This window comes from the organism of the source record quoted next, unplaced genomic scaffold (assembly GCF_019419815.1).
Source record: "Pyrus x bretschneideri cultivar Hongxiangsu unplaced genomic scaffold, Pyrus_bretschneideri_v1 Contig2, whole genome shotgun sequence".
Taxonomy (NCBI): Eukaryota; Viridiplantae; Streptophyta; class Magnoliopsida; order Rosales; family Rosaceae; genus Pyrus; species Pyrus x bretschneideri.
This window is the reverse complement of record NW_025999501.1, coordinates 3695044-3764794: the sequence shown is the minus strand read 5'-3', so window position 1 is coordinate 3764794 and position 69751 is coordinate 3695044. Positions and strand designations below refer to the sequence as shown.

General features: G+C 37.0%; 7 protein-coding genes and 1 long non-coding RNA gene across 10 annotated transcripts; 5 read left to right on the top strand and 3 right to left on the bottom strand.

Moving 5' to 3' along the window:
* The first annotated feature begins 6869 nt into the window (after positions 1-6869).
* On the top strand, positions 6870-8313 carry LOC103962085 (plant cysteine oxidase 1-like). Of its 2 annotated transcripts, none has more exons than XM_009374761.3 (5): positions 6870-7037; positions 7112-7260; positions 7371-7518; positions 7640-7843; positions 8080-8313. In XM_009374761.3, exons 1-5 carry the CDS (start codon positions 6914-6916, stop codon positions 8178-8180), a joined length of 726 nt encoding a protein of 241 aa, XP_009373036.2. In that variant the 5' UTR covers positions 6870-6913; the 3' UTR covers positions 8181-8313. The 2 variants fall into 2 exon arrangements, with proteins under 2 accessions (XP_009373036.2, XP_009373029.2); XM_009374754.3 differs by having other exon boundaries at positions 6871-7037; positions 8077-8313.
* A 5496-nt stretch (positions 8314-13809) lies between these two features.
* Positions 13810-17474, top strand: LOC103962059 (serine/threonine-protein kinase SAPK1). 2 transcript variants are annotated; one of them, XM_018651102.2, is made up of 9 exons: positions 13810-14232; positions 14348-14422; positions 15681-15782; positions 16031-16084; positions 16210-16302; positions 16392-16481; positions 16570-16674; positions 16828-16895; positions 17008-17150. In XM_018651102.2, the coding sequence occupies exons 1-9, from the start codon at positions 14113-14115 to the stop codon at positions 17012-17014; spliced, it is 714 nt and encodes a 237-aa protein (XP_018506618.1). In that variant the 5' UTR covers positions 13810-14112; the 3' UTR covers positions 17015-17150. The 2 variants fall into 2 exon arrangements, with proteins under 2 accessions (XP_018506618.1, XP_009373001.2); XM_009374726.3 differs by having other exon boundaries at positions 13812-14232; positions 16797-16895; positions 17008-17474.
* A 1240-nt stretch (positions 17475-18714) lies between these two features.
* On the top strand, positions 18715-21545 carry LOC103962071 (serine/threonine-protein kinase SAPK2-like). Its single transcript, XM_009374736.3, has 9 exons — positions 18715-19163; positions 19269-19343; positions 19730-19831; positions 20048-20101; positions 20208-20300; positions 20386-20475; positions 20555-20659; positions 20768-20866; positions 21086-21545. The coding sequence occupies exons 1-9, from the start codon at positions 19044-19046 to the stop codon at positions 21365-21367; spliced, it is 1020 nt and encodes a 339-aa protein (XP_009373011.2). The 5' UTR covers positions 18715-19043; the 3' UTR covers positions 21368-21545.
* A 14218-nt stretch (positions 21546-35763) lies between these two features.
* Positions 35764-37022, top strand: LOC103962049 (annexin D5). The gene is given in 2 exon segments (XM_048583099.1): positions 35764-35947; positions 35950-37022. Coding segments are annotated over 2 exon segments (951 nt in total). The 5' UTR covers positions 35764-35778; the 3' UTR covers positions 36732-37022.
* A 4593-nt stretch (positions 37023-41615) lies between these two features.
* On the top strand, positions 41616-43798 carry LOC103962038 (40S ribosomal protein S6). Its single transcript, XM_009374705.3, has 6 exons — positions 41616-41773; positions 41863-41927; positions 42366-42423; positions 42509-42617; positions 42722-42994; positions 43381-43798. Exons 1-6 carry the CDS (start codon positions 41768-41770, stop codon positions 43617-43619), a joined length of 750 nt encoding a protein of 249 aa, XP_009372980.1. The 5' UTR covers positions 41616-41767; the 3' UTR covers positions 43620-43798.
* LOC125476707 lies at positions 43670-45739 on the bottom strand. Its single transcript, XR_007258007.1, has 2 exons — positions 45063-45739; positions 43670-44975 (listed from the first exon to the last, which is right to left on the bottom strand). It is a non-coding gene; the product is annotated as an uncharacterized LOC125476707 (long non-coding RNA).
* Positions 45740-46026: 287 nt separating this feature from the next.
* LOC103962029 (F-box protein At1g78280) lies at positions 46027-54948 on the bottom strand. The gene is made up of 16 exons (XM_009374699.3): positions 54537-54948; positions 54241-54351; positions 54093-54148; positions 53821-53963; positions 52641-52838; positions 52346-52545; positions 51745-51844; positions 51110-51649; positions 50598-50720; positions 49432-49512; positions 49026-49357; positions 48664-48921; positions 47627-47711; positions 47273-47498; positions 46749-46917; positions 46027-46310 (listed from the first exon to the last, which is right to left on the bottom strand). Exons 1-16 carry the CDS (start codon positions 54683-54685, stop codon positions 46157-46159), a joined length of 2925 nt encoding a protein of 974 aa, XP_009372974.2. The 5' UTR covers positions 54686-54948; the 3' UTR covers positions 46027-46156.
* A 4947-nt stretch (positions 54949-59895) lies between these two features.
* Positions 59896-63660, bottom strand: LOC103962023 (phospho-2-dehydro-3-deoxyheptonate aldolase 1, chloroplastic-like). The gene is given in 5 exon segments (NM_001319813.1): positions 59896-60339; positions 61174-61419; positions 61793-62069; positions 62630-62907; positions 63109-63660. Coding segments are annotated over 5 exon segments (1620 nt in total). The 3' UTR covers positions 59896-60072.
* Between the last annotated feature and the right edge of the window lie 6091 nt (positions 63661-69751).

Sequence of the window (69751 nt, the reverse complement as noted above, 5' to 3'; positions counted from 1 at the left end):
TTGGCTGGCAACGCACGGGTTTTTTTTTTTTTTAATAAATATTTTTGTTAAATAATAGCACGGGATTTTGATATTTGAAGTTTGAACTGGAAAAAAGTGCGCTTTTTAATTTTGAATGGCAGTTGGCAGAAGCTGGCTTTTGATTTCAAATATTTCCCCGAAATCCTATTTGGATTCTCTAATAAGGGAAGTCTATAATTTCTTTGGTAGGCCCTGGTCTTGCTGTTTTTGGTTCCGGCCATCGAAAATGATAAATTACATTTTGTTTCCTTAAGTTCGGAATCAATTACAATATTTTTAAAACATTTCAATCATGTAAATTTACTTACGTTTCATATCAATTTCATATATCCATCGTAATTTTTGTTGGTTTCCCTGTTAACTGCCTATGTGAACGTCGTTAGCCACACAATATATGTGCCACATGGATAAAAAAATATATAGCTCATTTAAAAAGTATGTTTATATGAGACGTGTGATAACACTCTGACCGAAGCCCCCATCCATACCCATTCCTTCCTTCCCGTTGACATCGCACCGCCCCAACCAGGCTCAGCTGGTCCCTCAAGTACCAGGAGCTCCGTCTTCCAAATCTTCCTCATTTCCTTCTTCTCCACCGTCGCTCTTGCTTCTGCAAGAACCAGATCCGCCCTACCACGAAAGACCTTCCTTTTACTCCTCCTTCTTCCCTATCTCTCTCTCTCCTCTTCTTCTCACTCCAAGTCTGCATAACTTTCTGCTCTTCTTCCTCTAAGCGAAGAACCCACATATCAAAATGAGCCTCATCAAGAAACTTCTCAGCACTATCCAACTTGCCCATCTCAGCATACGACGACACCAAGAGTTCCACGGCCGAATCATCAGGTGTATGCGCGTAATCAAACACCAATTTAGCATAATCTTGAAGCCCCATTTAACACAGAGACCTCAAAGGAAAATTGCGAGTCCATACACTACGATTAACAATTTTAACACTCAAACTAACCATACTGAGCTCAAAGAATTTCGACCCTAATTTCAGATTGTTCAACCGCTTAATAATCTAGAAAGCAATTGAAGGGGAAAGGTTCCTACTAAGATAACCCAAATCCAATGAATGCTGAGTTTCATCAACCAGGCCTCTGGTTTTGACGTTACCTCAAAGTCGTGAAGCGGGCGCGGCCGAGCTCCTCGGTGGGGAGACTGAAAATGGGACATGGCTTTCTTGGAGTCTCGAACCCAGAAGGTCGGACGGGCTGTGAAGAACAGGAGGCACATCTGCTCTGTCGTGCAGCCGAGCCTGGTTAAGGCGGTGCGACGTCAACGGGAAGGAAGGGATGGGTCCGTGCTGCGGTCAGGGCTAATTGTGTTTCAGCATTTTTTTTATTTTGCTTTTTTGAAAAAAAAAAAATTTAAATTAAATTATTTTAACCACTCTTTTTCTTTAAAACGAGATTTTTTATTTTTATCCACGTGTCACATATGTTGTGAGATTCAAATGTCCATATAGGCAGATAACAGAAAAACTAACATAAATTGTGATGGATGTACGAAATTGAAATGAAACATAAGCAAAGGTATGTGATTGAAATGTTTTAAAAATGTTGTATGAGGTTGCAATTAACGCCAAATCTGAGGAGGTAAAATGTAATTTACCTAATTGAAAAACTTGAAATTTGGATGAGGAAAATAAATTTGGAATTTTGACAAAAACCGGAATTTATAAATTGATATGTACCAATTTTCTTGTTTGGATTCATAATCAAAGAAATTTAGAATTTTCATGTGGAAAAAAAACTCAGAATTTGGGACCTCCAATTCCCAAGTTTAAATTCCATGTAAATATGTGTCATTTTCAAATTTCTATGAATGAGAGTTTAGAAATAACAAAATCCGTATTTAAATTTCATTGTTCTTTTAGGTTAACCAAACAGAGTATTAATTTTTCCTTTTAGTCAATTTTAATCTTAGTAAGACGTACTCCAACCCTTGGAGTAAAACTAAAATTTTAGGTTTTAAACCTATCCTAACTTGCTCCAAACCTTAGGCCAAATATGAGTTTTAACCCAAAACTCATTTTTGGGCAAATTTAGCTCAGAATTTCCCTCAAATTAGTGGGTTGACCCACCATATATGTGTATTTTTTTAGTTTTATATTTATAAATTCATTGAATTTAATGGCTAAAATCTAATATGATCAAATCCAACGGTTAGAAAAAAGATCTAACAGTCCAAATTTAAATCTAACAACTAAAATAATTTTAAAAAAAAAAAAATCTTTCATGTGTTTCATATTCTTTTATTGTGTTCCACGAGTTTCATGGTAACAGTGTAGTGATTTTTCAATATTTATCGAAATCTAAATATTTTTGGGTCAAAATGTTCCTAAATTCATTCTTAATAATATCAGGCTAAAAATTTAACCCAAAAGGGTTGGAGTAGAAAAACTGTTTATGGGTTAAATCCTAAATTTTCTAGGTTAAAAATTTTAGGTTTTAACCAAGGGTTGAAAATGGTCTAAGTTGCCTTTTCTTTTCTTTTTCAGAATTAAAAATTTCTTCAACCTTGAAATATTTTAGCAATAATCAGTAGAGTAGATGTTTCAAGCTTGATTCACTTAGATGAAGAGTTTGATATACAACTACTATGGGTGGCCTGGTGGCTTAATTGTATTAAGTTCTCTCATATTTTTAGAAAGACTGATGATTATCTTGCTAAATCATCATGTTGCATCGAATTGTATTTGGCTTAATTTTATCCCTCCTTGTACGAGAAATGCATTACACCTTGATGGCATTTGTACAGTCTAAGAGAACGAGACTCTTAAAACCAATTGATGATAGTACTACAAAAATACAATTAAAAAAAAAAAAAAAACCCAAAACCGATTGATGCTTAATTTTATCCCTCCTTGTAAGTTCATTACCAAGACAACATAATTACAAGAAAGATACCTAGTTACAATATCCACACAACACAAAAGTGGACCTCCAAAGTAAAACAAAAAACCCAAAACCAATTCTAGGCCCAACACCAAAAAAAATGAAACAAACCTTAACAGCTTGTAATTTCCATTGCCCCCAGTTTGCCTCCTATCCATCATCTCAGACCATCGCCCCTAACAAACGCCTGAGATCAGGCCAAACATGGTCCTCGAACTGGATGAAGAAGAAACACTTACATCCTCCAAAGAGCACCATTGAAATCTCCACCACAAATCGAATGAAACACACAGGAAGAACCAACCAGTGAGTGCCAGTGCCAACGAAGGCAAAGAGAAGGAAAGAGGTGGTGTGAACACTAGAGCCGAAGCTTTACGCACCTTCTAAGGAGATTGCAAAAAATTGTGTTGAAGATTTGTGTGTGTAGATCCGAATGAGATCGATGAAGGATTGATTGTAAGAAGAAGGGTATGAAGCGGGTTGATCATAGAGGTAGAGGGAAGGGGAGATTTGGCCCAAATGACAGTGAAATCAGAGGAAAGCATGGGTGATGGATCAGACCTATCCAATCAAATAGAGGAAAAAACAAGTTGATGTAGAAAGAAAGGGAAGAAGAAAAAAGAAAAAAGAAACGAATGACTGCCATTGACCCTAGACGGAGCTAGGATCGACGACTTCGAAATTGAGGATGAACGAAAAAACAGTCACACACCAGTAAGAAACACTCGCAGGAAGAGAGAAAGGCTCTCACCAAATGGGAGAGAACCACTTAATCGAAATGCTTTTAGGTTGTTAAACCTTGATAACATTTGTACTGGTTGATAAATGAAATTGTTATACCTTGATAACATTTGTACTAGTTGATCTATGAACTTTTTATCTAATATTTTTTTTCACTTTTTTTTAAAGAGTTTTTATCATAAATGGTCTCTGAAATTGAGCCTCACCATCAAGATGGTCCCTAAATTTGAAAATAAGGCAATGTAATCCCTGAAAATAGTTGTCGCAAATTAATATTGTCTTTCCATCATAATTTTGTTAAAAATTATGTTAAGTGCTGATGCGACACATAAATGGGCCCCATAAGTTCATTTTTTCTCACAAATGGTCCTTGAAATAGACCCACGACATCAAAGTAGTCCTTGAAATTGGCCCGTGACATCAAAATGGTCCCTGAAATTGAAAATTGATCAATGTTGTCCCGCAAGTAAGTGTCTCAATTCAATGTAGTTCTTCCGTCACAATTCTGTCAAAAATTATGTTATGTACTGATGTGACACATAAATGGGTCACAAAAGTCTAATTAAATTTTAAAAAAAAATCACAAATAGGCTTAATAATTTAATAATTAATTAAAAAAATTGTCAACCCATAAACCCAATCCTACAATCACCTCTGATCCCAGTCCACGTTTCCCTACCTCATTCGCTCTTTATTCTCTAAAAAAAATCTCAATACACCCATCTTTACACACTTCAACACCCTTCGAGATCATCTTTGGTGATGCCTTGGCCCATTGACAACGACTACTAGGACATTACCGTTAACATTTAGGCGATCAACATTCTCACAACTTTAATTTTGGAGAACTTGTTCGGCGCTTCCCTAGTGGTCTGGTGATTCAAAGAACGACAAGTTCTGCCGTGAGATAATGAGGTTATAACCGAGGTGCATCCATTGTTGGTTGAAAACTATTTCCACACTCCCTTTTAGGCCTTGTTTAAGTTTTGTATCTTTAAGAATTTATGGAAGGGATCTCTTTTCGGAGTAGGCTCTATATAAGAAGAAAAATAAATTCATTGTGCAAAAAGGTATTTAGACAAATTTTTTTAATTAATTATTAAACCCACATTAGCTCATAACAAATTTTTTTACAGAATTGTGGCGGAAGGATCATATTGAATTGTGAGACCTACTTTCAAGGGCTACATTGATTGTTTTTCAATTTCATGGACTATATTGATGGTGTGGATCAATTTTAGGGACCATCTTGATGGTGTGGGTCAATTTCAGTTTGTAATACAAACTCGTAAATCTTGTGGGGCTCATTTATGTGCCACATCAGCACTTAACAAAATTTTTAACATAATTGTGACGGAATGACCACATTGATTTGTGACATGTATTTTTAGAGACTACATTCATTTATTTTTAATTTCAGAGACAATCTTGATGGTGAGGGTCAATTTCACCGGCCATTTGTGATAAAAATCCTTTTTTAAACCAACATTGTTGTATCTTTACACTCAAATTTAAAAAGACGTTTTGATATAGGTACCTTGTTTTTAATTACTTAAACTAAACATCTATTTCTTTTAAAATTTTGATTAAACATTCTCCTATAAATTTGGGGATTATTAATTTCATTTTACATTACTTCCTTTTGGCAAATTATCCCGTTTTCTTTTCATTATTACAGTGCATTTACAATTTTAAAAATTGTCATTAGTTTCATAAATTTATGAAAATCTGAAATCTTCCAATACTCATCTACAACACTGGTGTTTTATCTTGACTCATAAAAAGTACCTAAAAGACAACTTGCAATTTAGAAAAAAGAAAAAGACAACTTGCAAAAGTTTTTTCTTTAAACAATTGGCAAATACATAATACACATATATAAAATGTATATACAAACAATAAAATAGAAAGTTACTAAAACATATATATTGGTACATTTAAAATAAACGAACCTAAAATCCATCGGTACGCTTTGATTTAACATGGGTACATTTTACTTCAGCATGGGTACATTTTAATTTTGCTTTTTTGTAAAAGTAATCTCCAAGCTTATTTTAAAAGCTGGTGACTAAAAGTCATTGCTTTTAAAATAAGCAAGATATTTTATTTTTACCTAATACTTTTTTGTGCTTAATTATCTTCAAAATAAAGCAGTTTTTTGTTATAAAAAAAAAAAAAACAACACCAAACGGGACCTCAACATGATGGAGAATGAAGATATAAATACGTTTAAGACCAATAGTCTTGTTCTCCTAGACCCCGTGGATAAAGAAAAATGTGGTTGCTCACTGTTTGATCTTAATTTAATAGCAGATGCATTTAACTTTTGTTGTTGTACTTTCTACTCCACCATTAAATTAAGATCGAACATCGAGTGACCGCAATTTTCTTAGGTTGTGGAGTATAAGAGAATGAGACTCTAAAACCAATTGAAGATTGTACTTTAAAAAAAAAAGCCGTATAAAGATCACGATAGTGTAAAATTTTTACAGATTAAATGAAAATTATATCAATTTGTTTGATTATGCAGAGGTGAGTGACTTTTAATGTATGCCATAATTGTTCATGGATGACTTTCAATACATGTGGTCTAATATCTTAGTTGATCGGATGTTGGGTTTCCACCAACACATCGCGAGTTTGAAATTTCTCCTCCTTTACTGCAATAGTTTCGAATCCTTCCCATGCAACCTTATATAATGCTTGCATTTCCTGTTGAGAAGACGAGCCAATAATAATAATAATAATATGAAAGTGTGTTGTGTTTGGGGTTTTGATTTTTGGATATGAACAACTTAGGGGGTGGCGATTTTGGAAGCTACTCAAAAAACAAAAGAAAAAAGTTCCAACCATGGAACATCAAGTTCAAGCTAGGTATGAAAGTGCATATAGTCGTATATACGTGCTTTAAGTGTCACTGCCAACCGACCTAACTGGCCTAATTTGATAGTTATACCATATTTGACGTATTTCCTAGTTTTACTAAAGCCAGAAGAGAAGTTGCCCTAAATCTCAGCCCATATTTAAATGTATACATAGGGCATATGTTGTGTGCACAATTTCTTTAATCCGAAGGCTTCTCGTAGCCCATTGAAAAAAGTGAAAAGTCTAAATATGGCCCGTGGTTTAATGACGCAAACTTGTGCTCAAAAGTCCTCTCTTTTAGTTCTCAAAAAAAAAAAGTCCTCTCTTTTTATCTCTTTATTTATCAAAGGTGTCAGACATTCCACGACGAATGAATACGAACAGCGATGAACTGCATAATATTGGAGAAAAGCAAAATACAAATGCTGTATGAAGCCTGCAATGTCGTCTTGTCGGATCCGAAAGCACTCCCAACTTTCCGACAAATCCAATGGCTGAAAAATCTCCTTGGTATGTTTCTTCGCTTGTTATGATCACTTTGTTTTTGTATGAATAACTAGAGCTTAAAATTGTATCAAATACAGGCACGTTTGAAGCCATAGATTTCGGAATCGATGAATTTGGTTCGGGTAGATCTCCATCTTCGAGTCCAAGGAGCTGCAAGGGATTGGTTTCTGGGCAAGGCATCTCCCAAATCACTTACATTCATGTTCATGAATGTGACCATTTCTCTGTAAGCAAATGATTTACGTACTCTTGTCCGCCAATTTGATATATTATGTATTTTGATAATCTTATAACATAACATATAATTCTGACAAGTAAGAAGAACGTTACGAGCAGATAGGCGTGTTTTGCTTCCCCGCTGGTGCTACGCTTCCCCTTCATGATCACCCTCGAATGACAGTCTTTACCAAACTCCTCTACGGTTCTGTTTATGTTAAATCTTACGATTGGATCAAAGTGGAAACTTCTTCTAGCTTCAGAACATGTAAGAGCCAATAATATTCATAAATTCAATATTTTTCATTTCATTATTTTGTGTTGGGGTTTTATTGAAAAAACAATGTGGAAATTGTGGTTAAAATTGATTAATCTGTGGGTGCTTGCAGTTGGATTGGCAGGCAAGGTTTTTGATGGAGTTATAAGCTCACCCTGTGAGACTCGTGTATTATTTCCAAGAAGTGGCGGGAACATTCATTCTTTTACAGCAGTAACTCCCTGTGCTGTCTTGGATGTACTGACGCCACCTTACTCCGACGACCATGGCAGGCCTTCTACTTACTTCTTCGACTTCCCTATTCCATCTCTTCCTGGTAATTTGTAATTACCATTTACCACCACTGATTTATTCAGTTCTAAATTTCATATAGGGATTTTTTTACACTGATCAAGAGTATCGGGTATTATGAATATTTTAATTATTAGGTCTTTGATTAAAATCTAACGATTAAAAATCAAAGTATTATATATTCCAGAGTATCACAGAATTTTTATTTCATATAAATAGTCATGGCTAATCTGTTACTGTGTCCAATTTATGGAGCAGCAGGCTATGCAGTGCTTGAGGAAAGGGACATGCCCGAAGATCTGTTTGTTGCTGGAGCGCCATATCTTGGCCCTCCTATTCAAGCGTGTGATGACCGTTGTTGACTTCCTGACTTTTAACTTTGTATTTCGGAGTGCATCAAGTTTTTGAGATATGTATAGTTGCATACGTGAGTGAACAGTTGATCAAAGTAGTGTGTTTACCTTATAAGACTTAAATTGCTAATCTTATTTTCTATATGTTAGTGCATCTAGTTTTTGAAGTATGTGTCGTTGCATAAGTGAGTGAACACTTGATCAAGGTAGTTTGTTCACTTTATGGGACTTAAATTGCTAATCTTCTTTTCTATATGTTTGTGCATCTAGTTTTTGAAATATGTATAGTTGCATACGTGAGTGAGCAGTTGATCAAAGTACTGTGTTCACCTTACAAAACTCAAATTGCGAAATTTTCTTTTTTATACGTTAGAATAGTTTAAAAGTTCGTTGTGTCCGAATAGAAGTACATGTAGAAGCTGAATACTAAAGAAGAATTTTCTTAATTTGCATGAACATGAACAATAAGTGAGCATCCGCATTGTCATTAACAACTAAAAATAGTCTTGAATTGAGATTGAAGTATGTGCATTAGAGGAGAAAACAGAAAAATTTAAACCCACCCCTTTTAGGCCAAGTATAAGAATTTAGAGCATCTTTGATGCACTAGAAAGTTTAGACTTACAATTTGATATCAAATATTTCTGCATATGTTGATACATAAAATTGAGTGGATCTTGAGTCAACATAAAGTGTGGTGAAGTGACCTACGCGATGGTGCTTATGTTATTATGTAGAGATAATATGTAAAGAGATAAGGGGAAATTAGACACAAATGTACGTGGTTTGCCTTAAGTGGGGTATGTCCACTTGGTTAGAGGAGTTCTCATTAATAATGTAGAGTGTACATAATACAATGGTACGTATAAGCACACGTGAAGGACTAAGCCTGGATTATGGGTCCGTTGATCCAAGTGAACTTAATTGTGGAAGAGGAGTCTCCATTTATAGGTGAGGAGAGTCTCCCATTCGTGTTTGTGATCGATGTGAGACTCTAGGAACGTTGTTGTATTGTTGTCACGCGTCCTTGAGCAAGTGCGCTCCAAGTTGGAGGAATGGAGAGCTCATCTGTTTAAGGTTGGCTCGTGTGCTTCAGCAACATGCCTCAACATGGACCCTTCGAAGGGGTCACGAGGCTTCTTAGTTGATCGGTACTCGGTGATTTCAAGATCGTTATTATATGGTACAAACAACATCCAAACTGCTGAAGGGTGGAGCTAATGCCAACAAAGAAAAATATTATTTATCCAAGAAAGATATTTAAGTTGTGAGTCTAATAATCTTAAATGCACATATTAAAACTGTCAAAACTCAAAAGTGTCTTTTATCTCTAATATTTTCTCCCCATGCAAGACTCAATTTTTAAAATGAAATATAAAAATATGTGCATAAGATATTGTTAACAAAAACTCAAATCCAATACATTTTTTAGACTTAAAATACAAATGCTCGTTTAAAGATGCTTCTTAGAAAGCAATTATTCTAAAAACGCATCTATTACAAGCACTACGAAACATGGTCATAAGAAATTTTTGTAATCAGAAAACACTAAATTTAAGTATAGTTCCAAATAAGCCATTTTAGTATAGCTTTAAATTTGAGTATTTGCATATATGCAAGGTCGGTTATGAGATTTTGAAGGTCTTGTGTGAGACTTAAATGGAATCTCTTACATGGTCTAAACTTTGGTTGTTATATTTTCTTTTATATTTCTTTTTTTTTCCTTCTGTATAAATTGATATAAATGCAAAAGAAAATAAATAAAAATGAAGCATGTGTGGTGGCTATGTACCTATTTGCATTTCCTATGTTTTTGGATTCGAAACTCCTTACTTTTATAAAAAAGCAAGGTGTTTCTATGTACCTATCATATCACCGTACAAATATCATAATCATAACCATTCATGCACTTTATTATGAACTAGTTAAACAAATCATTGGTTATGACATTTGTACCATCTTATAATGAATTGTTAGTTTTCATTGCATTTTTTCTCATGCCCTAAAGTGAGGATGATTCTAACCCCCACCCGGTTGATTACTGTGAGATTAGTTAAAATTTGAAATTCGAGTCTTAAATTAATTAAACCAAATAAATCTAGTAGTAATCAAAGGGGGGGTGAGCATATGACACGCCCGACCTTGATATTCTCCAAACATCAGGGTAGGCACGTGCTGGCCGACACCCGAAAAGTGACGAAACCATATTAGAATGCATGAGAACCAAAGAAAATAAATAAGACTTATAAATTTAAATATAATTAATATGCAAATGAGGAAAGTGTTCAGAGCATACAACTAATCTAGAACACTAAAAATAAGTAATATAAAATTGAATGAATAAAGGAATGGGTCCCACACCGAGAGTACTCGAAGATGCCAATGCAGAAGTGTCTTGACGCCAGGATTGTACGCCTTAATTCTAAGTCCTGAGGGGGCGCAAAACAAACATGAGTGGACCAAGTTGATAAATATATAATACTGAAACAGTTATTCAATAACGTACTAACCCCCAAAGTTGAATGAAAACTAATAGCATAATATGTGGTAGGTTTTCTGAAACCCTAGCATGCCATGAAAACTTTCATAAAACATATATCGTATATAGTGTGCTAACTAGGGGTATTAGTATTGCCCGAAGGCATATAGAACTCTTCCTTCAGAACACTTCATTCACAAGTATCAATCGCCCGTAGACTCCTATAGCACCCAACCCGTAGGTCAATATGAGTATCATCGCCCATAAGCTGAACAGTGACCACTAGATACGCACAAAACCTTGAATATACTCTTTCCAAACATAAGTACATATATCTCAAAATCATCTTCATAACATATAGTCATCTATCATATATACTATAAAGAAGTTTAAAGAAAACATGTTCATAAATAGTATCTAGTCATCCATCATATATACTACAAAAACATAAGTTCGATAAAATATGGTATTCCAAAATATTCACAGTAAAGCATGATATATCATAAGCGTAAATTTAATTTACTCATAAAACGTTTCGTAAAACATAACTATTAAATCATTTTTTTCATGTATGCATTTCTACTATTAAAACATACATTTTAGAAGAGGTCTACTCATAGATATTCCGTCGTCGAAGAGCCATACAAAATAGGAATGAAGGAATTGCCGCTAATAATTGCACCTAAGCACATAAAGGGTACAATTAACAAAACTATACTCAAATGATTGAATTTGGAAAAACGGACGTAAAAAACGGATTCAAGACGTCGAATTACCCTAAGAAGGATCCTGGTAAATTTCGAAAAAGTCAACATAAAGAATATTCGAGAGAATATTCCTTGACGGTATATTCCATCCGGGTTGGGCTGGTGGGTTTGGGCCGAAAGGTTTCTGAAACGGCTGGCAAGTCTCGGGTTCCTTCGCTGGAAATTGGGTTTAGTTCATCCGAGGTGATTTCTCGATGTATTCAACGTCCACAATACATACATACAATTAGAAGTGAAATATGGGGACCAAAATGGAAAGTTTTGGAGTGTTTTTTGAGACTTACCCATGTCGAGGGTGATGGAGACTCGCCGGAGCTCCCTCATGCATTTGTACAGGTGCTTGAGGTCTCCAACATCTGGGGTTGTCACACATAGAAAAGGGAGAGGGACAAGAGAGGTGAGGGAGGTTCGAGAGAGAGTTGGTGTGTGTTTGTGCGGGTGTATAAGCTGCCCTCGGGGAGGGTTGAGTGTAGCGAGAAGAAGAGAGGTAGAGAGTTTTCTCAGAGTGAGAGACACGGGAGAGGTGAGGGAGCAATTGGGGGAGGGGACACAAACCAAATGTAGGCCCTTTTTGGGCACACCTATTAAGACCCAAAAACAATATTTTAAACAAATATCCCAAAACCAAAATGAAATAACAACATTGCCCTTTTGTTCCGTAAATTTTCAGGACGAGTTGTTACAACATCACCTGCTGACCTCCACTTTAGTGGTATGAGAAAATTTGTACTATAATTTTCTTTTTGATGATATATGGATGACTAAATGGTCTTGATGAAATGAAAATTAGATGACCATTAAACGGTGACCAAAATAATAAATGAATAATATGTATTAGATTAAATTATCATATAAGGAAAGGTTTTTTTTTTTTAAGATTGTACCTTCATATTTTTAAGATTTTAATTTATTATGATATTCCTAATTATAGATTTATTAGCAAAAGTTATCTTTTATAATGAAAGAAATTAAATTATATATATATTTTTTTTTAAAAGAAAAAAATAATGTAGCTCAAATAGACCCATAATGGCTATGCCTCACATGCCCAATAGGGCCCGTGCACAATTAAATGGAAGTACCAATACTTGACAACTTCGTTAAGACGACTTGTGAATTATGTTCACAATTTTTTCTATATGTAGTATCTTATAAAGGTTACAAAAATTTAGGGCCCTTAAAAATTAGGGACCATGTGCGGTCACACGCCCCTCACTCCTCAAGGTTGACCCACAAAAATAGATGAATAATAAACACATACCTTGTTTAATTTCATCTAATATTTTTTGTTTAATTTATTCAATTTAATAATCATAAATACAAATAAGGATGTTAAAAGTTAAGAAGTGTGAAAATAAATACACTAAAAATATGAGTTTTGCATGTGAGATGGCACATGTTGGATATCTAAAAGAGGGGCCACCTGCCAAGGTTTATCCAAAAGGAGCAACCTGAACTATTTTAATCAAAATAGTTCATGAGATTTGCATAACACATCACTTTGGTCTCTGAGATTAAAAATCAATAGAAATGGTCCTTGAGATTGTCCATCATCCATTATTTTGGCCCTTCCTTTAAAAACTCTATTAAGTGTCCCGGAGCTCTTGACTGGAACTTTGGGCAATTTTCAAAGCTTCGTAACTCAATCGTTTCTTAACCAAATTCGACCCATAATATATCAAAATGAAGATAGGAAAGTGTAGAATAAGATTATACTTATTTGGAAGCCCAATGGTTGTTGAAGATGACCGAAAAATAGCCTGAAAGGTGACTGGTATGTGGGAAAACTAAAAAACTCGCTAGAAACTGGGTAAATTTTAAACGTTCATAACTTCTTTAATACTCAACGAAATCGAGTGATTTAAAAACGAAAATCATACTTCTCAACGAGACGAAGAGAATGGTAACTTTCTTCATGGCTAAATCGCCGTGGTTTGGCCGGAAAACGGCTCGAAAGTGGCTAACTTGACGATCAAGACAACCATTTTCGAGCCGTTTTACGGCCAAACCATGACAATTTATCCTTCAAGAAAGGTAACATTCTCTTCGTCTTGTTGAGAAGAATGATTTTTGTTTTTGAATCATTCGATTTCGTTGAGTATTGAAGAAGTTATGAATGTTTAAATTTTACCCAGTTTCCTGCGAGTTTTCCATTTTTTCCTCTGACCAGTCACTTTTTAAGATATTTTCCAATCATCGATGGAAACTATTAGGCTTCCAAATAGGTATAATCTTGTTCTACACTTTCCTATCTTCATTTTGATATATTATGAGTTAAATTTAGTTAAGAACCAATTGAATTACGAAGTTTTGAAAATTGTTTAAACTTCCGGCAAAAAACTCTGGTGCAAATCTTAAGAACCATCTTGAATAAAAAACTGTTCATTAAACCAGTCCAAAATATGCAGAGAGGAGGGGCTTTGGGTTGGGGGCAAGTAACTGGAAGAGTTTCCAGCACCTTCTCACGCATGGGGCAGAGAGAGAGCAGAAGATAATTGATTGAAAAGTCCAAAACATCTTTACTTAATTTCCACTCGATTGCCGGCATAAACTGTGTGGCCTCTAATCCCTTGTCTTCTCCCTTAAACTACTTTTTTAATGATTACACTCCCTCTCCCACCAACCATCTTTCCAACTTGTTTTCTCTCCCAAACCCTATTAAAATAATTAAACGAAAAATTAATTGGCGTATGACATGGAGAGGTATGAGATTTTGAAGGATATTGGGTCTGGAAATTTTGGGGTGGCCAGGCTGGTCAGAGACAGGATCACCGGAGAACTCTATGCTGTTAAGTTCATTGAGAGAGGCAACAAGGTCTGTCCTTATTCTTTTAAATCATTATTTTTTCTTCTGATATATCGATTTTTTTTTAATTTTTCTGGCTACTGGGTTTTGAGTTTTAATCCATTTCATTGGCTTGGTGATGAAGATAGGTGAACATGTGCAGAGGGAAATTATGAACCACAGAGCACTGAAGCATCCCAATATCGTTCTCTTCAAAGAGGTCTGTCATCATAAGTTTATGTAAATATACATAAATATCCAATTTTCCTTTTTTAATAAATGGAATACATTGTTTTGGTGGATGCATGGTTATCACTTTGATTTTGTTTGTTTTCATTTGAGGATTAATTTGCTGTGTAAACATATAGCATGTCTTTCTACTTAAATATGCTAAAATCCCGCCTTTAGGGTTTGTTTATGGACGAGAGACTTCCAAATTCCAATGCATTTAGGCAAAATGAAGAAGAAATGGATCACAAAAAGTTAGTTTGGAGGAATTGGAAAATGCACCTCATGGGTATTACAGAAGCATGTGGTGGGATTTGTAAATGACTCCTTCCAAGTAGTCATTTGCAAATCCTTCTGTCATGCCTATTGTAATGCTCATGTGGTGCATTTCTAACCCCTAGTATCAAACATTATGTGACCCATCTATTCATCACTATGCCTAAATCATTTGGATTTTGTGAAGTTCCTCACTCAAACATACCTTAGTGTTCTTCGATTGATAGGATTTGAAGGTTGTTGATAGATGAAGGTAAAGCCAAAACTAACCGTGCACAAAGGAATCCAATTGAAAGTTGAAGGTAAAGCCAAAACTAACCAGACAGTGGTAAGTTTAACCACTGGATTGAAAGTCTCATCAAAGTCCAAACCTTCTTCTGTAAGTACCTTTTGCAACTGAGCGTGCCTTGTGCCTTGTGATGAACTCTGCCCGAAAAGCCTTGCAGTTACTTATCCCATTGCTCGGGACCGACTATTTCTCCTTCCTCCATAGGAGCAGAGTACAAAGCTTTAGCTTGGATTCGAAAGTTGCTATGTGACTTGCATGATAGACCACCAATCCCTTGGTGTGATAATATATCCGCTATTGCCTTAGCCCATAACCCTGTGTTTCAATGTGACAATAAATATGTCGAAGAGGTTGTTCATTTCAATAGAGAGCAGAGAGAGATCTTGCAGTTTATCATTTTCTTGCTCTGATCAACTTGCACAGAACAGGACAAAGGGCTTGCATTCTCCTCAATTTCTTTATCTTAGAAAGAGTATCATGCTCCAGATACCGAGCGTAAGCTTGAGGGAGGATAATGGATAGTAAGGTGCCACATCAGCTTTTGATTCGTGCGTGACAGCTTCCGTAACATGAAAGTCCTTTAATGGCCTACCTAATTCTCTTAATTCTTTAAGCTTCAGTAATGGTGGTGATCTTTTGAATCAGCAATGGCCTACCTAAGAGTTTTAGGGTCTTTTTCTTGCAGGTCCTGCTGACGCCATCTCATTTAGCCATAGTAATGGAGTATGCTGCCGGGGGAGAACTTTATACGAGAATATGCAAGGCTGGAAAATTTAGTGAGGACGAGGTAAAGTAATTAACTAATTACTGAGTGGGTGACAATTTCATGCAAAATATTTGTAGTTTGGAACTTGGGATCTTCTGAATGTCCCCTGAAAATGCAAAACATCTAGATTTTCTTTTACTAAAAAGTGGGAAAATGAGGTCCATTATCTTTTTTTTTTTTTTTTTCCTGAAGCATTTACTTAAACAATCAGTTATAATCGAAATAAAATTCACATCTTATTCAATTTTTTTGTTGTTGTTTTGCATCAGGCGAGGTATTTCTACCAACAATTGATATCAGGAATTAGTTACTGTCATTCAATGGTATCTAAATCGGAATTCTTCTGTTAATATGTTATACTGCTGTTTCTTTCTCGTACGATATTTGCTAGTGTTCGTGTTCTTTGGTAGTGTTTGATTGTAGTAAGGAAATAATTCATTTCTGGCAGCAAATCTGTCATAGAGACCTTAAGCTTGAAAATACACTCTTAGATGGCAGCACAGCACCCCGAGTAAAAATATGTGATTTTGGACACTCAAAGGTATTCCACAAACCCTAGAGTACGGATCCACAAGAGGGATTCGGTATAGTGAGACTTCGAGTAATTTATTCTTTCACCATGTTTTATAGTCAGCATTGCATTCTCGGCCAAAATCTGCTGTAGGAACCCCAGCTTATATTGCACCTGAGGTCCTTTCGACAAAACAATATGATGGAAAGGTAAGTCCATTTCAAGTGCCATTTCATTGACACTGGAGCTTGTAATTACGTTAAGTGTATTTTTTATCTGATCTTATAGAAATTATAGATTGCAGATGTTTGGTCTTCTGGAGTTGCCTTATATGTGATGTTAGTTGGAGCATACCCCTTCGAAGATCCTAAAGACCCTATAAACATCAAAAAAATTATTGGGGTTAGTTGCACTACGACCTTTTTCACCATTGAAATGTAACTGAAATTAAACATTGCATATATCACAACTGGCTAATTCTTTTCTGAGTTGTAGTTAATATACTACGTTATGTCTTATGGCAGCGAATCCTTACTGTACGCTACTCAATTCCAGATACTGTCCGAGTTTCCAAGGAATGTAAAGATCTCTTATCTAAAATATTCCTGGCAAACCCCGAAAAGGTAATGTAGCTCTTACTTCGGTGCTGAAACTACTAGATAACGATTTGGTTATAGTTGAAATTTTAAGTTCACTTTAGCATTCTCATCTTGGTCACTACTTATCGTTTTGCAGCGAATAACAGTTTCGGAAATTAAAAGCCACCCGTGGTTCTTAAAGAACTTGGCTGTGGAAATGATGGAAGAAGGAAGCTGGCAGTGCTACGATGTAAATACTCCAGCCCAGAGCATAGACGAAGTTCTAACAATAATACAAGAGGCAAAAAAGTCGTTAGAGGTCCTAAATGCTGCTGATAGGCCTCGTCCTCGAAGCAGCGGCAGCAGCAGGAGCAGGAGCATGAATCCTTGACGATTTGGTTGCTGGTGTTGAAGATATTGAAACTTTAAGTGGTGTTTTTGCATTCACAAATCTTACTTGTGAATTTGGGCCCTTAATGTATGTCGCATTTTGGGTTACTGTTAGTTTGTGCCCAGAAAATAATACTTCCAACCCAAGGTTTGGGGTAGACATATTTCTGACGGATTAGATTGGAACCAGACCAACAAAAATTCCAATTTATTTCTAAATTATCTTCCACTTTATTCCCAAGTTAACATAAATTCCTTTTTTTGGAAAAGTTGGAATTTTTCCGATTGGAATCAGCTGGAGTTGGAATTTTCTATCCAACTCGCGCCCATAGTTTAGCGTGTAGCATAACTACTTACGTAGAATGGGTTTTTCATCATGTGACGTTTTGTTTTAATAACACAATTGAAGTCTTCTGTTTTAATAACATAATTAAAGTCTTTCTCCACATAATATTATATTTTATTAGGTTGGGACGTCACACATTCATTCTATGCAAATTGTTTTTGTCAATAGTCAGTCAGTCCGAAGTGTAATTTTATCTTTTGCTTCTCCTTAAAGTCCTTAATTAAGAACCAAATAAAAGAGTTTTATTTTCAAACTGAGCTCATAATTCACTATCCAATCTTTTCTACATAAGGGAAATCATCCTCTCTTCCTTTTTCTCTTAGTGTACGTACATTGATATTTTTACACTAAGGAGAGAGGGAGTTCGGCTAAGTCGCATAATGGGCAACCTAAGGTATTGAATTTGCTATCCATGAAATTCGAACCTAAGACCTCTCACTTCCAAGTGAAGAGGAACACCACCAGACCATAATATTTCATAAAGATAATTCGAATTTGAGTGTAACATGTGGATACATTGCGCTTGCCTAACTCATATGCAAACTCATTTATTTTGACGTGATTGTTGTCTTGTTAATGATTGAATTACTACATAATATTAATTAACGTACTTATATAAACTATATATTAGTAGAACTCCCTTTATCAACAAAAAAAAAAAAAAAAAAAAAAAAAACAATGAATTATAATTATAACCTCACAGCCATGTCACTTTATCACTACCTTCTATACTCACTATCTCTCTCTCTCTCTCTCTCATTCTCTCTCCTTAAGTGCCAACCCCTTTTTTTCCGAATGCCTGCCAATCTCGTTAAAAACAAATAACTCCTCCCTTAAAAATATTAACAACAATATTTAAAAAAAAATAAAAATAAAATTTATATTTCTCACACATAAAGCGGGTAATCTTTCCTAGTTTTTTTGTTTATGATGCATCTCTTGATTTATAAATACAATCTAAAATATGATGTATCTAGTATTACTCTTTTCCAAAGCATACCGTCAAACAGTGTGTGGTGGCCTCTCAATCTCATGGCTTGTCAAGACATTTTAATGACAAGTCTCACACCAACCCATTTTTCCAGTTGTCCCCCTAAACCCTGGATCAGGATCCTCTCTTTATCCTTAAAATCTGAGCCTGCTGAGCAGGTGATTATGATCGTTGAAATTTGATTTAACAGTTACAATTATTATAACTTTAAAGAGCCTCTTATTTATAGTTGTTGGATCAAATTTCAACAGTCACGATTGTCTGCTCAGCAGCCCTCAGATTTTAAGGGTCAAGAGATGATCCTGATCCTAAACCCTCTAAAATCTTTGTCAGTGCCTGACCCCACTCCAATCCCTTTCCAGTTTAGTCCAAGTTGATGTCTCATGATCTGGATTGTCAAGTCTGTCAAATTACAAGAAGAAGAAGAGTGCAAATTTAGGGTCTAGGAATTCATTGGTGTAATAGTATGGAGAGGTATGAGATTGTGAAAGATATTGGGTCTGGGAATTTTGGGGTGGCAAGGCTGGTCAGAGACAAGCTCACCAGAGAGCTCTATGCTGTCAAGTTCATTGAGAGAGGACACAAGGTTCTCTTCAACTCTTATATCTTCCCTTTTTCTGCGTTCTCTTTTTTACTTATCCTTTGAATTTTATTTTGTTTTGTTTAATATTTAATTTCTTTGGTGACGCAGATAGAAGAACATGTTCAGAGGGAAATCTTGAACCACAGATCACTCAAGCATCCGAATATCGTTCGATTCAAAGAGGTCAGTGGTCAAGAACTACATTCATTTTTAATTTTAAGAGAGTGAATTGGGCAAGTTCTGTTTCAATTTTGTATAAGTGTCTGCTGGGGTTGGGTGGCTGAACACTGAACATGCTAAATTTGGTCTTTAATGTGCTTAACGTTGTATGGATGATCAGATATGATGTTTTTATTTATTAAAACGTGGTATTTATACTCTGAAATGCACCAAGGGGATGGGGGATTGTTAGAACTTTGAACCAGGGATGCAGTGGGACTAAGAGAAATGCCTCTGCTAAAAATGAGCATTACTTCCTGCATTTTATTTTTACTGTGAAGCAGAAATAATCTTTACAATGGCTTATTTGAGATAATTGACTTGGGAGTAGTGCGGTCTCTTTCTTGCAGGTCCTTCTGACACCAACTCATCTAGCCATAGTGATGGAGTACGCCGCTGGGGGAGAACTCTTCGGGAGAATATGCAATGCTGGCAGATTTAGTGAGGATGAGGTAAAGTAGTTTTGAAGGCTGAGAAAATTTCATTGGAACTGTATTTAACGTAGATTCTGAAAGACGGGATATCTGAGTGTCCCCTGAAATGGATTCCATCTCGATTTTTGTTCAGTTTCTGTTAGGGAAAGTTAGGTCTGAAACATTTTTACATAAACAGTTCATAATATAACTAAACTTACAAAAAATTTCGATTTACTTATTGATTTGTATCAGGCAAGGTTTTTCTTCCAGCAGTTGATATCAGGAGTTAGTTACTGTCATTCAATGGTATGCAATGCGGCACTTGTCTGTTAATGTGTCGTATACTATTATTTCTTTCTCTTTTGATATTGGCAGTGTTGGTTGTAGTAAGGAAATAATTTGTTTGTCGCAGCAAATCTGTCATAGAGACCTTAAGCTTGAAAACACACTCTTAGACGGCAGTACAGCACCTCGTGTAAAAATATGTGATTTCGGATACTCAAAGGTAATCCACAAACCTTAGTATACTGATCTACATTAGGGATTTGAGTTAATTAGACTTTGATTAATTCGTTCACTTTGTTTTGTAGTCATTATTGCATTCTCAGCCTAAATCTACTGTAGGAACACCGGCTTATATAGCACCTGAAGTCCTATCTAAAAAACAATATGATGGAAAGGTAAGTCCACTTCTTGCGCCCTTGTGATCGACATTATAACTTGTTATAGCATCTTTCGATCTAATCTTAGATATTACAGATTGCAGATGTTTGGTCTTGTGGAGTCACCTTATATGTGATGATAGTTGGAGCATATCCCTTTGAAAATCCCGAAGACCCTAGAAACTTTAGAAAAACAATTGGGGTAAGTGTTTTTCGCCGATAAAATGGAACAGAAGTTAAACATCGTATATATCAAAACTTGCTAATTCGTTCTTGAGTTGTCATTAACACAATATGTGTTGTTTGGCAGCGGATTCTTAGTGTGCAGTACTCAGTTCCAGATTATGTCCGAGTTTCAATTGAATGTAGACATCTCTTATCTCATATCTTTGTAGCAAACCCTGAAGAGGTAACGTAGTTTTTAATTTGGTGCTGAAAGTAGTCCATGACTGTATTTATACTCTTGTAATCTATATTGGTATACTGTTAGCGAGCATGAAGAGTTTCCTTGAATTTTGTTTTTCCCTCATTATTGCAAGCATCTGGTTCTTGTTGCACATTTCTTTTTGAAATTGATCTGTTCGGCTCAGCCTTCTCACCGCGGTCTCTGCTTACCATCTCTCTGCAGAGAATAAATATCCCAGAAATCAAAAGCCACCCTTGGTTTCTAAAGAACTTACCTATGGAAATGATGGAAGGAGGAAGTTGGCAGTGCAACGATGTAAATTATCCGTCGCAAAGCGTTGAAGAAGTTCTGTCCATAATACAAGAGGCAAGGAAACCATTAAACGTCCCGAATGCCAGTAGGCATCTCATCGGAAGCAGCAGCATGGATGTTGATGATTTTGAAGCCTATGTTGAAGATATTGAAACAAGTGGTGATTTTGTGTTGCCAAATATGAGTAATTAGAGTGTACATGCATTATCATACGAGTGAATTTGTGAGTATTGGGATCTTGTTAGACATTTTGGGACCTTCTTGTGATATTGTCTGATACATGGCCCTTGATTTATGTATCATTTTGGGTTTACTGTTGTTGTAAGGTTCTCTCTCTTTTTTTTTTCTTTTAAAAAGCTTCATAACTTTTCATGCATGACATGTTCACTTCTATGTAGCCATAATTGAGGAGTCAAAATCCGAATTTTTATTGCAGTTGTTTACTATCTAGAACTGGAGTAAGAATGGTATTGATTCCAAATAAGTTGTTTACTAGTTTAATTATTTTATATGCTAATTGGTTAATGTTTGTTGAATTATAGCTAATGGACAAACTTGAAATTTAAGGTATGATGTGAGGACACAATGGCTGAAAGTAACAAAACTTTGCAATTTTTCTTTCAGAGTACAAACCACGAGTCATTTTGAAAATTAGCAGTTAGGTCTTGCATGTAGGGATCAAATGGATCTTTCCACAGTTATATGATCCATAAAACTTGTATTACTAAGTGAGATGTAATCATTGTAGCCGAACTCGAAACTTTGATGAGTTTTTATTCTCCCAAAATCAGAATACTACTAGAACTAGTTTTATGTGAGAATTTTTTGTACGAGTTTTCTCATAGTGTATAATCCTTGGAGATTAAAAGAAACTAATATCTCCTATTCTAATTACAATAAAGTCTACAACTTAGTACTACGGTATAATAATATTTCTCTTCATTTGTAAGTGAGAGGTCTTAGGTTCACTTATCGTAAAAAGACGAATTTGAACTATATTATTGCAACAAAAAATAGTAGATAATATCATTTGTTCAAAAAAAAAAAAATAATAAGTACAATAAAGTCTAAATGGGAATGTATCTTATGAAGAGGAAGGCTTGGCTCCTTAAAATTGAGGAGGAGTTCCTCCTCAAAATACTCTGTGACCAGTTCACAAACTTCGTGCTCATGATCGTAATCATTCATATTATAAATTACTCTGCAAAGATCATCTCTATAGAAAATCAATTTAAAAGTAAGGTCATTTAGGCAAGCAATTATAGAAAACAGATAAACGATTCATAACTATTTTTATTGTATTTGACCATTTGTTTTTATACTGTTCGATAATTAAACGATCTTATATTTTATTATTTTTTGTAGAAATAAATTTTATAAAATGATTTATAATAAGAACAATTTTGATTATAAGTACATAATTTTGTAAATTGGGAATAAATCATCTTGAAGACAAGGAACTCCACCTCATCATTGAGGAGTCAAGTTAATTCAAGAAAAAGGAACATATCTTACTAATTACAATAATTTACAATTAATCCAATTGCTCCAAAATCAAAAGATGAAGTTCCTCATTTAGTCCAAACAAACACATAAATTAGGGGTGAACATGGCCAGGCTAGGTAATGAAATTTTTGAATATGGAACCGGACCTAACTCGGCCTGTTTCAAACGAGCTGGTTAGGGCCGGGTCCACTTACTTTTTTTTCTTTCTTGAATTGATTGTTGGGTCTATTTTCAATTTTTTTATTAGAACAGAGTACATACTCTAATGCATCATCCTTTTTTTTTTTTTTTTCCATCTTCGAAATTCCTAGATCCAAAATTCCAAATAACACAAAAAATCCAAATTTCCAAGATCCAAAAATAAAACCGAGTACAGAGCCTACTGATTATAAGATCCAAAATTTCAAATAACATCAAAAATCTAAATAACATCGAAAGTTCAACGTCCAAACATCAAAATAACATATAAGCTCCATAATAACATCCAAAACAACAAAAAATAACATCCGAGACATCCAAAGTCCAAAGATCAAATTAACATGCAAAATCACATAAAATGAAATCCATAATAACATCGAAATTAACATTCGAAATGACTTCCAATATTCTGGTGATTTATGGTAAAAGGACGACACCCTTCCTTGTGACCTCTCTCTAACTACAATTGATGAAGAAACATATGAGATCATTAGAAATGAAAGATTAGAAGCATATTACATAATCAGTAATTGCATGAAATATATTACATGATAAGTATAACAAATTTCATAAACATAAAGAAAGCCAACAAACTTTTCATTATTGGCTTTGCTCAGTAATCTAGTCAGTTCCGATTCGGGGTTAAAAATCGAAACCAATAATGGATATCAAATAATCTTCACTATTGCTTTTGACTTACCAGCATCAAGATTGCAGCTTCAATTACCAATTTTAGTTAAAAATCAATATCTTCAAAAAATTGTAACAAATTTAAATACCAAACAACTTAAAATTTACAATCTATAAGCAGATCCATAAAATTCAAAACCAATCGAAAAGTTTCAACAACTAATCAAATCACAACAGGCCATATAATGAATCGAAAAGTTCATGTAATCACAACCCCAAAAAACCTAAATTTCCAAATCAGAAACCCACATAATTCCTAAATCAATTGAAAAGCTTATGCAAAAACTCTAAGTTCCTAAATCAAAAACCCTAATTCATAAATTACCTAGGGATTTGTAGGATGATGGTGGTGTTCTCAATGGCGAGGATGGTGTGGTGATGGCCAGAACTTGGGATTGGAAGGACTGGAGGAAAGTTAGGAGACGATGCTATAACGTTGATGGTGGCTAGTTGTTGTGATGTTGACACAACCGAGGTCGACTCAGTCACTATGAGTCTTAGTGCGTCGAGTTGAGTAGGGGTGTGAGGGAGAATGAGAAAGTAGGGAGAGTCGATGGATGAGATGTGTGCCTTATCGAGGTCTGAGATGAGAGATTGGAGGAGATTAGGGAAGTGGGAAAGTCTAAGTGCGATCGAGGTCTGCGAGACAGACTCTGCTATATGTTTTAATGCAGAGATTTGATCAACGGACCAAGTTAAATCTCAGATTTTTGGATAATGGAAACTGTCCGAGTCGAGGACCTCGTTTCTTCAGCAATTAGGACTCGCCCCACCTCGTAATTAACGTGGACCCGCCCCGTTTCAGATTTTAAAAACAAAATTAGACCTGGCCCGTACCCACCCCGAACCTCTTAGACCCGCCCTTACCTATGGGTCCATGCCCCATTTGCCCAACCCTAGCATAAATAGTTTATAATCAGAATCTTTCTCAATTCTTATTTTTAAGACGACTTCTTGTCAAATTTAAAACAATCTAAAAATATGAGGAAATATTTTCGTGTGCGATGGTTACAAATTAACCCAAATAATGACCGTCTTTTGTTGTTTTCTTCGTCTTCACGCAACACCAAGGTAAGAATAAATTAATTTTTCATTGTCTTCGTAATTCTTTGGAGCCTTGAGGCTTGAAATTTGGCTCGACAGGGGTCGAGGATGTGTTAAAAAGTGGCTTGGAAGGGTCACGACATTATTGCTATGGGTGGCTTGGTGTAGAGGCGGCTCAGCATGGGTCGAGGTCTAGATGCAACGATGTGGGCCACAGAGGTGAGTTGAGGTTCGGCTCGAGTCAGGAACTTCTCAGCTTCGGTCGTTGGGCTTGGGCCTGTGCAGGAGAGATGAGAGAGAGGGAGGCGCGAGGGCGCTAGCCCCCTCCTTTTGGATTAGGTCGCGAGGCCTTTGGGCCAAGAGAATGGCAGTGCCTAGCATGCTAGGTTGCTTGGCATGCTAGGTTTCCTGGTGTGCTAGGCTGCTTAGCGTGTTGGGCTGAGAGAGAGAGATGAGAGCTAGCGCGGGTCCCTTGGTTGCTATCTTTGGGCCGTGGACTTGATGTTTTTTTTTTTTAATAGTCGTCTAATGATTCTTCCTTGTATCTTTGTAGAATTTCTTCAAGTATGTCTTCTTTAAGCCATAAGAATGACGATGGTGTGCTGCCGTTGTATCGCCAAGGCGAGTCTTTGAGTAAAGTGGGTTACTTCAAGGCTGTTCACTTCAAAATTAGCTCTGATGACTCGTTCAGAGATTTCCTTGAAACATATAGGCACGCCATTCCATCTAGGGTGCGTGTGAAGCATGTCAAGAAGGGTAGCAGCCGTGAGCAATGTAGTGGCGCTCAGAAAGCCATTAAGTTTCACCCCTACTATTTCGTGTTGGGATTTACTTTTCCCATGCCGCGTTTCTTGTAAGAAGTGCTTTGCTCCATGAAGTGTGCCCCCGCTCAATGTTCTCTAAATACGGTCTGTGTGATGGTGGAATTCTTCAATCTAAGCCAATTCTTTGACTTAGATCTGACCGTCAACGAATTTTGGTACTTATTTGACATAGGTTCTTTGATCATTCGAGCAAGGGAGATCATGACTAAGCCAATGAGACTTTGGAGATAATTGGAGAGTGGGAGTCTGAATTTTCCCTTTAGTTGCGTGTTTCGACGATTTTCATCACCAGTAAGTAGACTGCTTAGTGTTTAGGTTGCTTTGTGCTTTTGCTGAGTTGCTTTCTGATTTGTTGATTGTTCTCCCTTACTTTTGTAGATTCGGAATTTGGCTCAACTCCCAAGACTTTTCCAGATATGAAAAAGGTGCATGTTGCTTTAGTTGTCCCCGCTGAGAATCATGAATTGCGTTAGCTGCTTAGTCCTCTTCGCAGGGAGAAATGTGGACTATCCCCGAGAGAAAAGATAAAGCGGATCAAGGCAGAGGTATTAGCTCGTTCGATTGACGTCGTAGAGCCTGCTGTAAATGAAGGTAGAAAGAAGAGATCTTCCCCACCTGCTCAAAAGATACCAGTTTAGAAGAAGCCGAAGACTTCCTCTGTTGCTTATGAGGGACCGCATGCTACCGATAGGTTTGATATTGACTTGATTTCTTCCAAGAGGAGGAAAAATGAGGTCGCTAGGTCTGAGCCAATGACGTTTTCCATGCCAAAGGTAGTTAGTACGATTACTAATATGATTGCTTAGTGTAGAGGTTTCGTCGTGCCCCCAGTGGCAAAATTTGTGCCAAGACGTCTGTTGGGAGTAAAGTTTAGTTCACTTTCAGAGAGGCTTGCTACTATGAAGAGCGATAAGGTGGACTCCACTTCTAAAGTGGCGCCAAGGCATGTTCTTCTTGCTATTGAGACTAGTTTGCCTGCTGTGAAAAATGAGACTGCCCGCGTGGGTAGTTATGAGAAATCCCACCAAGCTTGTTTCTAGAAAGAATGCTGAGATCTGTGCGCTTTTGAAGCCAAATCTGCTTGAAGACATGGATGCGTGTGCCAAGCTTGTCGATGGTGTTAGAGGGGTTATTTGCCCAAGTTCCTTTGCAAAGCATACGACCCAATATAGAATAACTACTCTGCTAGTTATGATGTAGAAAATGACAATTATGGCATCCGAGTCTATGCTCTTTAACCAATAAGCTACCAAGGCTACTAATAAGATGGCAAAGACTATGGTAGTTGAAGTTTATTCTTTTCCTAAGAAGATCAAGAGGTTGGAGTCTAAGATTGTCGCTTTGAAGAGGTCTAATATCTTTACCCCCACTTCTCTACAGCTTGAGACCGCTCGCTAGGAAATCGTTGACTTTAAGACTAGGCTTGATACGATCTAATTAAGTATGAAAGTGTAGAGAAGGAGATTGGTTGTTGCATACCTCAGATTTAAGATCTTAAACGTGTAGTTTCTGAGCTTCGTTCTTCTGCTTACGTAAAGGATTAAAAGTTGATTATTGCTTATAATCAAGTGATCTACTTCAAGAAGGTCGTCGATAGGCTTGAACCCTAAGTGTTGAAACTCCAAGGTGCATTGAAGATCAACGAAAATTTGAGGAATGAAGTGGATGAGTTGCAGCGTGTCCGCGTTGGTCTGCTCGAGGAGAACGAGGAGCTGAATGATGAGAAGGTTGGGCTCGAGGCTTCGCTTGTTCAGAGTCAGGCTAATTTCTACAAGCTGGGTTATGTAGATTATCTCTTTGGTAGGCTGTCTGATTTTGAGTTTAATGGGAAAGGCTTTGAGACATTCTCTATTTCTCTAGAAGACTTGCTTGCCTTTACTTTTGAGGCTTCCATTGGTGAAGTAGTCGGAGAAGTTGGTGTCCAGGCTATGGCAGCTAGGGGGTGAAGCGTTGATGATGTCGTTGTTGAGAGCATCGCGGTTGCTGAAGATATGGCGACTGAGTAGTCGTAGGACGTCCAAAATGCTAAAATGTAGTCTTTTAGGTAACCTTTACGATTTTCTTTGTTTTCCTTGTTGCTTTTTGCTTTGCTTGACCTCCTTCGACCTTTGCTATTTATTTATCAAATTTTGCTAGAAAATTTAATAAACTTGTTTCCTTTATTTTTCTTCATTTCCACTTCTTTTGTTTATGCCCAATCTTTGACCTTTAGACCAGCAGACGTGTTGTTTTTCTATAAGCAAATAGGCCCACGTAGCCTATGCAGCCGTAGGTGTTGGTGTAGAACTTTTGCAAAGTTGTTAGCCATAGGGTTGGCAGATGGACGCCTTACTTACAGAAGCAGACGAGTCCGCATGACCACTTGGTTGTTAACCTTGAATTTCTTCAATCATTTGAGCTGTGTATCCTGCATCACAATATACTAAAGATTTTTTGGTCATGAAATTTGTTAACCTTTCGTATCAAAAGTATGTAGTTGTATGGAATTTTGTAAGCAAAGGTTTGAGAGAACTTCATGCTTCTTATGTAGCCAATTTCATGGGTTGCGTAGCAAGTATCATAACACTTTAGGAGTTAATGTAGATCTAAACGATCGTTTCGTGCTTTGGCAGAGGTGAAGCTTATCGACTGCGTAGCATGTCGGCAGTAGGATAGAGTTTTGTTTATACACACTAACTGTTTAACCTTTCACAAAAATGTGCGGTTGTATAAGTTTAGCACGGTTTATTGCTCGAAAGGCAAACCGTAAGTAGTCTTCTAGAAACCGTAGGCTACCTTGGTGCACTCGGTAGTAGCTTTAAGGTTCAGGGCAGCCGTTCATAGGGCGTACTGCGTAATGTGCCTTATCCGTCTCTAAGGCCCAGTTCCCCACGGATTAGGCCAAGAGACAAAAAATCCTTCAGTTAGCTAAGCCTTGAAAAAGATCATTGTGGCTACTTCTAGGAATCCCGGCCCAAGCCATCATGCACCTAGTTATACCAGGGTAACTCGACTTATTCACATCTGGATATTTGGAGGTATAGTTTATCATCTCGCATTAGAGAGCAAACCTATGTGGGTGTCGGGGAATTGGTTTACCCTCTCTCACTAGAAAAAATGGTTGGTCCCCAGGGGGTGCAATTCCTGCAATAAGTCCCTAAGAAGGATGCGATCTTCTTTTAAAGTGCATGAGTGATCAATTGTTGTAAGCATGCAGCCGAACCAAGTTGTAAATTACTTTTGAATTCCTCATTAAAAAATGAGTGGAATGAACGAAAACTTAGCTGTAAGGTGGGAACTACATAATAACTGGATAGTCCTCGGTTTGCAAGGTGGTGCTCGTCGAGTTGCTTAAGTCTTCGGGCTTTGATATAGCAGGAGGTCACGCATGATACTTCCTCATATTGTAGGTGTTCCATAGATTTTCAATCTCTTTGTCATTCATAGTGGCGAGGGTGTGACTAACCTTGCCGCCTACTCTGCTGATCTTGTACAGACCTTCCCAGATAAGATCTATCTTTTTGGAGCATTTTTTACAGGTAGTGATGAAGGCTTTTCTTTAGACTAGATCTCCAGGCTGAACTGCCGGATCTTGGCCCTTTTGTTGTAGCTGGAAAGGAGTTGCTGCTGGTAAGCTACGATACGGGTGATAACCTTCTTGCATTTCTCCTCTACCAGATCTATGTTTGTGGCCATCTCATTTCTGTTCTGCTCGATGTTTGGCAGTAGAGTGATGATACTTGCACGATGCCATTGGGAGAAATGATTGTTTTTTAACCAAATGCCAAAGAGAAATGAGTCTCATTGGTTGCTCATCGTTTAGTTGTGCGATACGCCTAAAGACATCCGAGAAGTTTGTTTGGCCATTTTCCCTTCATGTAGGAGAAAGATTTCTTAAGGCAGTCGAGAATCATCTTGTTAGATGCTTCTTCCTACCCATTGCCTTGGGGATACCTCGACGTGAACATGTGCTATTTGATGTTGTATTTCTGGAAGAACATTGCCAAATCTTTGCCTACTAATTGCAAGTCGTTGTTTGTGATGATGGATTGAATGATGCCAAATCTGCAAATGATGTTCTTCCATATGAAGCGCTTTATGTCCGTCTGAGTTGTGGTTGTCATGGGCTTCACTTCTACCCGCTTGGTGAAATAGTCAATTGCCACGATCATCATGCCTCTGCCCCTAGTAACGGGCAGCATTGGCCCTACCAAGTCAATTGTCCATAGCATGAACGGCCAATGACTCATCTGTGGGTGTAGTTCGCTAGTAAGATTGCTGGTACCGGCTTGTAATGTTGGCAATGTCACATTTTTGTACTAACTCCTTAGCGTCTTGATGCATATTAGACTAATAGTAGCCTACGTTAAAAGCCTTATGTGCTAAGGATCGGCCTCCAAATTGATTTCCATAACTGCCTTCGTGGATTGAACTTAGAATCTTTAAGTCATCGGGATGCGCTAGGTAGTGAAGATGTGGTTCAGTGTAGGATTTTCGGACAAGAACGTTGTTCCACATGTAGTAACGTTCTGCCTTTGTTTAGAGCTTTTTAGACTCCAATCTTTCCATGGGGAGTGTGCCATTGATCAAGTAGTCTATAATAAAATCTAGCCAGTTTGGAGTTGTACTAACCTGTGACACCTCGGCTGCTAGCTTCGCCTCTGTGCTTAGCCTGTCTAGATATTCTACCGGAATAGATGGTTTGAGTTGATGGTTGATGGCGGAACCTAGGCCGGCTAGCACTTCTGTATGGGCGTTGTTTACTCACGGAACTTGAGTGAAGGTGTAAGTCTGAAACGCCTCAGGTTGCTTTTGTATCTTCTCTAGGTATTGTGTCATCTTCGAATGTTTTGCTGTGTATGCCCCAGTAGTCTGGTTGGTGATTAGTTGGGAATCAGAATGAATTGCAAGCTTTCTACCGCCAAGTCTTTTGCAATTCGGAGGCTTGCTAGTAAGGCTTCATACTTTGCTTCATTGTTGGATGCTTTGAAGCCTAGAGTGATTGCATGCTTGAGCATCAAACCGTGTAGGGTGATAAGAGCCGCGCTTACTCCCAAGCCCTTGTAGTTGGATGCGTCGTCGACATGCAAATGCCAGAAGTCTCTATCGAGTGAAGCAGGCATGGCTAGGCCGTGCTCAGTTGCCTCCAGGACTTCGTTGGGTTACTCTGTTGCGTCGCCTAGGCTAGACGTGAATTCTGCTATAAAGTCGGCCAATGCTTAAGTCTTTATTGCTGTGCGGGGTCAGAAAATTAAGCCGTATTGGCCAACTTCCAATGCCTATTTCATTACTTGTTGAAAAGCATTTGGACCATGTAAGATTGATTGTAGAGGATACTGAGTCATGACGATAAATGTATGAGCTTGAAAATATGGTATGAGCTTTCGAGCTGCAAAAACTAGCAACAAAATTAATTTCTCGATCTTTAGATATTTGGTTTTCACATTTAGAAGAGCTTTAAAAGTGTAGAATACCAACAGTTGGGCCCCCAACTCTTCTCATATGAGGGTAGAGCTTACAGCTACTTTTAAGACTGCCAAGTAGATGTTTGGGCTCAGACCTGAGTCAATTCTAGTAGTCTTCTATGGCTGCAGGGGATCAAGAATGATGTGTTCGGCCTCTTCTTCAGGTTTCCATCCCGTCTCGTATACTAATGCATTGATTTGGACACCATCTTCTTGATCTGGTTGCTGTAGTTGCTATTTGGTAGCTTCGTCCCTTTGGACCTCGGTAGCCTTTGTGAGGGTAAATGTCTTTTTTTTTACTCCTTCAGTACTTGCACAGTGCATCGTCGAGATGTGGCCTGGTCAAACTTAATTTCTCCGATTCCTTTTTTCGGAATATGGAATCAGAGTTTTTGATACTTGAAGAAGGTTACAGCGTCCAACTTTATAAGCCAAAGTCGCCCTAGAATCCCATTAAAGGGAGACGGGTCGCTTACCATCGTGAACATCTACTTTGAGATAGCTGGAATGTTCTCATGTCAAGTGTAATGTTGCTAATGACAATCGAGGTATATCCGTTGAATCCAGTGAGTACCTCCGCTCGGCGTATGATTGTTCTTTCCAGGCCCATTTTGTGAATTACTGAGAGCTGAAGTAGGTTAGCCGCACTTCCATTGTCAACCATCATTCTGTTGACTATAGCGTGGGCTAGTTAGATAGATTCCACTAGTGCGTCGTCGTGTGGTCAGTCGACGCCTTCAACATCCTACTCGATGAAACCAATGATAGGTCTAGGTTGGGCATTGACTGCCTGGACCTATGAGAGTAGTAGAGTCTGTTAGATCTTCTTTTTCTTAGAGTTGTTGGTGGTCCCTAAGTGCTCGGATTCGGCGAAGATGTCATTGACTATTGCTGGCTTGTCCAAGTATCTGTCGACCTTGCCTTCTTTCACCAGCTTCTTTAGGTTGTTTTTCCAAGTGTAGCAATCATCAGTTATGTGACCGGGACTTCAATGGAATACGTAGTACTTGGTCTCTGCGCTTGGCCTCTTGCTTACTTTTGTTGTTGTACTGCTTCTAATCTTCTTTTTGTTAAGCTACTGTAAATTCTTTTCGAGGTTGCTCGGGTGCTTTGTTTGCTCGCTGAGCCTTGTCCCAAAGTGCATGCTTCTCTACCAGAGTGAAAGATTCTATCAGAGTTAGATCTTCTTTCATGATCAATTCTCCGAACAACGGATGGTCTACTGGGAGTCTTTTTTGGAAGAATGCACTAGCTATCGAGTCGTTACATTCGACTATCTTTGCCTTCTCTGCTTTGAACCTTTTCACATAGTTGCGGAGTGACTCTTTTGGGTTTTTTTTTATATTGAACAAGTGATCGGACTTTTTCTTAATAGAGCAATAAGATGAATATTCTTTGGTGGAAACCAAAGAAAGTTTGTCAAAACTCCGGATGGATTATGGCAGCAGGGTGTGGAACCAATCTTCCGCCTTGCCTTGTAAAGTGATGGCGAATATCTTGCACATGAGAGCATTGCTGTTTCGATAGAGGATCATTACACTTTGATAGTGCTTTAAATGTCTATTTAGGTCTCCACCCCATTTGAATGATGTGAAATACGACATGTTGAACTTGTGTGGAGGCTATACTTGCTCGATCTTGTTTGTGAAGGATGGCCTGCTTATGTTGGTCATGTCATGTCATAGTGCCTCGTCAGTGACCTCGTTGCGTTGCAAATCGTACAATCTCTCAATCAGGAGCCTCTCTACTTCGTCCTAAATTTACCTTTGTTGGGGGGTAGCGGAGTTATTGATTGCCCTTGGTTGTGACATACTGGTCTAAAGCTGCTTTTCCATGTGTTCAGGTTGTCTATGCTGGTGCATGTGGTATGTTCCTAGTTGGCGAGCGAGTTTCTCGCAGGCTGCTAGTTGAACTTGGATCAAATTGTAGTGACTGCTTATCTCCGTCCATCGTGCTACCTACTCCGATGTGAGGTGGATGATGCTCTTGTAAGCTTAGCCATGCATGAACCATTCACTTGAAAGGTTGCTTATGTTGATTATCGGAATGTGGCCCTAATCGTGAATGTATGCTCGTTTGTGGGCCTAACCAAGAGTGCACGCTCATCCTGCATGCTAAGACGAGAGTATAATCTATCTCGGGGGCCTAGTCAAGAGTGTACATTAACAGAAGGCTTGGTTCGTGATTGGTCGAGTGGCTGCTTGCTAGGACATTGCTAGATAGATTCATCGTTTGCCCTTATCCTACTTCAGGACACATCGTCTGGGACACGCTGAATCTCGGTACGCTATAAGAGCTAATTCATCAAGGTCGTTTGCTACGCGAGGGTGCTTGTCAACTCTATGACTTGTCAATATGTGGAAAAATGGGGTGAAAATACCCTCGGTTCAATCGTCGATTCAGAAATCTGAAGTCGGGAAGGTTGAACCAATTTTAAACAGGTTTTGGGCTGCTAGAAAGGCCACAAGAATGGGCCGGACTTTGGGTTGGACTGCGGGAGTGGGTCGGGTCATTAGCATGGGTCGGATTGTGGGCGCGAGCTAGGCTGCTGGAGTGTGTGGGCGTTGGGCTCCCCTCGGTGCGACCTTGGCAATTACGGCTGTAGCTTGGGCTCAGCCATGCTGGGCTCCTTTGTGGCGGGGGCCTGGGCTTGTTGCTATAAGGTAGCATGTGTTTGGGCTTGCAGCTGCAAGTTAATGCTTTCACCATGGGCTTTGGTCTCGCTGTGAGCTACCACGGTGGCTGCCATTGGCATAGCCACGGTGGTGCCTTATGGGGGTGGTGCTGCTCCATTCGTTGTCATGTTGAGCCTCGTGGATCGTCGTGGTGGGGCTATGCCTTGATCTCCATCACTTGGTCCAAATCCTTGAACGTAGGAAGTTTTGTTCGTTGTGGTTTCTGTATTTCTAGTCATTGTACTTTTCTTTTACATTTATTCAAATAACTTTATAAAAAATTCTAGGAATAAGAACGTACGAAAAATCTACAAATGAACGAGAAACGAGAAACTTTGAATGCGAGAGTCTTCTTTGAGCATGTGAATCAAACTCTCAATGAAAACATCAATTTGTGGATGCAAATTTCCGCCATCTTCTTCTTGGATGAAAATGCAGCTGCAAAATAATAACATCTAAGATTAAGGTCAAAAGCCTCACGTGCCCATGATGAATGGGGGGGCTTTGGCCAAAAAATCTCTGATGCCAAAGTTAGAATTCTGAAAAGAATGTGTTTTGGAGTTTGTGGGTATCAAAAATGGATTAGCTTTTTAGTGAGAAAATATGGCTATTTATAGGGGTGTGATCGGCCCTGTTTGGAGAATAAAGGCCGGCCATATATGGTGAATTTTTGTGAATAATTACAAGATATTATGTGAAATAATATATTGCAATTAACATGGTAATTATTGTTAATTTAAATAGGAAAATTAGGAGTTACCTTTTGAATAAGGATTTAATGAGGAGTTATGCGAGAGATTTGAATAAATATCATTTTGATCACCTTTGACTTTCCTTGATTGAGCTGTTATTGTTTGTTGCATGCGCATGAGAATCCCGATATACCTCGAAGGTAATTTTGTCATTTTTATCCAAAAGTTCACAGTACCACCTCCATAATTTTCTTAATTATTTTTTACTCTACATATTGCATGACGTTTATTTATATTAGTAGTGTAATGTTTCTATCTATTTATTTTGTTCAAAGAATATGGAAGGAGATTCGAACTAACTTTGACATTTGAGGATAAATGTTTACTATCACCGATGTCATAAGCATATATGCATGTGGATTTAGTTTTAACCAATGACCAAAATTAGGGACTTGACTATCGTATATGTATACTCAATACATTTACTATTTAAAACTTTTTTCGGGTAAATGAATTAGGAGATTTCTAGTGCGTCTTCAATTATTAAGAGACCCCAATCTTAGCATCGTCAACAAGTTGAAGCTTTCTTGACCCAAAAAAAGAAGGTTGAAACTGACAAGGTCTTTTTATACAGCTAATGCAATTATTGATGTGGCCCTTCCTCTACAAACGCCAATTGCATGCCTCAAAAAAAGTAGCAACCTTTTATATAGAACAATCTTAATGAATAGGGACAAATTTGAACCAGCAACATAATTCAATTCATACGAAGCGGTGAGAAAACTGGTTTTATCTGCTTTTATTTATTAGTTCAATTCAATTTGAATTTGAATTTCTTGTCTTTTCAGAAAAATTTGAACTATTTGTTTACCTTGCTCTTTAAGACATGTATGACATATTTTAGTCAAAAACCTTCTCACAATGAGAATATATAGATTAATAAATTTTTTAGAATTTTATGCTTATGATATAAAAAGCGCTATCAAATCCGCTGTCCTAATAGATTTTAAAAAGGGAAAATTAATGAAAATAATTTGAAAACTTTGAGTTTTAACAATAAGGATAAAATAAAGGGTAAGATAAATAGTATCAGAATTAACTCTTTAATGTAAAAAAGTTTTTTTTTTGTTAAAATAAACAGTAACAGAATTTTTTTTTTTGTTGTTAAAATTCCCTTTTAAAAAAATATGTATGCTCACTGTTATGGTTCAAGTTAATCGATTGTACGCGCATGCGTGTAACGAATTGCAAACATGATTAAACTGAACGTTAAACTAGTACACCGCGTATGATGAATTTTAAACGTAATTTGCATTGAATGCTACCTAAAAGTTGGTACGGCATGACCTGTACATTAAAGTTTATGTATGTTGACCTCCCTTTCCCTTTCCTTCTCAGATTAAATTTGTTCCTTTATTTGGTGGATCACCTCTTGATATTATCTCAATATTTTCCAATTTAATCCCACAATTCATAAACTTTAAAACTGGGTCTCAAAATTCATCAATTCTAGTTGCAGAAACAAAATCCATGGCCTCTGTGACCATACCGCCGGTGCTAACCACCCCCAGGGACGACGCAATCAGCCTCCACCGCGCCTTCAAAGGGTTGGGCTGCGACACATCCGCCGTCATCAACATCCTCGCCCACCGCGACGCCACCCAGCGAGCCTACCTCAAACAGGAGTACAAAACCATGTACCACGAGACCTCGCCAAGCGCCTCTCCTCCGAGCTCAGCGGCAACACTAAGAAGTCCGTCCTCCTCTGGATGCACGACCCCCCAACCCGCGACGCCACCATCATCCGCCAGGCTCTGGCCGGAGGCGGCATCGTGGATCTCAGAGCCGCCACCGAAGTCATCTGCTCCAGAACCCCATCTCAGATCCTCCACTTCAAGAACATCTACTTCTCCGCCTTCGGGGTTTACCTCGAGCAAGACATCGAGCTTCACACCTCCGGGGACCACAAAAAGCTCCTCCTCGCTTATGTGGCGACGCCGCGGTACGAGGGTTTGGAGGTCGACAGGGCGGCGGCGGAGCATGACGCTAAAGCTCTCTTCCGCGCCGGGGAGAAGAGACTGGGAACTGATGAGAAGGTGTTTGTGCAGATATTCAGCGGGCGGAGCAGCGCCCACTTGGCCACCGTGAGCGCCGCCTACCACAACATGTACGGTAGCTCGCTGAAGAAGGCGGTGAAGAAGGAGACATCTGGGTACTTTGAGCACGCACTTCTGACTATCTTGCAGTGCGCGGAGCATCCCGGGAGGTACTTTGCGAAGGTTTTGCACCGGGCGATGAAGGGTCTGGGGACAGACGACAGTACTCTCCTGAGGGTGATCGTTTCGAGGGCCGAAATCGATATGCAGTTTATAAAGGCGGAGTATTTGAAGAAGTACGGGAAGACGTTGAATGATGCGGTTCATTCGGAGACTTCTGGGCATTACAGGGCGTTTCTTCTGGCGCTTTTAGGCCCCAATCATTAGGTCAAATAATAAGATTTGGTGTGTAGGTTTTTTTATTTTTTATTTTCTGGGTAGGATGGTAAGGTTTGATGAACTCTGTGGTTGTTAATTGCTTATCTTTTAGGTATTTTTCAGAAGCTAGAATTTGGTTAGCATGATCTAGAAGTTCTATTGCATAAGCACTTAAGAAAAAAGTTATTCCTTTGTTTTAAATGCTTACTGCTTCTTGGCTGAAGATTGTATGTTGCTTTTGTATAGGTTTGATTTGTGAATTGATATGTACGAAAGTATTATGTGCAAAATTGACACCAATCCCCCATCTGTTACTCTGTTTCTTACCTAGCAGCAGTAGGTACCTAAGAGTTTTTGAAGGCAAACCCAGCTGTATGATATGGTTCATCAGATATGTTGTACTTGTTGCAGATGACTTGCTGTTATATTTTGTCACGATTTCTTTGAACATGATTTGACTGTGCAACGAGTTTGATTGTTATCGGGTCATCTGACACAGATTAATTAAACAAGTTTGATGAGAACAGAACTTGCTAACACAAATTACTACCCTAAATTGGAAAATTATTGTATAGAGTCTGTTTGAACTAGATGAGTTTAACTCGAATGCGAGAATCCTTGAGAAACCTAGCGACTGAATACCCCTTCGGTTCTAGGGTTCCCCCATTTGAACCCCTTGGATGAACAAGGTCGATTGATCTTCGAGCGACTCCGGTTTCAGTTCACAACTCCTCGTCCTTTTTGGTTGGATTCTAGTAAGGTGGAACATATTTTTTTGCTCATTGTTTTGTGCAATGTGCTCGTTGGAACATATTTTTTGCTTATTGCTTTGTGCAATGTGTTCGTTGGAACATTTTCTTTCTGTTCTTGCAGAGCCTTAACCTTCACATGGTCAAATGTGTAATGAAATAGTTGTTTTTTGAAGGATTAAAATATATGAATGTGCAAAAATATTAGAGTTTTTATCATAAATGATTTTTGAAATTGATCATCACCATCAAGATGATCATTGAAATTAAAAACCAATAAATGAAGTGCCTGAAAATAGGTGTCATAAATCAATGTAGTCATTCCGTTACAATTCTGTTAAAAAATTTGTTAAATGCTGATGTGGCACATAAATGGTTCTCATAAGCCTTTTTTTCCTCACAAATGGTCTTTGAATTTAACCCGCGACATCAAAATGATCATTGAAATTGACTTGTGATATCAAAATAGTCCCTGAAATTGAAAATCGATTAATGTAGTCTCGCAAGTAAGTGTCCCAAATCAATGTAGCATTTTGTCACACTGTCAAAATTTTCGTTATGTGCTAATGTGACACATAAATGGATCAAACACAAGTCTAATTAAATTAAAAAATTACAAATAAGTTTAATAATTTAATAATTAATAAAAAGTTGTGAACCCAAAAACCCAATCTTGCAATCATCTCTGATCCCAGTCCACATTCCTCTACCTCCTTTGTCGTTTATTCTCTAAACAAAATCTCAATACACGCATCTTTACACAATTCGACACCCTTCATCAAATTGAACCTAGATCGTGATCACCTTTGGTGACGACTTGATTGATTGGCAACGACTTCTAGGACATCACCGTTAACATTTATGTGATCAACATCCTCACAACCTTAATCTTGAAGAGCTTGTTTAACGCTTCCCTGGTGGTCTGGTGACTTAAGGTTATAACCGAGGTGCGTCTATTGTTGGTTGAAAACTATTTCCAAACCATCTCTTCTCTTAGGTCTTGGTTAAGCCTTGTGCCTTTGAAAATTTATGGAAGAGATCTCTTTTCGGAGTAGGTCCTACTATAAGAGAAAAAAAATTCAGTATGCAAAAAGGTATTTAGACACTTTTTAAATTAATTATTACACCCACATCAGCACATAACAAATTTTTTTATAGAATTGTAGCGGAAGGATTGTATTGATTTGCGACACCTATTTTGAAGGACTACATTCAACGATTTTCAACTTTATGGACCATCTTGATGGTGTAGCTCAATTTTAAGGATCATCTTGATGGGGTAAGTCAATTTCAGGGATCATTTGTGATAAAAACCCATAAATCTTGTGAGACATATTTATGTGCCACATCAATACTTAATGAAATTTTTAACAGAATTGTGACGGAATGACCACATTAATTTACAACACTTATTTTCAGGACTACATTAATTGATTTTCAATTTTAGGAATCATTTGTGATAAAAACCCAAAATATTATGAGCAAATATTGAGACCAACTAGTCCATGGTAGCGGCACACCGTTTTCTCCTCGTGCATATCGTTTAATTTATTTAATTCAACATCGTGAAATACATATATGATTTGGAGACAAAAATGTATAGAAATTGGCTTTTAGTAACTATCTTACAAAAACACCAACAAAAAAATAGTTGTGCTCTCAAACACTAATGTGCACTATACGTGTGTCATTTAGTATTATTATCTAATGATACTTCTCTTCACTTGTAAGGGAAATGTCTTATGTTCGATGTTCGCCAAAGACGAAATTGAATTACATCATTATTAGTTTATTATGAGGCTAAGCCTAATCCTCACAATATTGATAATATAGAGCTGAAAATAAATTGATACAATATAACCACATCATTATTATTTTATTATAAGGCTAAACCTAATCCTCACAATATTGATAATATAGAGCTGAAAATAAATTGATACAATATGGATGATAAGTTAGAGGATAACCATCAAAGAGCGGTCACTTTCCAATAAATATTTTAATCTGTGATGGTGATGTGGTTTTTGGGGCTTATCAGATGGGTCAATGACAATCCCAACACCACATGATAAATAAACGGAACAAATTTCTGTTACATTGTTTGATATAATTAGGCCCACTTACCATATTTATTTATGGGGTGTAATATTCACACACCTTATTTTACTTCTCACACATATTTTTAATTTTCAATCGTCAGATCGGATGAATTGAAGAAGATCAACGGATAGAAATTATCAAGGGTGTGTGAGAAGTAAAATGGGATGTGTGGATAGCACATCCCTTATTTATTTGGGTAAATTACACATAATTATCTCAACTATTGGGTCATTAACAGTTTCATACCTTGTCTTTAAAAAGTTTCAACATCATACCCCATCTACAAATTTGTTACAATTTCATACATTCCGTCATTTGTCTATCAATTCCTTCGTTAAATGTTGACGTGACTTGAGGTGGGACCCACTTGCTATTAAAAATTAATTAAATATTACAAAATTATAAAAAATAAAAAATAAAAAAAAACCAAACCCAGATCCCCTTCCCCCTGAAACCCCTCATTCCCTTCCCATCTTCCCCGTCGATGCCCTCCCCCCGCCCCGCCCACCAAAACCTTCCTTCCAAGCTCTGAACCCCACCCCCCCCGGGCCCCCCCCACGCCTCTTCTCCCTCCTGAGCCTCCACTCTTTTCACCTCCTCTCCCATTCAAAACCTAAAAAAAAAAAAAAAAAAAAACAAACAAATCTAAACCTAGATTGTCTATATCGTCGCACCCCACCCAACCCTTCCTTCCCATCGAAGTCGAACCACCACATCCTTCCGGTCAAAGTTGAACCACCTCAACTGGTTGGTTTTTTTTTTCTTTTTTTTGAATGGGAGGGGAGGTGAAGAGAGTGGAGGCTCGGGAGGGAGAAGAGGGGTGGGGGGGAGGGGGAAGATGGGAAGGAATGGGGGGTTTCGGGGGGAAGGGGATTTTGGGTTTGGTTTTTTGGGTTTTTTTTTTTTTTTTAAATTTTTAAATTTTGTAATATTCAATTAATTTTGTAATAGAAAGTGGGTCCCACCTCAAGCCACGTCAGCATTTAACGAAGGAATTGACATACAACTGATGGAATGTATGAAATTGTAACAAATTCATAGATGAGGTATGACATTGAAACTTTTTAAAGACGATGTATGAAACTGGTAATGACCTAATGGTTGAGGTAGTTCTGTGTAATTTACCCTATTTATTTTGATAGAAAGAGCAATAAAATTAAAGAGAATGTCCACGAGTACAATCCGATTGCAGAGCAAATGTGCAAGACATATACATTCTTTTAAAAACATGTTTGGTTGTAGAGCAAAATTAGAGAGAAAAAACAAGTTGTGCTATTTAAGTACCCCTTTCTACCTTCTGCACGACTTTTTAAAATTTTAGTTATTGAATTCAATGAATTAAAACAAAATTAAATGATATAAATTAAAAAAGAATGTGTGAGAAATAAATGAATGTGTGGCTAACACCAAAAAAAAAATAAAAAACACGAGAAAGAGAAAAGGGATAATAGAACTTCTTGTGTGTTCTTTTGTTTCGCGTAATGCCTTATGTCTATATTTTCAGTTGGTGAATTTATAAAAATGCATAAGCCTAACTTCTTGTGTGCTCCATCTAAAAGTTTAGGAGTCCTTCTCTAATTACAATAAGCGCATAAGCGATAAGCCTAATCCAATAGAGAGTACTAAATTTCTATTTGTAGTTTACACATGAATATTTAAACACTAATAATGTTTTTTTTGTTGACAATGAGAGATAAACCCGAAATGAAAGGAAAGACTACACAAGAATATCACAAGTCCACGAGATCCAACGATATCTGCAACTATCACTCGACAACACAAAAGAGGACTTCGCTCAAAAGACACTAATAAATAATGAAATGAACTTGTCCCCAAAAAAAAATACAGTTCTAGTAATATCCTTCTCTGGTTTTTTTTTTTTTTTGGGTAAAAATAAAAACCTTAAAAATTGTTGTGAAACAAAAAACCCTAAAATTTTAAATATCGCTTATGGGGCTTGTAATGCAAATGAGCTGAGTCCAATTTCCAGTAGCCGCTACATAAGTTTGGGCCTTCATCCCAAAAGTTGCGACAGCGTCCGCATTAAACCCCACAAACCACACAAAACTCCAGTGTATAAAATGCCCATCACTCGCCGCTCAAAACCCTAGAGCAAGCGAGAGAGCGCAATATAGTTTCCGCCGATCTTCCTTCTCTCTCAGTTGCGCGGCTGCCTCTGCAATCTGAGACCCAAACATGAAGGTTTCTCTCGCCCACCCAATTCCCATCTTTTCCTCTCTCCTTCTTCCTTCTCCGTTTTCGCTGACTCCTAATCCCTGTTTACTGTGCAGTTCAACATCGCCAACCCCACCACTGGGTGCCAGAAGAAGCTCGAAATCGACGATGACCACAAACTGTAACGCCTTTTTTCATCTGGGTTTTCTTGAAATGATGTGATTTTTTTTAATGCAATATTATCCATGATTTTAATTTTTTGTACCGCTGTTTTCGCCGATTTGAGTATGTTTTGTGTCAAGCTTGAACGCCTTGAATATTTGCTTTGCATTTCTGATATTTGTTGCATTTGTTAAATTGGATTATTGGGTTGCTTTTTGTTTAGATTTGGTCTTGAATATTTGCCTTGTATTTCAGATTTGTTGTGAAATTTATTTTTTAGTTTTGTGAACGCTAGGGTTTGAAATTTTAAACTTTGATTTGAATGCTAGCATTTTATTTCCGATTCTTTCCCAGAAACAGTTTGCTTAGATTTTGGCTTGTATATTTTAAATTAGCAGTTGTTTAGTTATTTCATTGGGCAAAGGTTTTGATTTTATTTGCTTCTGCTATTGTGTAGGCGTGCCTTTTTTGACAAGAGAATCTCCCAGGAGGTCAGCGGAGATGCTCTTGGAGAGGTATACAACTTGCACGTTTTCTGTCTTTTTCGTGTTTCTTCATTTGGGTTTCAAGTTTTTTGAATGACTATTATTTGTGAAACAGGAATTTAAGGGCTATGTTTTCAAGATCATGGGAGGCTGTGACAAGCAAGGTTTCCCCATGAAGCAGGGAGTGTTGACCCCTGGACGTGTTCGCCTCTTGCTCCACAGAGGTTGTTAGAAACTCATGCTTAATATCAGTATCTGTTCCATTCATGAATAAATTTCCCAGAAGCTTATCTTCATTTTTCCTAACCTGGTAAATTTATTTGGTCAGGAACTCCTTGCTTCCGTGGTTATGGAAGGAGAAATGGTGAGAGGAGGAGGAAGTCTGTGCGTGGGTGCATTGTCAGCCCCGACCTTTCTGTTTTGAACTTGGTCATTGTGAAGAAGGGTGACAATGACCTTCCTGGTTTGACCGACACTGAGAAGCCTAGGATGAGAGGTCCCAAGAGGGCATCTAAGATCCGCAAACTCTTTAACCTCTCAAAAGAAGATGATGTTCGCAAGTATGTCAACACATACCGTAGAACATTCACAAACAAAAAGGGTAAGCTTTCTTAGTTGTTGCCATTCTGTTTGCTCATGTTTGGGCGATTTGGCTTCTTAAACTGTACACTTTGATGCATTGTTATACTGTATCTCATGTGTTTGACAGTTTGACAAACTGCCAGTATCCTTATCTTAGGAAACTATTCTCTAAAGAATGCCTTTGAATCCTTAGCTAGAAAATTATTGTTTGCCGACTTACATATTATAAGAATCTACATATGGCATAGGTGTAGTTAATATCTTTTCCTGTCCTCTGGTGGTGCTTAAATTTTGTACCTTTAGACTGTTGGATTCATAAGCAATTTTGGTATTGTAATGTGTTACATTTGAAGTTTGTTTGGTTTGGTGGCTCTTTCAACTTGGTTATCCCATCTGGTTCCGCAGGTAAGGAGGTCAGCAAGGCCCCCAAGATCCAGAGACTGGTCACTCCATTGACCCTGCAAAGAAAGAGAGCTAGAATTGCCGACAAGAAGAAGAGGGTTGCAAAGGCCAAGTCTGAGGCTGCTGAGTACCAGAAACTCCTTGCATCAAGATTGAAGGAGCAGAGGGATCGCCGAAGTGAGAGCTTGGCCAAGAAGAGGTCCAGGCTCTCTGCTGCTTCAAAGCCATCTATTGCAGCATAATCCGTGGTGGAGTCATCTAAGTTTTGTTAAAGTTGAAAGATGGATGTTAGTGTGTTATTGTTTTCCGGTTTTTGTGCTACTTGATGACTGTTTAAAGTTTTTGCTCTGTTGCTGCTGAGATAATTGGAATTTTCACTAGGAGAACTTCCGTTTTATTAATATATTGGAGCTTTTTATAAGTCGTTAATAATTGTGGCTGCATTTTTCCCTTTTTATCTTAGGAAAATTAATGAAAAAGTTTGAAAACTTAGTTTTAATTAGAAGGGTAAAAATGTGTTGCAAGTGAATTGTGGTAGTTTTTAAAGTAAAAATGTTTTTTTCGTTAAAAGTGAAAGTACTGGTAGTGTTTTGTTAAAACTTTCTTTTATCTTGTATTATTTTTCTGTTTCAAGGTAAAGTCTAATGCTTTACACCCGAATTAATTTCTGTTAATTGATAGTTTTGTTTGCCCGTATAATCCATACTCAACTAGATTTCTAACGTGTACACAGATTCTCCTTGCCGCTTCACATTATTCTTCGTGATTGTAAATCAACTCTACATGTCGAAACATTACAGTATTTGGTTTAAATTATTGCCCAAAGAAAGGGAAAAAAATCTCAGAAGATGCTCATAACACCTTAATTTAGTCAGATATCGCTTTTGTTGATATCAATGCTGAAAATGTTGTAGAATTAGTGGGTGAATGCCCACTCAAAGAAATAAAGGCTTAGGAATATTGTTTGATACTTACAAAGTATCATTATTGTATTTGGATGGTTGTAGTTACGGGAGTTACTTTATAAATAGAACTCTCCGTGTGCTATCTAAATGTACACTGCAAAAAGAAAGCAAGGAAGAGAAATAATATCAGTATCTCTCACCTCCTTAACAATACTTTTGTGTTGGAGTTATCGTGTGATATTTTGCATCTACTTAGCTCCTGTCCTTAGCAAATGTTATTTATCTAACTTTTGTCTATTTATAACAGAAAATAGACTGATGTTGGATTGAACCGAAAGAACTGGGGAATTTTCAAAAATATAAACAAAAAAATGGAAAAGTCAGCTGAACCGGCCCGAATTGGACCGGCTCTACCCGCTCCAGGCAACCCGCACCAGCAACCCCCGCCCGCGCGCGCTTGCGCGCTCTAGCAAGCAGCACATGCCCAATTGGGTCCGGTTTCCATCCCAAGTTCGGTAAAGCCAACAGCAGCTCCTGGTGCACCCTGTAGCACACATCCGTGTTGCCCGGGTCGCGATGTACGAGAGGGCAGCCCCCTGTTGAGCTGGTAATGCATGATGAAATCGGGGAAGGAAGAAGAAAGAGGGAAAAATTTCATACCGAGATTTTCTCTCTGAATTCTCCTCACAAAGCCTGAATTTAAAGTCAGGAATTTTGTGAGAATTCAAGTAAGGTATATCTCCTACATACCAAATTCTTGTGGGAAAATAAAAAGAAAACCTTTTCCTACTAAGGCTTGCAAACCTAGTTTGTCTTGGAAGAAAATTCCTATGCAAATAGGAAGTACATCTCTTTTTGTTTTCTACTTAAATACAAGTAGATGTGAGGGTATTTGTGGATACACATATTAACCACATCTAATAAGAGGACACATGGATCATATGCTCGCTATGATGGTTTTACTCTTGACGTTGTGAGCAGACAGACCCTGAACTACTCCAGGGAACATGGCATTTGTCTGCCCTCTATGAGGGATCATGGTACCTGTTTATCTTGTGATAATTAGACCTTTGGGCCTTCAGTGTTCAAAGGTGCTTTGGGGCCCATGATATGTCTAGCCACCAGCCCATATTCAGCCTAATGGTGGCAAGAAGCTAACTCTTCAGAGTATCCTTTTGGATGTCCGACGCGCCTGCGCTCTTACACCAACAGAGACCTTTAGGACTACTAGCTAGCAAGATTGTAGAGACTAGTCTGCACCATCACTAGCAGAACGTTATAGTCTGCCTAGTATGGACGTTACGGTCTGCCTAATATGACCTACAACCTCCCCTCCTAGCTGCTTGCTAGGGTTCATGTCTACAAATAGCCAAGTTGAATAGGAAACTAATTATTCAAGGCTCTCTCTAGTTCTCTTTTTTTCTCAAATGACTTTTCTGACTTAGGAATTGAAGAACCTTTGGCGGACGCCCTCCCATTTTTCCAGGTGTTCGTCAATTACGCTAATAGTATTTTTGGTTGTAGTCTACATTTCGTGAATTCAACCATGTACGAAATTTGCATCCACATATAAGCCTATAACTAAGATTTCTCGAGCATGTTAAAGATAACACCAACTAACCTTCGGTTTAGCGGGAGTTGACTGCACTAATGCTGGTCCCAAAACTCACACAGCGAAGACGATATACTCAATACATATTTGACAAAAAAAGATTGGGAAAAACACATGTTGAACATAACAAAGTAAACATGAAACTTGGTTCGATCATATATAAAAATGGGGGTACATTGGCCTCTGCTTACATGATATCATGATTTTACGCATTATTTGGACCTTATGAAGTGATAAAACAATAAATTAGCAACAGTCAATGCTAAGTGGAAGATAAACCAGGGAAACCTTTGTAATTATTCAACTCTCCCCACACCACTTGCTCAACTTCTTCCCATGTCTTTGCCGTCTTGAGTTCGTTCCAGACGCTAAAAATAGCTCCCAACACATTCTCTTCATGCAGAATACAGTAGCACCTACACAAATGAAACCAGTTCAAAATAAATTCAACCACCGTCATTGTTTGGGCAACATTTTGCACCAAAGCAGATAAAACATAAACATCAATGCAAGCTTGACAGAACAACGACCAACTGACGATACTGATACGAAACATGAACAGAGATTGGATGTAAGAACTTAAAATATTAACATTGGATTGGCAAATTTGACTGCTAATGTTCAGAATGTAATTTTCCTTTTTAAACCAAAGGGTATATCTGTTCAGAATGTAATTTTCCTTGGCCTTACATCCAAGGCATTGCATACCCTTTGCGTAACTATTCTCATAGTTTGAATAGCACACGAATGATGTATACAGTATACCACAGAAAATGCCTAAAACATTATAAGATATATTTCCAACTAAATTGATAAAACAGCATAAGCAAGCATATACGAGGGTTATTACTTACATCGCATGGTAGGATAGCCGTCCAAACTCGTCTCCACCCTTAACAGACTTATTCTGTGATTCTCCACTCACTAAAGGAAGTTTATAGCTTTCTAAAAGCCGCTTAAGGAGACGCGTATCACCTCTAAATATATCCAAGTATATGGGTATTATATCAAAAATGGGGTCACCTGCAAAAGAAATAAAAGAATCAACTTGAAAACAGTACATACAAGCCTAAACATCATATCAGAAAGCCAATTGAAGATGTGTACTAAGTGTGTGATACTTTACAAATATATATAATTTGAAGATTATAAACAAGGATAACTATGCACATAGTAAAACTAACCAGCATCTCCGCATAGGTAAATAATAAAGTGGAAAACTAAAATAAACACATACAAATTCCAAAACTGTAACTCATAAAAAAAGATTAACCATGGAAAAGTTAATAACAGAAATCAACATATGATTGAAGTACTAATGCAATGACACAAGCATAAAACAACACATGGAAAATTAATTCAATAACTAAATACCAACCTATAGAAAGATCACTGAAATCAAGAATGTGGCTAGGACGCCATGACTCAGTCCCTGCACTGTTGCCATTTCCATTTTCTGAACCATTGGTTACCAGACCATTGTCTTTGGTGTTCTCAATCAAGCAGGAATTAGCACCACACGGTTCCATGTGAATGTTATCATCCATGATATCTGAGTGTATCCAGGAACAAAGTTTACCCACTTTGTTTAAGCCATTTTCATCCTGAAACCGTAAATGGTCAAATCAGACCAAGCATATGTATGGTCTTGAAAGATTGTGATCTACATTAATTATTATAAAATTGAAATTGATCTTCACATGTTTATTAAATGGTGAGACAGGGAAGAAACCTCAAATATGTGAAGCAACTTGGCCAAATCATCTGGTAAGTATTCATCGACTTTCTCTATTAGTGTGGCAGAAATTGGATCTCCCCTGCATATTGAAACTCAGATACTTAACAGCTGTCCCTGTAAGATAATCTCATACCATGTTTAAAACATACTGGAGCCCAGATTACACTAAATAAATACATTTGACCACCACTACATGTACTGAAGAACAATAGATTCGAAAAATATCTCTCAGTAAGTAAAACCCAGTTCTGCAACATTTCAAGACATCAAACATATACACAGGAGCACTAATGCCCAAAAATACACACAATGAAACAAAGCACAAACATGAAACAAGAATACGTGTGGCATGTGTAAGAAATATAACTCTTGATGTACGATGCATAAAAATGCAATGTGCTTTAGCACAGTACTTTCAACTACAAGTTAAAGACATGATTGAAACACCACACGCTTACTCAGGCTATTGATAATCACAACAAGAGTCAATTCCTTCACCTTGAATATCTAATAAAAATCCCAATATTTTGAGAGAATCCAGCCAGTCAACCTTTTCTGGACTATCCATCAAGGTAAACCAACTATATCTACTACAATGACGTATGACAGTCAAGACCTATCACAACTGATTAAATAAAGCTATGAAATGAGAATCTTCTAGTTAAAGTATGACATAATTGACAAGACCTAGCATCTACAACAATCTGACACCTATTAGGACACCTCTACAAAAAATAACTTTTTCTCTCTCTGTTTTTTTGGGTAAACAAGAATGGTCTAGTTCTCTGATACGCATTTTGAGTTCACCACATGATACCTTCCATGGAAGGTCAAAAGTTAATACTCGTTTTTTCGTTTACTATGTTGTACTATGTTGCAAGAGATCTTTGGTTTTATATATTAGTATAGATGCTACTGTCGGAAACAAACTCTATCATAATCACAGCATTCATGTATGGAGCAGTATATCAAAACAGGTACGTAAATAAAGTACAGAGTAGTATATTATCCAGAAGTACTAGATAATATACCATTTAACCAAGCGGCTTGAGACGTCCTTCTTCTTCCTGATTAGAGTTCTGATGAAAATATTCCATTCGGCTGGAATTTTTGATTTATCAGGAACAGCCTCCATACAATCATTAGATAAGGGCATATCTATTTCTGGTTCAATATCTGAGAAAGTTGAGACACTAAGAGGTGGCCGGGGCAAGAGATGGAGGTTACGGAGCTGCTCTCCCAGAAAGGATGCTAAGTTCAGCGCATCTTCCAATGATATGGTATCTCTTCTGCAAAGTTAGAAATAAGACAAGGCCAATTAAAGAGCTGTGCTGTGTATACTCTAAATAGAAGTTGAACTACAAGAAGGAACTTATACACTAAATTCACTTACAACTCTGCGTATATTTTTCCTTTGCATCGTTTTGTTATAAGATATGGCCATATTCTTGAGCATTCAGGTGAGCTGACAGTTTCATGTATTGGCATCCCAGCCTTTCTGTAATTAAATTGTTTTTTACTCCATACACCAAAAGGACAACCATCTGCATTGAACTTCTCAGGAATAAGATTGCATCTGGCAATCACATCAGGAACCGTGCTGCCATCCCATGGTACAATTCTGTAAACTCCATTCTCAAGATAAATGATCCCACTTTCCAAAACATCAGGCATGTGATTTTTCAGAGGGGAATTGACTTTGCATAGGAGATTGTAAAACTCTAGCTGCAATGGGGCACTAAAATGTTAGATGTATATAAAAAATGCTTGCAAGAAAATAGTTAAAAGAAAAATAGTACCTCTGTGCCCAGACCATAGACTGACGTTTCCAGCCCTTCTTCAACAAAAATTTTGACTACACAGTCGCTCAAGAGATAAACCTGTTGGAAATAATTAAGAGAAATAAGGGGAGAATCTTCATGGAATACCACTCTCAGGCTGGACACAATCATCTATTTAGCAAATCTCATCACATACATTTTTTTTTCATACCCTAGAGGGCTAGAACTATATGAAATCAAAAACTAACATGTGACTCTAATGAATCGAGAAAATTAAACATAGAAAGTTTGGTGCTCCCTTAATATGATTTCTCATCTATCATAATCTCTGATCCCTTCAGCTGCCCACCCAGGCTGGACAGAATCATCTATTTCCCTAATACTCATCACATACATTGTCATTTAATACCCCAGAACCTGAACTCAAAAACTAACTACAACTCTAATCAATCGAGAAACTTAATAATAGAAAGTTTGATCCTTCCTCAATACGATTTCTCATCTATCATAATCTATGATCTCCTCAGCTGGCCACCCTAGTGGTAACTTTCGTGAAATTATTCGTATTAATGCTTATAGGAAATATCCCCAGTCCTGTGGTTAGTTTCCCATGGCTACTCTAATATGCTCTGAGGCCTACTGCTGACTGCTTTCTTCTGTCAGGACATGACTAGCCATTGGTCGTATTATCTCATATGACAGGTACAAAATTACTGACTGCTTGAAGGGGTTAAGCGTCTTCAAACTTGAGAATGCTTGGTTTAGATCTAGTGATCCAATCCTGAACCTTCCTTTAAATTATATGCTACCTCCTCCCACAGCTTAGTTGACTAGTAGATCCAATAGTATTCATGACCTTATCATTATTCTTCATTAATGTGAATTTTTTTTTTTAGCTGTTGGAAGATGAAGTTTAAATTTAGTGTACAGATTGTGTTTGCTTAAGTCTTGTTGTCAGATCGTATGTTATTCTAACTTCATGTAATTCAATTATGGATTCCTCATCCGCGCATTGGACAAAGATTTCATTCTTTAACATTGTTTCCCTTAAAAAAATAGAGAGAGAGAGAGAGAGAGAGAGAGAGAGAGAGAGAGAGAGAGAATTAAATTATGAATCCAAGAAGACATTAGCAGACATATATATATATATGCAAAAATGTGCCACTTTGATAAATTTAACTTACAGGATTGCTACCAGTGCCAACAGGAAGCCTCTCATCTTCTGCTGGAGAAGGCAAATTATGGAATGCACAAATTTCTGCCAGGCATTCGGACCATCTCCCTGCATTTAATGCAAGACAAGCTCCCTGAAATTCACAGCAAGAAATAATCACAATTCTAATAAAAAGTAAAAGAAAAGAAATTGGAGTGCACCTTTCAAGAAATTAACTGAAACAAGAAGCTCACAAGAGACAAAATAGTGAACAGCTTTTTTTAAGCACAAAGTGGTTTACTATAGTTGAAAAAGTGCAAGTAAACATGATAGTTACCGCCCTGGAGGGGGGGGGGGGTGTGGGCGGTGGGTGGGATAGATGTCACTGGCAAAGGATCCACCACTTTAGAAATTAAAACCCATGTAGAAAATCCTGTTATCTGTCTTCTAGACTCTTAAATATAGATTACCAGCAACCACTTCACTAATTTATATAAAATTCAATTAGGAAAGCATGAAGAATAGGCTAACAAGTAGAAGTACCTTCCAGATTAAGTCTCTCATTCCTGGTTTTCCACACCAAAGCTTAAATAACCATTCTCTCATTTCTCTTTGTCCTATGCAATTGCCTGAGCTCCAAGGAGAGTTGTAGTGATCTCTCTCTTTGTCCAGATACATGGCTAAGAAATTGATGTCATACAAAAAACCCTGGTAACTCCCTTGTGGTACATTACGGTCATTAGAGGCAGCATCAGCATTCTTTTCTCCAGGTTCGAGAGTTCTCACTCTTTTCTTTTTCCTAATCGGATCAGAGATAATAGAATCATTCTCCGAATTTCCTTCTTCATGTGCAAGTAATCCAGCACGGCAAACTCCCTTATGACGATAACCAGGTGCCATATCTAAGCACACAAATTCAAAGTTTTTGGGATTTACAAAGTTCTGGGTAACGGCAATACTTGGTTCCAGATTTAGGACACAGTGCCACCATCCACTTGGAACAAAAATAGTTTCCCCTGGAACTTGGGTACACTCTATTGGCTTGTCTTCATCAGCAAGAAGTGGATAAAAATCTAGCCACCACTGGAACACATAAAAAGGAACCAATAACAGCAACTTAAAAACCACAACAGAAAACATGAAAAATCATAGAGGATTAGAACAGCTGAATAAAATACCTGCAGTGAAGATGGAGTTTCAATATTGACATCACCATCTTCTTCGTTTACATGTACGGTAACACCTAGCGGTACTCTTCCTGGAGGATACAGGGCCCACCTTCACAAAACGCAATCTTGACCTCAATAATTTAATTCCAAACAGGCAAAAAAAAAAACAAAAAATAAATAAATAAATAAAGAATAGAAGAGAAAAAAAAAAACATTATTCAGACGATTTGGGAATGATGGATGCATTAGCAAAATACATTGATGGTATTCTCAACTTTTTTCAGGTTAGCATTAGCCTCATGTTTTAGGTATACGATAATGACCTATCCTATCCATTAACTGTAAGAGGAGGAGAACTTGCGAGGAGTGGGGAGAATTAAATCAAATTCAACCTGGACAACAGGCAAGCAAAAAGGAGACTCTGTAATTGATGTAAATTTAGAAACAGCATTGGACTAGTGGAGGAGCTCGAACGACGAAGAAGTAGAACAAATCGGTAATTACACAAAATGCAAGTGTTATACTAAATCCATGTCCCCAACTAACACAAGCATAAGTAACGATATATTCTTAAATACAAGAGCTTTTGAGAAAAAAAGTTGAATTTTACCTCTTTCGGCCTACTAACAGTGTGTTCCAAGCACTGGTCAGAGCTGGATCAACATGCCAAGAGGCACCAGACCTCTGTGGCCCAATAATGAGCCACCTAAAAGGAGGTCGTTTATCTCCATCTAAAACATCAAAAAAGTCCTCTTGAAATAGACAAGGTACACTGTAATCTTTCAACAAGGCAGGTGCAACCTCTCCAAACTGCTTAAAAAAGAAGTTACATTAGATTAAAAAAAAAAAAAAAAACAAAATAATCCGAAGGTATACTCAAACATAAACACAGAACCATTGAGCACCTTGTGATCAAAAATATATAGGGGATCCTCATCATGTTGAATTTTCAAGTATGAAACATAATCCTTGAATTTCATTGAGACTTTGCGAGCACTCTTTTGAGAAATTATGAAAGCTGTATCTCCATATTTCTGCAATAACTGGTCAAATGTCCATGTATGCCTTGCAGGCCAGGCATCAGCTAACCCCATGAGCAAAACCTGGTAATATTGGCAGTGACCTATGTGAATAGCTTAAAACCAGTCTGTATGTACAGAATAAACATCATGCTAATCGTGACTACCAATTTGCAATTTAAAATTCTCTATAGTACAAGACCATCAAGCATAGGAAAAAGGTCAAATTTGGACAACCCCAGGTTTTCATCTCCGGTTTCCCTTTTATTCTCCCAGAATAAAATCAATACCATAGAGAACACAAACACAATAATGACCTGCACTCAAACTATGAAACTTTTGGCGCCATGTGTACTTGAAAAATTCTTTCAGAAAAGAAAAAAAAAAACTAAATCAGACATGCTAGAACTTGTGAATCAAATGAGAGCATGGTGGGAAACTTTGGGTTGTTGGGGGAGAGGATATTTTTAAGCTGTGAAAACAGAAGCATGGAAAAATCAGGCATAGAGGTGCTGGTGATTAAAGGTTGTAAAGAGGTTTATTGGTTCCTTTTCCATTTGATGTGGCAGGTTGTGGTACTCGATAGTGAAATCAACTGCAGTGGTTGTAAAGTGGTATTATGGTAATGAGAATGGTGGCATGGTCGGTTATAGAAAGGTGTTAGTGTTGTACAATATGGTGGTGATACTGAGGGAATGGTAATGGAAGGGTGTGGATATGGTAGAATGAGCAGTAGGGGAGTATGGTGTGGCAAAGTGTTAATGGTCGGTGATGGCAATACGAATAGGATATATATATTTTTTAATAGAAAATAAAATATTTCTCCATTTATTTGATATGGCATCCATTACAAAAACATCAGCACATGCTTGTGTATGGCGCATCCATGGGGGTCCTGTGAAAGAGCATCCTTCTTTCTCAAATCTAAAACTATGATTTAAGTTTTAAAAGAAGAATACGTCAACATATAATCAATGGGAAGAAAATATAACTATTTCTTCCAGCGTGTTATAATTCAATCTAAATTGTGAATAAAAAAATGAATCAACATCATTCATCACTGTACCGGTTTCTTCCCATCATAGTCACGAGAGAAGTCTTCCATAGCGAGGTTCTTCGTCCTTGCCACATTCCCATCGTCAAAAGAAAAACCATCCAATGTGGTATGGCACCTGTATAATCTTCTGTACAAGAACAAGGAGTTGAATCCTGCAGAAAGTAAATAGGAAATGACTAAAACCATCAGCGGGAAATGACTAAAAGACATCATCTTGGGAAGATTTTCAATAGAAGATAATAAAAGAGGACTTTGTATTCGAAAGACACGACATCCATTACCATCAAAATAAAGTGGTTTTCTGCCAGCCTCGTCGCATTCATATTGTACATTCTCTCTGCATCCAAAAACACAACAACTAGGACACAAATTCTGAAAAAAACTAATGTACAGTTAATCGAAAAGCACAGCATAAACTCCGATTCATACAAATGCAGTGCCGTCTTTTTCCACGAGCCTTTGTACTGAAGCGGACCATTTACTTTACCGAGGCATAAACTCATCCAAAGAGGCTCTTCATTGCACAGTATGTACATCACACTGCACATACCAAATCTCCCAGAAGATATAATCAATTCCAAAAAGTAATCAATACAAACCAACATACAAAAATCCAATAAAATAAACTAAAATCAAATACCAAAACGATAACTTCAATTCATAACAGAAACATTTCAAATCCAAATGCAAATCAAAGTCCCAAAATTCAAAATTCAAACGGGCACCTGCTGACGCAAGCGAGGCGAGCGACGTCGCGAGGAGGGAGGTATTCCAGGATGTCGCAGATGAGATCGTCGGGGAGGACTCGGAAGTTTCCGAGAGCGGCCGGCCGGCGATCTGTGAGCCCCAACTCGGCGGCCTGAGAATTCTCCATCGGCGATTGGAGATTGCGGAGATCAACAAAACAAAAGAAAGCAAGTGAATTGGAATTCGGAGGAAGAGAAGCTGTGGATTTGGTGAAATTGCAAGTAGGCGAGCATGCAAATGAAACAGGAGAGAGGGGGAGGAGCGGGGCTTTGGGGTTTCGCTGGGAGATTTGCAGTCGGATTTTGCCGCGTCGACGTTAGCGTGTGTTTTTTCTTGTGTAGGCGGAATTTTGACGCCATTTCGAATTTTCCTATCTTCGTTTCGTTTTTGTTTGGTCATGTTTTTGTCGGTGGACCAAAGATTCGCCCTGTACTGTATGGTGCGCGCGGGCGGAGGGCGCGAATATATGCCAGTTTATTTTCTTTCCGACTAATTTCAGGGATATTACTTTTTCGAATCATATTTGTACATCATTTAGTAAAATTATTGTATTGTACATTATTTATTTCATCAATGTTCAATAGTACGTTACGTAATTCAAATATTTAGTCTTTGTAGCATTTTTTTCTATTTGCTTGTACTTTACCAAACAGTCAAATGATAATTGCATTAATGAAATATATTTGCATATATGACGGTCAGATGATGATTGTATTAAATATAGAAGATATTTCAAATCTGAACCGAATGTGGATTCCTGAAATACAATCCCAAAATAGTCAAATAGATTTTTTTGGCCCGACTCCGAACAAAAAATTTTGGGATCCAAAAAATCAATAATACCGAAACTTATTTCGGTTTTGAGTCGGTTCGGTAAAGTGTGGTGGTTGAAATTCAGTGGTGGCAATGGCTGAAACGGAGTGGCACTGGCTGATTTGTGGCGATGGTGGTGAGAAAGGGGATGGAGGAGGAACTTTGGCGATGGTGATAGTCATCATGGTGGAGAGAGAGAGAGTGTTGTGAAATTGTGGAGTTGTCGATCTGCAACTGAAGTGCAGTGAAGTGAAGCCGAGGAGAGAGAGTGAAAAAGGATGGCGACTAGGGTTTTGAGGGGATGTTAAGTTGAATAATTCATATTTACTACGGGACGTGTTATTGACATTTCAAAAATTTCATTCTACACGTCTCACAAGTGTATTTTTCTTTCCAAATATAAAAAGTTTGGAGTGTAGAATGAGATTTTTGAAGTATCAATAACAATTCCCTTTACTACATAACATATATTTATCTTTATCTTTGTTACATTACAACATCAAAAGTTGATAGTTGGTATAGTGAGTCTCCTTACCGTCAAATTTGCTATAGGGGATTTTTTTTTTTTTTTTTTTTTTGAAATATCATGTATAAACTTATACACAGTTTTTTTTTTTTTTTGAAATGTCATGTTAACTAAAATTTTAAATGGTTTGTCATATTAACTTTTAAAAATCATTAATTTGTCATCACACTCTAACACTACTAAATTTTCATCCAAAATAAATCACATGTCTTGCACATGACTCGTCTACATGATTAGTACTTTTGACCTTCTTTCTACAAGTTGTTCATTGCAGTTTAGTACAAACCCTTTAATTTCGACTAATTAAAAAGGATAAATTATACTTTATCACTTCAGGTTTAGAATCGATTTTAATTCCTTACAACATCTTTAAAATATTTCACTTTCATACCTCAAGTACTATTTTGTTTCAATATAATACATTCGTTACATTTTCCATCCATTTGTTCGTTAAGAGCTGATATGGCTGCTATATTTGTGCCACGTGCCAAAAAAAAATAATTTTTTATGCATTAAAATTTTTTTTTACCCTATTTAAAAAAAAAAAAAAAAAAAAAAAAAACCTAAACATCTTCCCTGTCCCCGTCCCGTCCCTTCCTCGCAACCCAACCCTCCCATCCCAATCCACACCCACCCTCCCCCGCCCCGCCCCGCCCCACCAACCCAATAAAGCAAACTAGCTGACGAAGATTTTAGTTTGTTAAGTTAAAGAGACGAAGAGGAGGAGCCAGACGAGGAGTTTAGGGGTGGCTCGAGATTGGGAGCTGGGTCCAAGAATTGGGGTCCCTATGGAGCTCCGCATCTGATCCCAAATCACTTTCTCTTGATCTTTCTGGCTCCCTTTCATTTTTCTCTCTACGTCCCTCTCTCCCTCAAAGCTCAATGCTTTTGCTGCACTCTATTGATTGAAGAAAAAAAATCAGAGGTTTTGCAGCATTGGGATTTCAAAGGGTGTTAGATTGTGTGGGACATTTGGTTCCCTTGGGAACCTAATTAGGGCGGTTCAAATCTCTCTGGAATTTTCAGTCAGTGGTGGAGAAAGATTGGGACTTTTTGGGGGAGAATTGGGGATTGAATGGGAATAGGGAGACCCAGTTGGGGGATTTGTGGGGTTAGGAGGTTTGGAATTGAAGAAAATGGGAGTGAAAAGGAGGAAGAAGATGAGGATGGTGTTGGTGTTGCAGAAGAGAGGTAAAGATGAGGGCTTGCGAAAGGGTGGGCTGGGGAAGACAAAGGGGATCTGGGTTTTTTTTTTTTTATTTATTTATTTTTTTTATTTATAACTTTTCTTTAAATAATTTTTTTTAATTTTTTATTAAGTCTTTAGCCAGGCAGCACAAATGTGGCAGCCACGTCATCTTTTAACGGACAAATAGACGAAAAATATAACGGATGTATTATATTGAAATAAAATAGTACTTGAGATATGAAAGTAAAATATTTTAAAAATTGTTGTAAAGAATTGAAATCGACCACAAACCTAAGGTGGTAAAGTGTAATTTACCCAATTAAAAAGCATGTCGTGTTCATTTGAAAAGCTCATTGCAAAATTTGAGGATGCCAATCACGTCCATAAACAAAATGTGATTAATAATCTCTTTCATTTCGTTGCTACCATGTCAAAAGTAGTAGGCCATTGCCTAATCATGTTGAAAATCAAATGCATAAAATAATGAGAAAATATTGCTTAATGTTCACAACATTTTCAATTAATTTCCTTCAAAGTCTAAGGTTTACAGGGAGAATTAACAGAATTAGAGTGATATAACGGAGTAATGAGGTGTTGAAATGCCCAAAATAACCCTAAACTTAAGTCATGAATTATTTTGGATTGAAAACTTAATGCAGTTAGGAAGAGATGACAAATTAATGATTTCAAAAAATTGATATGACAAATCGCTTAAAATATTAGTTCATACAACAAATAAAAAAAGTGTATAAATTTATTTGACATTTCAAAACAATTTCATAAATATATAAATATCGGTTTGGTTCAGAATGAACCGAAAGATTAAGACTTTCTATACTGAATTTGAAACCGAATCGTTCAGTTCGGGATAAAAATTGAAAAGTCGGGTTGTTTTGAATTGGGTTGGGTTTGTTTTGAAATTTTTGGGTAAAAGTTTTAGCCCTAATTATTGTAGGCAAATCTGAAATGCGAGTCTTGTACAATTGCAAGTTGATATTAGGATTAAGAACCTCCGCCTCGTAACCAATTGACAACGGTTACCGTTGTTATTTGAGAATTGCAGGTAATCAACCTACGGGCTCTGCTCTCCTGCACAATAAAGGACCCAGAAAAATGATTTAACTAAATCTTCACTTGTGAGTAAAAATGTTCATGAGAGAATTTCTGGTCAACCCTCTACTTAGGGCTACAACCAGAGGCAGCGTTGAGGGGGAGCGAAAGGTGCAATTGCACAGGATCCCTAACAAATTTTGGTATCTTATATTTATATGTAATCAGGCCTTTATGCAAAGAGATCCCCATTTTCTTGAAAAAAATAGGAATTAGGTGTGGGGCTCACTCCACATCGAATTTCAATGATCCAAACGTCTATTTTGTTAGTTTCGATTCATAGATCATCCTTGCAAAAATTTAATCAAATCTGAAACCACTTGCCTTTTTAATTATCTAGATCAAATTTCATTGTTTCTTATATAACAAAATATTTGTTCATTTTTTTTAACCTAATTAGATGTCTTAAATATTTCCGATTTGGCTAATATTTTGCAAGGATAATCTATGAGGTATAACTTGAAAAATAGACTGTTCGAATCATTAAAGTTAGTTGTGGTGTGGACCCCACAACTAATCCCTATTTTTATAAAAAAATGGGGATCATAAAAATGCAGATCTCTTAAAGACTTCTTATATGTAATAATGTTATATATATATTAAAAAAAATTATATTAGCACTTTAAAATCTTATAGTGCACTGCCACTCAGTACTACGGTCTAGTGGTATTCCTTTTTACTCATAAGTGAGAGGTCTTATATTCGATTCTCGTCAAAGACAAATTCGAACCACATTATTGCTAGCCCATTATGAGACTAAGATCACCCCTCCTCCTTAGCATAGATAATATCGTTTGTTCAAAAAAAAAAAAAAAAATTCTTATAGTGCATTTGCCACTTAGTACTACGGTTTAATGTTATTCCTCTTCATTAGTAAGTGAGAGGTCTTAGTTCGATTCTTGTCAAAGATGAATTTAAACCACATTATTGCTAGCCCATTGTGAGGCTTAGCCAACTCCCCCACCCCTTAATGTAGATAATATCGTTTGTTCAAAAAAAAAAAAAATTATTCTTATAGTACACCTTTATAAGTGTGAATTTTTTTTTCGTTCTAAAAAAAATATCTTTAAAAGGGGTCCTTCATAAATTTCACACAGGACTTTCTGAAATCTCAAAGACGACCTTCGCTACGACATACAACTAAACGTAACACCAGGCCATTCTCCTGTGAAGTTCTTCAAAAGAGGACTAAAACAAATTTGAGCTGGCAAACTGCTCCATGATGATTTAAAGAAAATCAACACACAGAATAACGGAGAAAGACCAATGACAACCTACAAGAAAATGACATGAGTTTTTCAGCATGTCATTGATATATGTTTACTATATAGTTGATATGTTCGCAATTAACGATATACCAATAAACACAAGTGATACGACATTAATTATGTCAGTCTCATTTACATGGAAAACTATATGGAAATGGTTTACAATAAACACCGGTGTCATCTGAACGGATTCATTGATTTAACGTTAAATCCAACATTGCATTGTTATGTGTATGTTTTAAACACACGATATTGTATTGTATGATGACCTTTTTTTGAGAGTAGCGTCGTATCACTTATATGTTAATTTAACAGAATATATGCCGAGCGTATGACTTTGCAACTAAATCATAAGCTGGTGAATTACGTTGCAATATTTTAAAGATAATGCATGCGTTTGTAATTGCATCCAAATTTGAGCAGGCAAAATGTAATTTACCGTAATTATTTTTCCTTCCCTTCAAGGTCTCAAAGCATCACTTCCAGTATACACATACAACACACGACATGAATTAACTCTAAACAGCAGTGATGTAGTAACACAGTACAGTTTTAGTTAAAAAGACAAAAAGAATCAACTTCCGCGGTTCTTCACCCTTGAAACCATTCTACAGAGCCAAGGCCGCAACTGAATGCTGTGACTTGATCCTTCTTTTCCTGAGGCGCTCGGCGATGATGAAGGCCAGCTCAAGAGATTGCGAGGCATTGAGCCTTGGGTCGCAGTGAGTGTGGTAGCGCGAGCTAAGGTCGTCAAATGTCACAGTGCGTGAACCTCCGATGCATTCTGTCACATTCTGGCCTGTCATCTCTAGATGAACACCACCTGGATGGCTTCCTTCTTGCTCGTGCACATCAAAGAACGCTCTCACCTCAGCCTGAACAAACAGCAAATAATAAAGTAAAAAAAAAAGAATAAAAAGGGATCGTGGAAAGCATTGTACAAAAAGGAAGACTTCTTTTGTTTCTTGCTAAGAAAATGAGTTCTTTGTGACGCAAAACAGGCTCCAAGTCGCTTTTGAAAACAATCGCTTACCTACCTAAATGGTCATTTAAAGATTTTTGCCAATATTTTCGCCCATTTTCTCTTCTTCCCCAACCCCGTAAACAAAAATAAAAAGTATAAAAACCTGAAGCTCAAATATGCTTTTCTAGTGCTTCCATTTCGACTGTACACCTAACTACTACACCTACAGATTGCGCCATCAGACGAGTCAATTGCTAGGACATGATCATTAAGATGTCTATCTTTAAAGCTACAGAATTGCCATGAAGTGAGACAATAAAGCTGGCTGCCCCCACCCCAACAAACTTACAGAATTTTTCAACAATATGGACCATAGGACAATGAATTGAGTGCAAGTTTTGGTGGATGACAATCATCCATCAAGTAAAGAAGCCAATAGCAAATTGTGACAATTATCGTCACTCAGCGGGTTGTCATGATTCATGAAAGCTTAGTTGAAAAGCCTGTTTACCATGACTATAAGCATCTAATTAGACAAAACCAACAAACATGTGTGAGAAATGTGCAAGCTCAATCAAATTTATTTTTGTTCTCATGGCTGGTAAGCTTTCCACAAAAACATTTATTTATTTACTAGTTAGGTGCACTGAACCAACGTGTTTATCAATTACCACGACTAACCTACAACATGATCAATAAACCTAACAGTTGAACATAGCAAAAAGGAAAAAGACAAGAATCATACCCTTATGGCATCGAAAGGACGTGTTTTGAGACCACAAGGAGCCTTAATGGTGTTTCCATGCATTGGGTCACTAACCCATGTGACAATCTGCCCTGCCCTGCGGACTGCCCTAATAAGATGAGGAAGTTTCACCCTCATGTTCTCAGCTCCCATTCTTGTGATGATTGTTATCCTCCCAGCTTTATTCTGAGGATTCAAAATTTCAATGAGCTTAACAAGCTCGTTTGGATCCATCTTATCGCTGACCTGCATCACAAGAAGTGATCCTATATTAGTCTCCTCTGCAGTAATTAAATTCCATTAGAATGTCATATACAGTAATGTGCAAAATGTGTCAAAACCATATAGTATTCAAAGTGAATTTCGACTAAACATATGATCCATTTCAACTTAGCGTATTCTTACAAAGTTTAATCCAAATAAGACCCATTGTTCCATTTAAACATTGCAATATCTTTTTTCCTTATTCTGAGCAAGAAAGAGAAAGGTCTCAAGAAAAATTTCCAATAATCTGCATACGGCATCAGGTTTTTCAAAAATATGCTGTTGCATTCGTTTGTCCACTTAATAGGTAATTTGATTGAAATGGGACATATGCATCGTACGGGATATGAGTTACCTTGATTCCAAGGGGATTGGCAACACCTCTAAGGAACTCAACATGAGCACCATCCAGTTGCCTGGTACGCTCACCAGCCCAAAGCATATGGGCAGAGCAATCATAGTAAAGGCCGGAAGTTGAATCCAACCTAGTAAGAGACTGCTCGTAAGGCAAGAGCAGGCACTCATGAGATGTCCAGAACTCAGTGGTTGTCATGATAGGGTGTTCAACTGTGAGCCCGGCAGCAGTCATGAATCCAAGGGCCTCATCCACCCGGGCAGCTAGCTCCCGATATCTGCCATGCCAAACATGTTATCAGGTGAAATTACTATAAAAGCTAACCGAAATAAAATATAAAGTTTGCTACACTTGAATTCACATCAATATGACATTTCAATATACTATGATTGCATTATTTGGAGGAACATATCAAACACCACCAGATCACGTGATATTAAGTATCGTTCACTGTCCACTCACGCACTAGATATTACTCATGTGGTCCCAAAATTGATTGGCGAAAAGAGCATTAGATTCTGCATTTGCATGTGCATATCTTTGAGGAACAGATGATAACACAAAAGATACAAAAGGTTAAAAAGTCTTTTAACACATCTAAACGACGAATATACTGGAGTCTATGAAACTAACAAACAAACAGGCAAGGCACTGATAATGATTGAGGGCATATATGGCATAAACTTAATAACTCGTGAACACCGACACAAAAACATCAAAATCTAACTAAATTTATTTACGTTAAGTAATTAAGTCTTTTGCTTGTTCATGCCGCATGATTCTAATTAAATTTATCACTAATCTAAATTCTAAAATGGTAAAAGTGAGGAAATATACCTATCACCCTGCTCGCTGTGCTCTGTGAAATCCAAGTTCCACTGTGTGACCCTCTGCATAGCTGCGTAACCTCCGGTGGCGAACGCCCTCAGAAGGTTTAGAGTAGCAGCGGATTGGCAATAGGCTCTGATCAGTCTCTGAGGGTCTGGAGTCCTCGACTGTAAATCAAAGGCGTCTCCATTCACATTGTCTCCTCTGTAACTAGGCAGCTTCACACCATTCTTCTCCTCGAAAGAATCCGATCTGGGTTTCGCAAACTGACCCGCCATTCTTCCCACCTAAACAAACAACCACAACCCAGTTTCACAATCCATTCAACTCCCAAAATTACACACAAATTACTAAAATTTCAAGCAAAAACAACGAACCCAGATTGAAAATTCACTTCAATTCCAAACATGCTCACAAATAACTGAACTTTCATTGAAACAACAAAGAACCAGAGAAATTTCGTATAATTTAGAGGGAAAAACTGTTACCTTGACGACGGGCATTTGGCCTCCGAACATCAAAACGACACCCATTTGGAGGAGAATTCTGAAGGTGTCACGAATGTTATTGGCATTGAACTCCTTGAAACTCTCAGCGCAGTCCCCACCTTGAAGAAGAAACGCCTTTCCCATAGCAGCCTCTCCGATACGCTCCTCCAGGCTCCTCGCCTCACCGGCGAACACAATAGGCGGGAACGAATCGAGGGTCCGGAGCACCGACTGGAGATCTTCCTGATTCGGGTACTCCGGCAATTGCAACGCCTTTTTAGATTTCCATGTCTCTACGCTCCATTTCGCCGGAACCGCATTGTGGGTCGTCGCCGAAGAAGAAGGAGCCACCGTCTGAGCAGCCTGCTGTTTCGGCGGCTTATCGGAGACAACTGGGTTCTTGGCTGGCTCTGCGGCATGGACGGCGACAATTGGCCGGACGGACTTGATGGGCAGAGAGGGTTGGTGAGTTCTGGAAGAAGGTAAGAGAGACTGGCCTTGAAGGAAGGCAGATTTGGTGGGAATCAGAGAGCTGCTGCTTGTGAGCGCCATTTTTGTTAGATTTTCCGAAGATCTTTTTCTTTTTTGTTGGTATGAAGGTACAATGAGATTGCGGGGAGAAATCTTGGACGGTACCTGAGGAAGGGAAGGGAGAGAGATTGGGAGGGTTTTATAAGAAAACAGGGTGTCTTCGCAGGCAGAGTTGTTCCGGCGTTTTGAGGGTTGTTGAAGGGTGTTTTTGGAATTATATGTTTCAACAATTTTGGGAAGGAGTCAATTGCTTGATATTTTTGCACAACTATTTTTATTAATTTAATGGGGTTGCGTAGGTGGTCCTTTTTTTTCATATATTTTAAATTTTTATGATCCGGCAAAAAAGAAAAGTAGGTAACAACTAACATGCATGCTTTGGGTTGTGGAAGCCGAGCTGAATTAGATTTGTATGCACTCATTTATATGTGTTACTATTTGTTTGTGTATGGAAAACGTGCATCAACAAGAACCACATGGGTGGTTTCAATGAGATTCTTAATGGAGTCTCTACAGTCGTATAGTTCCAAATATAGAGATAAAGGGCCTTCATTGTGTTGGAATTGAATTTCTCAAGGTAGATGTATATAAACTCGTCGAATACTTCAAATCAATCTTCAAACATGACTGTATACAAGAATTCAGAGTGTGTCCTTCATTGATTTAATGGGAAAGAAACCCACCACCAATGTGGGAAAGAATGCTGCACAGCAGCTGCACGTTTTGTTTTTTTGTTTTTCTCTGGTTTTTTGAACTCAACCACGTAGGGTTCTCAAATGAGTTCGTATGTGTTCAAAGAAAAGGATGCTTATATATGGGGATGTTTACACTAAGAGCGGTAGGAAAATAAAATTTGTATTGAATACACTATTCACGAGATTTGAACTTTTAGACCTCCCACTTATAATGAAGATGAATATCATTAACTGATTTGGCTCTTTAGCATTGTAGTTGATGATGAGGATGTTTCGATCCGTATTTGAGCATTAATAAATCAGCTTATCATTTACAAAAAAATAAATATAAAAAGTTACTGCTTCAATTTATCTGAGGCATGTCATCCAACACTTTATCTCTATTTGAACTTTGAAAACGAATTCACATTATTCAACTGATAATTAATTAGAACCATGATTTATGGCTAATTAAGATATTGTTCCATGGCTAATTAGGGGGTGCCAATTGTATGATTTGCTTTGTATTACGTTATTAAGAAATGTGTTTGATATGTATATTTTACAAACCAAGGGTGTGGTCCTTGATCCTTATGGTCGATCTTGAGTATAAATAATATTTTATAGGAATCTTTTGATATAGGCGCCTCAGTTTTAAATTTTCTAAATTAAAGATACATGCTTTTTAATGATTTGATTAAACTTTTTTTGTCATAATTTTGGTGCTATATGCACATTATATTGTAACAAATTTCCTATAATCTAGCATTTTGATTACACTCTCATTCGTTAGAGATAATTGTAAAAAAAAAATAAAAAAGTTGGTTAGATTCAATTTATTTTCACAATCATGCTATAATTTAGCAATAATTATTTACGATTTAAGATATTTTCTTTTCAAAATAGTTTTAAATATTTTTAAATCCTCCAAAATCAAACGTACCAAAATAAGTTTTTCTTTTAGTACGTTAAGAGAAAATAGGATTGAGAATAATATAAACGTACCAATACACAATGTGTACAAAAAAAAATGTACCAATATTAACATTATGTATCAAATCAAACGCACCAAAATTGCAAATAAACGTACCAATTAATAATTTTTATAAATTCAAACGTACCCGCAGATAATATATGCATAATATATTGTATCTAATAATAATTCGTCAACAACTATACTTAAAAAAACAGCTAAAAAAAAAAAATGATTTCACAAAAAAAAATTGAAAAAAATTACACGAAGCTTTTATGTTGATCACCAACTATTTGAAAAAGATAAAAGCATTTGGAAAAAAGAAATAATATTAACTGTTTGCATAACAAAAAAAAAAAAAAACAATAGTGATCGAAAAAACATATTTGGAAGAAGAGAAAATATAGTTTAATTACTAATATCTTCACTAAATAAGAAAAATGCATCATGCAGATAAAATGATAAATTCAAAAATTAATTTAATTTCAAAAAATAGAAATGACTATTGGTCAAAATACTTTAATCAAATTTAAAAAAAGTACAAATATTTAATATAAATGATATAATAAACTGTAGGGAACTCTAATTTTTCCTATTTTATACCTTAGGGAGAGCTTATTAAAAAAATAAGCCGAGCCGAGCCATGGAAAAGCCAATATATGGCTTTGCAGAAGTTTATGTTTATTTAGGAAAATATTTAAAAATAGAATAAAAGATTATTTCTTTTGTTTTTGGGTTGGAACGAAATTAAGGTGTTTGAAAAATAGAATGAGCAAATGTCCAAGTCACCCACCTACCCTCCTCCACTTCCATGCTACCATCCTCTCAGTCTCGGTTCAACCCCTCCTACCCCCATTAAAAACCACCGAGATTAAATTTTCTACAGTCAAATTGAAAAGTAATGTTATTTATACCATGTTTTTATACCATATTTCCATATCATCTTAGGTGGCATATAATGTGGACATCCATATCATTAGAAAGATTTGCGAAATCCAAGGTAAGGAAGGAGAAAGACTCCTAGTATATCACAATCATTAATTAATTAAATAGTTTTTCTTAATTATTAGTTTATTAAATAATGAACTACTTTAAAAATCTGATTAATTCAAACGATGTGGCAATCCACATCAAATGCCAGCTAAGGTGATATAAAGATGTGATACAAAAACATAATATAAATAGCATTACGGTCTAGTAGTACTCATTTTCACTTATAAGTAAGAAGTCTGAAATTTAAATCTCGTAAATAGCAAATTTGATACCAAATTAGATTATCCATTACATGCTTTTAGCAGAACTTATTCATTCCCTTAAGTATTAAATATGTCATTCTACTAAAAAAAATTTAATAACTGACACTTATTTATAAACTTAGCTTTTCCCAACTCTATGGTCAAAAATTGAATATGTATCAAATAACAATTGACGTCACAAAGATGCGTGCAAAAAATTGATCTGGGACACACCTCCCTCTACATTTAACACGTGTCCATAACATGGCTATGACTTGGCATATTCCGATGGCTTCCACAAGTGTGCATGAATTCTTGAGATTTGGGTTTGGCAGATAGCTTGGTGGCACAGCGCCAGAGGCGGTAGTTGGTGATCACACGAGGTCCATCTTACTTGGCTTGCGTCTCTAAGTGGCCTACATTTTGTACTAAACTGGCACTTGGTACGCACCCAAATCATTAGAAAGAGAATGTGACATTTATACCCTTTAAACAGATTATTCAAGCAGCTAATTACACCCTACAAAAAATTAATAGTAAAACTCAACCAAAATATAGGTAGAAGTTATAGATGCAAAATGTGTGTGGGAACGATGGATACAAGTCATAATATGATAGGGAGGTGTAGAATAATTTTTCTATTATTAGTGTGCTATTTGAAATGCCGTATGAACTTACACATTTTTAATTTGTTATATGAATAAAATTTTAAGCGATTAGTCATATCAATTTTTTAAAATTATTAGTTTGTTATTTCACTCTAACTCGGTTTAGTTTTCTATCCAAAATAAAATTGTGCTCAGGGTTATTTCAGACTTTTGACTTTCTTTCACATTTTTTTTATTTTTATTTTTATACAAAAATATATGTATAGGAGTGGAAAAACAAATTGGTTTTGAGCTTGACCTTCTTTTCACAAGTTCTCTATTTCTCTTTGGTACAAACCTAGAAATTTTGGCCAGTAAAAAAAAAGGGAAAATTAGAATCCCTTGCATTTTTTTAGTACTTTTTTTTATCAAACATTGGTACGTTGATCCATCTTCTTATTCTTTTAGTAATTTGTGTGAATATAGAATTGCTCTAAATTATTACTTTAGAGAGAAAAGCTATGATCTTTTGCCTTCTAAGCTATGATCTTTTGTCTTCTAATTTGTCGTTTTAATTTGTGGAGAGAGTTTTTCACTCGAAACTTTTTCTAGGGATATGCTTTTTGAAGTTTGAAATTCAAAGAAAAAAAATGATATGTACCTCATTAGTATTCCAAATTGCAAATAAAGATGATGCCCCTTTAGTTTTCAGGTTTGTGGGCACTCTTTCCATTTCGAATAGCGTTAAAATCCCTCCTGAAGTTGTCAATTCCATTTTTGCAGCTACAAATATGGAAAGAGAAAAATTGGAGGAAGTCAGAGAGCAAAACTTGCCCAGTTGTTTGTGATAAACCAAAGAAGTTTGAATCAACTATGCTTGATGTTGCACAATCTTGTTGTGATACTGATGCTGCTTCTAGTACGGATAAGGAGACCTAGTCTTACATTGAATTGTACTTCGTGTATGTCTTGTATAATTAGTTCATATCCCACAAGGACGAGGATTGTTGTTGTCGTCTCTATAAACATTAACGTGCAGTACTCACTCTATCATTAAGTATACAAAATTCTGTTCTTTAAGATATCTTTCAGTTTGTTCTTTGATTTTTTTTTTTTTTTTGTGTAAATAAATATAAGTGTACCAAATACATACCGGATGATATATGTAATGTACCAATTATATTTTTTTTAAATAAATATAAACGTACTAAATACGTACCAGACAATATATGTAATGTACGAATTATATTTTTTTTAATAAATATAAACGTACCAAAAATATATATATAATGTATCAAACGCAAAGTTTATTAACTAGGTAAATTTGATTTCACAAATCAACCGTTGTGACGTGGTGAAGATATTGGGTTGTTGCTATGGAAGTGCCCTTACTAGTTTATGAGTCCCATCACAAGTGGGACTCTTGCAAGCCATATCCACATTAATAAATGCAATCAGTAGACTTCTTCACTTAGATTTTCATGGAAAAGAAATACAAACCTACCAAATACTTATAAAAAAATATACTAAAGTAACGTACCAAATATGTACCAAAAAGAAATATACAATTAATCAAAAGCATTAAACAAAGAACAAATAGAAAAGCATCCAAACGAAATAAATGGACAATTTCTTCTACTAATAAACATGATTGAATTCAAATGCACATATCTGAAATAAACATTGAAAAAACGCTAAATCACTAGCAAATATAGAAGGAAAATTATATTGAATTACGATAGAAATTTCAATATGGTACGATAGAAATTTCGTTTGAAAGCATTGGTGTAAGGAAGGAGAAGAAGAGCGTACATCACGTTTCATGTGGTAATTTGAAAGACTTCTTATTGAAATTGAATACTACATTATCTACAAGATTTTAGGAGTTTTGATATAATATCTAGGAATTAAAACGTACATTAAATATAGTGGCAAGTTGGGTAAATTTTCATTATAAAAAAGACTACTTCTAATACATGTGGCACCTAAATTGTAGGAAGATGTTTAATCAAAACTCTAAAAGGCATGAATGTTTAATCTCAATATTTAAAAAACTAGGCACTTGTATCAAATGTCACTAAAAAAAACTTGTCACATTTGTTTCAAAAACTTATAGTAAACAACTAAAAAGTATATTAGGGTCACTAACAAGTTTTGAGAATTCAACTTGGTCAATCCTGTCCATTAAAAAAAGGGAATTAAGTGGGGAGTTGAAAATGTCCAAGACTGACACGTTCCAACCCGGAATGTCCACCTAAACTCTGAATGGAGCTGTGTTGGCCGACACCGGAAGGGTGATGAAGCCATAAAGTGTAGTGATGTGGAAAAATATGAATAAATTTAAACCTAAAAGTGCCTAAATAAAAGAGTGCGCTTGTAAGCGGGAATGAACCCATTTCACACGTGATGTCAGAGCATAAGTAAAGTACAGTAAGGTAGGATGGGAATTATACCATCGAAGGTAATCTCCAATACCAAGATTTGCCAAAAATCCTCGTCGACACAAAACTCAGCACTAAAACTTGGAGGGGCAAAAAAAAAGGGTGAGTGAGCCTGAAAATAAAACTTTGTAAAAACCTTTTTGAAAACATAATATTCCCTCGCCGTAAAACAAGTATAGTTTCCAAAACATACATAATACGT

Excerpts from the sequence above, each read along its gene's own strand:
- LOC103962029 (XM_009374699.3), bottom strand. The coding sequence starts at position 54,685 with ATGGAGAATTCTCAGGCCGCCGAGTTGGGGCTCACAGATCGCCGGCCG. Across the intron at positions 51,650-51,744 it reads AAACTCCATCTTCACTGCAG|TGGTGGCTAGATTTTTATCC; the intron begins GTATTTTATTCA and ends TATGTGTTCCAG. Across the intron at positions 46,918-47,272 it reads TTTCAGTGATCTTTCTATAG|GTGACCCCATTTTTGATATA; the intron begins GTTGGTATTTAG and ends TTTCTTTTGCAG.
- LOC103962085 (XM_009374754.3), top strand. The coding sequence starts at position 6,914 with ATGAACTGCATAATATTGGAGAAAAGCAAAATACAAATGCTGTATGAA. Across the intron at positions 7,038-7,111 it reads ATGGCTGAAAAATCTCCTTG|GCACGTTTGAAGCCATAGAT; the intron begins GTATGTTTCTTC and ends TATCAAATACAG. Across the intron at positions 7,519-7,639 it reads TTCTTCTAGCTTCAGAACAT|TTGGATTGGCAGGCAAGGTT; the intron begins GTAAGAGCCAAT and ends GGGTGCTTGCAG.
- LOC103962038 (XM_009374705.3), top strand. Across the intron at positions 42,424-42,508 it reads GCGGAGATGCTCTTGGAGAG|GAATTTAAGGGCTATGTTTT; the intron begins GTATACAACTTG and ends TTTGTGAAACAG. Across the intron at positions 42,618-42,721 it reads TCGCCTCTTGCTCCACAGAG|GAACTCCTTGCTTCCGTGGT; the intron begins GTTGTTAGAAAC and ends TTATTTGGTCAG.
- LOC103962059 (XM_009374726.3), top strand. The coding sequence starts at position 14,113 with ATGGAGAGGTATGAGATTTTGAAGGATATTGGGTCTGGAAATTTTGGG. Across the intron at positions 15,783-16,030 it reads GAAAATTTAGTGAGGACGAG|GCGAGGTATTTCTACCAACA; the intron begins GTAAAGTAATTA and ends GTTTTGCATCAG. Across the intron at positions 16,303-16,391 it reads GTGATTTTGGACACTCAAAG|TCAGCATTGCATTCTCGGCC; the intron begins GTATTCCACAAA and ends CATGTTTTATAG.
- LOC103962071 (XM_009374736.3), top strand. The coding sequence starts at position 19,044 with ATGGAGAGGTATGAGATTGTGAAAGATATTGGGTCTGGGAATTTTGGG. Across the intron at positions 19,832-20,047 it reads GCAGATTTAGTGAGGATGAG|GCAAGGTTTTTCTTCCAGCA; the intron begins GTAAAGTAGTTT and ends GATTTGTATCAG. Across the intron at positions 20,102-20,207 it reads TTAGTTACTGTCATTCAATG|CAAATCTGTCATAGAGACCT; the intron begins GTATGCAATGCG and ends TGTTTGTCGCAG.